The following is a 72,089-nucleotide window of genomic DNA, read 5'->3' as shown; positions in this document are numbered from 1 at the left end:
TACCATAAAAAAATTTAAGAGTCATGAATCTCTAACATTCTTGGAAATGAAGATTTTTATAGAATTCATGTATGGGTTGGTAGGAAAAGAATCATGCCTTTAAAAGAAAGAGGAATAGTCTTAACATACCTGGAAGATAATTTCTCGACTTCCAACTTACTTCCTGTCTTGCAATTCACTTAAGATCATTTGGAGCCTCGTAATCTACATATACAACCATTCATACTATTGTTAGGCTCGTCATCATATGCTCATCTTAAGCCCTTAATTTAAATTCATTTAGAATCTGCCGAAATTCGGGCAGCATCTCCCCTATTTATATGCCTAGCCCGAAATCACAATCCAATGACTAACAAAAACAACAACAATACCAACATTATCAACACCCATAGGCTCCATAAAACATCCCACACGATGTTTTCCAAGTTTGTCGACTATCCAACTTGTTATACGACTATTTAATAACTTTATCTCTGTAAATAAACTGGAATTAATATTAATAAGGAGAGATTCATACCTTATTCTTGCTAGAGCAGAAATATCTTCCATATCTACTTTGAATCCAAGAAAACTCTAACGCAAGACAAAACTATAATCGCTACTACACGTTACCTGGACCTCGATTAATATTCCGTCACTTGAAATTACTCAAAATCCTCACTTTTATGAGGTAAATATGCTCTCTTTTACTTGCTGATTTTTTCTGGAATATTTGGGAGATTATTATGACCAAAATGAGGGATTTTAACCCTTTTATAGGTGGGTAAAGTCGGTGGTACTGTAGCAGTACTGTAGTAGTTACTGTAGCGCACGTTTCTGCTCTGCCAGCCTAACCTGTAACATCCATAATTCTCTACTATTATGTCGTATCAATGACAAACGTATTGAGTTGGAAACTAGACTCGACGAACTTCATTTTAGGCTTTTGAAACACCTTAAAACTCCTAATATACTAGGAGATATACCCCTCCAAAGTTGACTAAAAACCTGCTCAAAATCCTGTTTTTTTTCAAATTTTTGTCAAACTTATTTTCTTCGATTTGCTTGATCCCGAAATCTTCCGAAACTCTCCATACATGATATTTATCAGTAATCATACTTGATAATGGTCATGTCCTTTGGTTCGAAGGCTGTCCTTCCCGGTTACGAGTTGCAAGATCATAATTCATCCTTTACTTAAACAATATACTTAATAATGCTTTGTTCCTCACACTCCAAAGTTGTTTTACCTAGCTATAGCTCGACATACTTACATTCAAATTTAACCAGTGCTCCTCCGAGGTATGGGGTGTAACACTGAAAGTGAGGGGTGTAACATTCGCCTCCCCTTCAAAAACATTCGTCCTCGAATGTTGAGAGGTCGATGTCAATGTTCTTACTTGTATTTGTCGGTATTTACTTTAATTACTTGCAGTCTTACTTGCTCATTTAAGACTGAACTTATCCGAATTACGCAGTTTATCCTTCTTCTTTTGTGGCCAAAATTTACGCCCGTACTCAAGCTCGTCTCTTTTCTTATTATCTGTCTGTCTACTAACTCTTTATGCTTTATCGTTCTCATTGTCTTTTCAACCTTCGTTGTTTACATTCTTGTATGCTCTTTTATCTAGTACTTACCACATACTTTTATCCAATTTTGATCTCATCTTCTTTTTATTCAAATATTCTTATTCTCTTTGATCTCCACGTATCTTTCTTACGTTTTACAGATGTCCCAGGCCTTTGTCTTCTTGGACTTTACTTATTCTTATTCTTCCTCCCTTAAATATAACCTCAATACTGGTCACATTTTAGCATCCTTTTATTTCTATAACAGTCGAATTAATCTTTGCGGTACTTTATCTTTCAACTAGTTTAACACCGAAACGTCTCGCTTAATTTCTCTTTGCTTCAATTAGACTTCTGGCACTTGGCTAACTAATGGTAATTATTGTCCTTATATCAAAAACATCTCAAATTCTCTTCTTTAACGATCCTTTCCTTTAATTTACTCTTAAAGTTTCTGATCCTTAGTTCGGCTAATATGTTAGGGGTGAGTTCAGAAGTTTGTCGAAGAACGACCAAGATTCCTTGTCATGCAGCGAATTCGAATCTTTTCATTTTTTCCTTTGTCTGTAACCTTCATTCATCCCTTTTTCAATAAGAGTCATCATGTTATTCGTTCCACGAGGTTTCATTGTCACCTGCTTGTTCCAATCAAACGTGATATCCTTGAATCATTTCCTTTGGGGTTCTCCTTCTACTTTTAACCTTTGCCCGATTCTCACTTAATAAGTCTTTCCCATAGTTTGAAACAATTGTCTGTCATTTTGGTTTATCAATCAAGCAGATCTCTTAATTCCTTAAATGTCCATCTTGTTATACCCTATTTTAACCGGGGTCAAAATAGTTTATAACATTCCGGTAATTCCGGGGTTATTTAAAGTTAAGAGTCGCCACCTAATTATTTATGGTGAATTAGGACACCTAAGATTTATTAAAGTAATTATCTAAAGTTGATTTTATTTTAAAGTCTACGAAACCAAATGATTCTAGGTACGGGTTCAACTAATCTAGAGGGAAGGTATTAGGCATCATCTAAATTCCATTAATAATGGTTGACCGACCGGACTTATGTTAATTAATTAAGGCTAAAATGTAGAATTTTATGAAAGAAAGTATGTTGAAGAGTGATTAAAAATATAAATGTCTACTGACTATATTCCGATGGCCTCCTTTTAAATGGGACGTTGAAAAACACTACGTAAACCTTGTAATGTTGCGTTTACTTCTGAAAATATTGCTAACTGACAAGGGATATAAATATAGAGGACCGTTTGCAATTAAAACAAAAAAAGGTTAAGTATTTTGAAAATCTTTGAGTGAAAAAGATATAAGACTAATCATATATGTAAATAATGTAGAACTTTGTTTAGGAAAAGAAATGGTACCGTATAAACAAATTTCCCAACATATGTAAAATTCTAAGTTTTAGAGTATAATAAAATGGGAGCCCTCAAAGAGTTTGGCAGAGCATGGATGAGTCATTCGACCCTTGTTTTCAAAAGTAAAGTAATGCAACATTGGGCACCAAACATTTTGATGATTTGAAGTCGAAGGTTTACTAAAAATAAAATCCATTCGTTTTACTAAAGTATCTGCTCAATTAACGATTGATATTACGACTAAGACATCCTGGCTATTATCTCCTAAAGTTAATCACTCGGGGCTAACTCTTACGGGGTCAAGCTTTCGGTAAAATACCCTCACCACAAGATCTAAAATTATAGTCAAACAATCATCCAAATAGACAAAGTACCACATAAACAGCGCATAAGAATAAGAGTATTGAAAACTATTAGCAGGACGTCTACTACTTTGCTGCGCCCCTCTCATTCATTCTCTGTCTGGATGTAGTTCGAGAGGGCGAGAAGAATAGGTGAGCGAAGTGAGGAGGAGATGCTATCCGATTTAGCGGCGGTATTGAGTCCTAATAGAGATGCTCCTTGCGGCTCCGTATACCATGTAAAAAAAAATAAAGCAGGGGAAAAAGAATTAGAGAGATGATTTAGTTATCAAACATGAGAAAAAGAAAATGTAAGCTAAGGCATGAGATCACAAATTAATTGCAAGTTGATCACGGAACTGAAGAAAAATCCACATGCAAACCAAGTATTTCATACAAACACCCATCTGTTTTATGAGAATTCCCTCACTAGACAAAAAAATCTTGGGGCTGGAATCAGAAGCAAAAAAACAAAACAAAAAAAAGAATATCATTTGATCGCAGGTAAACACATAAAGTTTCTTCCTTAATATTGTTATCTTCGCTTACACATTCTATTGTTTTTCAGGAAACTGGCAGATTGCAGGTACTTGTTGCATGCTTAAGAGGTTAAGATAGATAAACAAGCATGTCGATCTATTAACAAACTTAGTAATTTTTAGCTAAACAGGGGACTGCTTGCAATTAGTGTATTAACAGCCCCAAACAAACAGCAGAAAGGCTTCAACGAGTGCAGCAGTTTGGATTCATTTAAGATCTTAGAACAATGTCGGATAACGAACTTCATGCTTAAGACCAGACTGTACTAGACTTAACTTATAAAACGAAGAAGAATAATTGTCCTTTTCATCTGTTAAGAAGCAGATTTCTGTGGGAGGGAAAAACGAGAAGAAACCCAATGCGTATGATCAATCACAGGACACAATCCTTTCAACTGGTACCAACATGATTTCATCTACCAACTTCAAAACAAGTAGGGCATAATAGAAAAGGACAAACAAAAAAAGATATTGAATGGAACAGGGACTGAACTGACTTAATCAAACACATACTAAGTATATAAAAAAAAAACGAAAGGTTCAGAATAATGCAACACCTTTGCCGAATTTAAAACTCTCATGAGCTCATTAAGAGGGCAGACAGTTAGATACTTACAAATCATGACCAAATATGCTTCTAAAACATGCCAATGATGGGATTAGGCAAATAGGACTAAACATGGACAAACTGCGGAACAGAGTATTTTTTTTGTTCCTATATGCAACATGAATCATACTTCAAGACAAATGAATACATGAAAATAGGCCCGAATCAGACCCAATCATATGTATCGCTAAATAATATTAGACCAAGACTACGTCGTAAATAAACCCGTGAGCCCAATTAGTTTACCAACCATATAACTAAGTGGTAATGGAGTCACAACCAAACCATACTCATATTGGTGACTGAATAGATACCTAATTTATACATTAATCTGAAATAGCAACTATAATGACTGAGCTAAATTACAACAGTAAACTAAACATCCGAACCAAACATGGATCACAAACACAGCTAACACACTCAACCAACAAGAACTAAAGAACTGCTGAACGTAAATGTGAGAACAAACGTTTACATAAACAGTACAAAACACTTAAATGACTACTGAAACCACTTCGCAAAAAAGCTCATCACCACGCCGAATCAGAATCATACTAAATTAGGCGAATCTAACTACATCAGTTTACGTAGAACAGAACTTAAAGCAGAGTGAGAAGGAGGATTTCTGACCTGTTTTGTGTACAGTGAAATGGGGCGTCGGGTCTCGAATCTACTCTCGTATTGACGGATTCGAAACAATAATAGAGTAATACAGAGTAAAATGTTTTGTATTTTAAAATCGATGTTAAGAAATAAAGTGAGACTGTTTTTGTATTTTTTTTTTAGAAAATTCAAGCTGCTAAAAGAAAAACCCCCGAAACAGAATCGAATTAGAACAAAGCTAAATTTAAAGTAGTAATGGAAAGATAAAAAAATGTGTTTTTCTGATTTTAAAAAAAAGCTCAAGACCAGATTAAAAAGGAAACTCAAGGTTGTGACCGAAAATACTCCGTATCACCGATAATTTCCCCCCTTTGGCTACAGACTTAGCGATGTATTTATAGGAAACATTAGGGTTTTCGAAAGAGGGTCACAGACTGTGATTTAGGGCGGGGTTTTGAATGATTTTGAATCGAGTCAAATGGACCCGTTGTCTGCATGTGATTTGCTGCAGATTCGCCCCAAAACAGACCGATTTTTCTCTGGCCTTTGGAGATTTGTTGTGTTTGAAGCAAGAAAATGGAAGGTCCTTTCTATGTCAACGACAGAGCAAAGCAGATATAGGGACGTTGTTATGTGGAAATGGGGAGGCAAAGTCTGAATGGTAAAAAGGTGATTGGGGTTTAACTTGAAATGGAAAGGGAGAGGAGGAACAGAGAGAGGTGAAGAGAAAGGTGAAGGGTAGGGAGAGGTGCGGCTGGTTGAGGGATTAGGTTTTCTTTTCTTTTCATTGTAGAAGACGCATAGGGCCGGGTTGGGCAGTTTAGGTAATGGGCTAGTTGGGTAGTGGGCTGGATCGGGTCGGGTAGTTTTTAGTTGGGCTGGTCTGTTGGTCCGAAAATGTGGGCTGGTGGAGTTAATGAATTTAAAGTATGGGCTTCTGAATTAGATCAAATATATTATGTAGTAATAACAATAATAATAACAATAATAGTAAATTCCATAATTAACGTTAATATATAAAATATGAGCAGAGTAATAATAGAGTAAAAATATTACCTAAGTTATACATAATAAGTAAGTAGCGATGTACGACGTATTAATACTTAACAATATTAATACAGTAGTAGAAATTATAATAAAGTAAGGGTAAAAATAAGATATTGATTTATTAATTGGAATAAAGGAGGGGCAAAATTGGGTGTCAACAGATGGCCCTCTTCGACCGGAGACGATGTAAGAGTTTTCGGGCGAAGAAATTGACGTAGTAGCCAATTTTGTTCCGACCAACAAATACGAACTTGGAAGAACTTGAGAAAATAAGGGTTAGGAGAATTGGTGGAAAATATTATGGGACGGAAAGAATTATGACCGAACCCATTTCGAATTGCCTACATTTCTCGGGTTTCGTGAGAATCAAGCTGTACGAAGTTTGGGAGAAACGGACCGATACCTACACTATGCTTTTTGCCCCAGTGTTGAATTATGGTGAGACTGGGATATAAAAAAGGATACAAGATTGTGAAAAGAGTTGATTGAGTAGAATTTTAGCGGTGAATATGAAAGAAAAATTAACCTACGTATCACGTGTTTGTGGACGTAGGCGGAGTCCGGTTTGAGAGTAGATCCGTGACCTTTGCTTGTGAGTTTGATATTCCTCTTTAGCATGTTTGCCCCAGTTCACCGCGTAAGATAAAGTTCCACGTTGCGCTGTATCTCTGTAGATTGTACTTTCTGTCAAAACTGAAATTCATGTCAAAATCAGTAATAAAGTCTGGGATAAAGTTGAAAATGTAAAATTATAAAGAATGTAAAATGATAATAAATATGAGTGTGAGAGCGAGGATGAAGCCGTGTGGCTTATAATGAGGCCGTGTGTCCAAATGTTGTCTCTGGTTGTCTTCAGGGCCTTGAATGAATGTGTGATATGTATGCCGAGGACGTAATAATATCTCCAGTTGTATTTGGAGATTTTAATGATAGTGATAAGGCCTCCGGCTATCTTCCGGGACTTGATGATAAATGATGTCTGTAGAATTTAAAGTAAAGTCGTTAAAGTAGGTAAAGTGAATGATAAAGTAAAGTAATAAAATAGAGAGTAAAGTGCAGCTGTTTGGCTTATGAAAATGAGGTTGTATATCCATGTAATGTCTCCGGTTGTTTTCGGGGACTTGATGATATGCTGATGAGGCCGTAAAGCCAAATGATGTCTCCGGTTGTCTTCGGAGACTTAATGATAATTCCTGTAAAGTTCAAGGTAAAGTCGTTAGAGTTGGTAAAGTGAATGATAAAGTAGAGAGTAAAGTCATAGTGTAGCCGTCTGGCTTATGCGTATGAGGCCGTGTAGCCATGTGATGTCTCCGGTTGTCTTCGGGGACTTGATGTTATCTCTCCGGTTGTCTTCAGAGACTTGATGAAGATTCCCGTAAAGTCTGGATAAAGTCGTAAAGTGGATGATGTCTCTGGTTGTCTTCGGAGCCTTGATGATAATTCCTGTAAAGTTCAGGGTAAAGTCATTAGAGTTGGTAAAGTGAATGATAAAGTAGAGAGTAAAGTCATAGTGTAGTGTAGCTTTCTGGCTTATGCATATGAGGCTGTATAGCCGAATGATGCCCCCGGTTGTCTTCGGAGACTTAATGATAATCCCAAATGATGCCTCCGGTTGTCTTCGGAGACTTAACGTTGATTCCTGTAAAGTTCAGAGTAAAGTGATTAAAGTTGGTAAAATATATGATAAAGTATGGAGTAAAGTGATAGAATAGCCGTTTGGCTTATGATGTTGATGGTATCGTGACAGACCGAACTAATGACATGTGATCCTGATTTAATTCGCCTTCAATTTCGTCAATCCTACAAAAACAGGTATATAAAGTCATAAAGTTATTTTGAAAAAAAATGAAATTAAAGATAAAGTTGGAAATAAAGCCGTTTGGCTTTTAAGGCGAGGCCATAATGGCCAAGCGATGCTTTTAGCCGTGATCGATAGACTTGACTGTTGGTCTCGCGGCCTTTTGATTCCTGCACTCAAAGAAAAATTCTTAGTTTGGGAGGAGGAAGTTGATTCGTGTTGACTCGAAGCTTGACTTTGTTGGCGCTCCATTCATCCTGTTTGTTTGGATCTTGTGATTTCTGTTTAAGCCTCGGTAGATGAACAGTAGTGAAACATTGAAAGAAAGTGTTTCATTTTGAAAAATATATATGTAAGTGTATGTATATAAGGAAATATATATATGAAAATATATGTATGCATGTTGTAAAATATTTCTGCTAACTTCCGATTGTGACACGTCTGAAACAATTGAAAAGTCATTTGTCTATACTATTTCCTGTCTGGCAGCCTTAATATTGTCGATGTCCAACTTTCTCTTGTCTAATCTTTCAAAATATGCCCCAGTTTTGGGCTCAGAAGGGTATACTAGACTTATGTTGTGGTGTGACTGAACCTTGTATAGGTTGCCTACATATCCCACCAAGGAATCATGTCAGAACGTAGTTCGTAAGGTACATAAGAAATGGTTTGAAATTTTCTAATAAAGGGACCGAACCCGATGTGGATTGCCTACGTATCCCGCCGAGGGAATCAGGTCAGCGTAGTTCTGTTATGTAAATGACTAAAGGTTTGTTGGATTTCTACCTAAATATGATTGACCCGTATGTCGATAGCCTACATATCCCGCCGAGGGAATCAGGCCATGTGTAGTTCTCCTTGTATAAGGATTTTTGGATTTTTTGTTATAATGCAACCGAACCCTATGTGGGCTGCCTACGTATCCCACTACGGGAATCAGGTCAGCGTAGTTCGTACGTGCATTAAAGGAAAGGTTGCAAACTAGGTTGTCTAACCTAATGTCGTACTTTAATTTCTTCTTGAATTGATAGCTTTGAGGTTTATGTCATCACCTATCGGCTATTTCGTTTTCTTTCAAATGGAATCTTGTCTTATCGTCCAAATTCTTTGTTATTCTCTCAAGATGCATGTTATTCATTCGTTCATTTTATGTCACAATCATAGAGTTGGCAGTTTTGATAGATAACAATAATAGATGATTAAGGAAAATCAGAAATGCATTCATAGTTTTGCAATTTAAGCTTCCAAAATATGAGGCAAAGCAACAAAAGTTTTGGGGCACGATTTAAGCCTCAATTTTAAAATCGTGCTATCACAAAAAGTTCACTACATGTCAATCTACTAAGACTCCCGGCGAATTAGGGACGAAGTACAAGTCCAATTCTTCAGAGTTTCTCCTGGTTCGGCACCCTGGATGGTCCGTGTATCGGTGTTGTGAGTAGTTGTAGCAGCAATCTTCATTGGTACTTGTTTTTGGATTGTCCCCGCGGGAGCAACAAAAGTTAATGACATGCCCCTCTCTATCTTTCCAATTAGCGCAATGGCCTCTTTCAGATTCTTAGCTTCTTCGATAGTTATCATGTTCACGTTGGCGTTTTCGTGAGTAGGAAAAGGGATTGTTGTCCACATTGGGCCGAGCTCCAGTGAGCTGGATTGCTCCTTCCTTAATCAGGGCTTCGATTTTGTTTTTGAGGCCATAGCAATCCTCAGTGGCGTGCCCAGCAACTCCAGAATGATATGCACAACGCTTGGAGCCATCAAACCATTTTGGAATAGGATCGAGAATTTTACCTTCAATAGGTTGTACCACACCCGCGACTTTCAGTCTTTCGAACAATTGGGCCAAGGGTTCAGCGAACCGAGTGTAATTTCGGGTATTTTTGATGTTAGGGTTTGAACGGGCTTTATATGTGGTATGTGGTTGATTTTGGTAAGTGGGAGCTTGAACATATTGGTATGGACGTGGCTTTTGATAGTGAGGTGCTCGGGGTTGGTAGTAATTTGCTTGGGCGTTGTAGACAGGATAAGGAAATAGCGGAGTTTGGTAGGGTTCAGCGTAGTGGTAAGGGTAGAAAGGTTGTTGTTGATGGTTAAAGTATGTAATGTCTTGGTTTGGTGGGTTTAGAGGAGTAGTTGTAGGTGGTGGATTAGTGTTGGTGGGTAAAGGAATGTAAGGAGTATGACATAGTGATTGGCTTGGTGGGTTGATGGGTGGTGGATTTGCGAGGGTGATTGAAGGAAAGTTGTTGTTAGTAGGTGCATTATTTCGGGGAGGAAAATGTTCAGGAACTGGAGATTCAAGTGATGGAAAACGAGGCGGGTTTGGTGCGACGTTCCTAGATTCAGGAGGTGAACTTTGGAGTGTAACAGATAAGTTGGTCATGTTCCTAACCCGATTTAGTTCTCCACGTAGATCCTCGATCTCTTGAGTCAGGCGAGCGATATGTTCATCATGTTGAATAGTAGTGCTATGTTCGGAAGTCTCTGGGGGATCACTAGAGACCACGATGTTTTCCGAACCAGTTGAGATAGATGCGGCCGGATCAGACATAATAATTTCCATTCCTTGAACAATCCAACTACGTTGAGGTAACGAAGACGTCTTTGACCTTGTGAGGTAAGGATGGTCGGCCATCGAGTGTCAACACGAATCAACTCTTTGGGAATAAACATAAAGAGACATAAAGTGAAAATGATGTCAGTCTAGGTAAAATTATGATCATGTAGCAAATAATTCATCAAATAAAGTCAACAAATTGTCAAACAAATGTACATGGGTATATCAAACAATAACGCGTCCTAATGTGCATGTGACCTCTTTGTGCCAGAGGTAGGCCTATCATTTGTTTGAAAGGTAAAGTGTGCCATAATATGTCATCCCGTTGCTTTTGATTAATTAAACAAGTTCTAATTCCCGAACTAAAGTACAAAAGTAACGTAGTTTTATTACATATCAAATGAATACAACATAAAGTATTTCCTAATCTAAGTAAATACAATTTCCTATGTCTAAATGTACAACTCCATTTTGTGGTATCCTCGGTTCTCGTCAATTGTTGATCACGGACGTACTCCAATGTGAGGTCCATACCTGTCATAGAAACGTTAGTCATCCCTCCTTCCTAAAGTTTAATTGGTTAAAGCAAATAGTCCGTATTTAGGCACAATTATCCTTCAAACATGCACATAAAGTATGATTAGTGTCACTCGGGGTCGTGAACCCACTTAGACGTTTGGGTAAAGTCATCTAATGGGTTTAATACACCAAGGGTATTAAACGTCCTAGGTCATGAAATGTATTCTCCTAATAAAGGGTGTTGGTTTAGCTCTATCCTAGGTTGACTAAGAGTTGGTTTACTAGACGCAAGGTTCCCGAGCGGACTACTCGAGTGAGAAGACTATGCGGTCACCGGTATTCGGACACCCCGCGCATACGCCAACTCTCCTAAAATTTTGGTTTTTGAAAGAAATTTGCGGCTGCGCAAAACACACCTCGCGTGTACGTGTGATAGTGTGAATTTCCAAATGTGGAGAAAAGTGATACGGAATGACAGTTTATATCAAAACAGTAACATTTAAACAGTTTATAGCAAACAAACAATTAGTAGCATGTAAAACAGTTAACAACAAATAAAGTAATTAAATAAACACACAAAGCCTAATTAAAACTAAGTCTGTTATGGTTAGAACCTAAGTAGTTCCCAGCAGAGTCGCCAAGCTGTTATACCCTATTTTAACCGGGGTCAAAATAGTTTATAACATTCCGGTAATTCCGGGGTTATTTAAAGTTAAGAGTCGCCACCTAATTATTTATGGTGAATTAGGACACCTAAGATTTATTAAAGTAATTATCTAAAGTTGATTTTATTTTAAAGTCTACGAAACCAAATGATTCTAGGTACGGGTTCAACTAATCTAGAGGGAAGGTATTAGGCATCCTCTAAATTCCATTAATAATGGTTGACCGACCGGACTTATGTTAATTAATTAAGGCTAAATGTAGAATTTTATGAAAGAAAGTATGTTGAAGAGTGATTAAAAATATAAATGTCTACTGACTATATTCCGATGGCCTCCTTTTAAATGGGACGTTGAAAAACACTACGTAAAGCTTGTAATGTTGCGTTTACTTCTGAAAATATTGCTAACTGACAAGGGATATAAATATAGCGGACCGTTTGCAATTAAAACAAAAAAAAGGTTAAGTATTTTGAAAATCTTTGAGTGAAAAAGATATAAGACTAATCATGTATGTAAATAATGTAGAACTTTGTTTAGATAAAGAAATGGTACCGTATAAACAAAGTTCCCAACATATGTAAAATTCTAAGTTTTAGAGTATAATAAAATGGGAGCCCTCAAAGAGTTTGGCAGAGCATGGATGAGTTATTCGACCCTTGTTTTCAAAAGTAAAGTAATGCAACATTGGGCACCAAACATTTTGATGATTTGAAGTCGAAGGTTTACTAAAAATAAAAGCCATTCGTTTTACTAAAGTATCTGCTCAATTAACGATTGATATTACAACTAAGACATCCTGGCTATTATCTCCTAAAGTTAATCACTCGGGGCTAACTCTTACGGGGTCAAGATTTCGGTAAAATACCCTCACCACAAGATCTAAAATTATAGTCAAACAATCATCCAAATAGACAAAGTACCACATAAACAGTGCATAAGAATAAGAGTATTGAAAACTATTAGCAGGACGTCTACTACTTTGCTGCGCCCCTCTCATTCATTCTCTGTCTGGATGTAGTTCGAGAGGGCGAGAAGAATAGGTGAGCGAAGTGAGGAGGAGATGCTATCCGATTTAGCGGCGGTATCGAGTCCTACTAGAGATGCTTCTTGCGGCTCCGTATACCATGTAAAAAAAAATAAAGCAGGGGAAAAAGAATTAGAGAGATGATTTAGTTATCAAACATGAGAAAAAGAAAATGTAAGCTAAGGCATGGGATCACAAATTAATTGCAAGTTGATCACGGAACTGAAGAAAAATCCACATGCAAACCAAGTATTTCATACAAACACCCATCTGTTTTATGAGAATTCCCTCACTAGAGAAAACAATCTTGGGGATGGAATCAGAAGCAAAAAAAAAAAAAAAAAGAATATCATTTGATCGCAGGTAAACACATAAAGTATCTTCCTTAATATTGTTATCTTCGCTTACACATTCTATTGTTTTTCAGGAAACTGGCAGATTGCAGGTACTTGTTGCATGCTTAAGAGGTTAAGATAGATAAACAAGCATGTCGATCTATTAACAAACTTAGTAATTTTTAGCTAAACAGGGGACTGCTTGCAATTAGTGTATTAACAGCCCCAAACAAACAGCAGAAAGGCTTCAACGAGTGCAGCAGTTTGGATTCATTTAAGATCTTAGAACAATGTCGGATAACGAACTTCATGCTTAAGACCAGACTGTACTAGACTTAACTTATAAAACGAAGAAGAATAATTGTCCTTTTCATCTGTTAAGAAGCAGATTTCTGTGGGAGGGAAAAACGAGAAGAAACCCAATGCGTATGATCAATCACAGGACACAATCCTTTCAACTGGTACCAACATGATTTCATCTACCAACTTCAAAACAAGTAGGGCATAATAGAAAAGCACAAACAGAAAAAGATATTGAATGGAACAGGGACTGAACTGACTTAATCAAACACATACTAAGTATATAAAAAAAAACGATAGGTTCAGAATAATGCAACACCTTTGCTGAATTTAAAACTCTCATGAGCTTATTAAGAGGGCAGACAGTTAGATACTTAAAAATCATGACCAAATATGCTTCTAAAACATGCCAATGATGGGATTAGGCAAATAGGACTAAACATGGACAAACTGCGGAACAGAGTATTTTTGTTGTTCCTATATGCAACATGAATCATACTTCAAGACAAATGAATGCATGAAAACAGGCCCGAATCAGACCCAATCATATGTATCGCTAAATAATATTAGACCAAGACTACGTCGTATATAAACCCGTGAGCCCAATTATTTTACCAACCACATAACTAAGTGGTAATGGAGTCACAACCAAACCATACTCATATTGGTGGCTGAATAGATACCTAATTTAAACATTAATCTGAAATAGCAACTATAATGACTGAGCTAAATTACAACAGTAAACTAAACATCCGAACCAAACATGGATCACAAACACAGCTAACACACTCAACCAACAAGAACTAAAGAACTGCTGAACGTAAATGCGAGAACAAACGTTTACATAAACAGTACAAAACACTTAAATGACTACTGAAACCACTTCGCAAAAAAGCTCATCACCACGCCGAATCAGAATCATACTAAATTAGGCGAATCTAACTACATCAGTTTACGTAGAACAGAACTTAAAGCAGAGTGAGAAGGAGGATTTCTGACCTGTTTTGTGTACAGTGAAATGGGGCGTCGGGTCTCGAATCTACTCTCGTATTCACGGATTCGAAACAATAATAGAGAAATACAGAGTAAAATGTTTTGTATTTTAAAATAGATGTTAAGAAATAAAGTGAGACTGTTTTTGTATTTTGTTTTGAGAAAATTCAAGCTACTAAAAGAACAATCCCCGAAACAGATGCGAATTAGAACAAAGCTAAATTTAAAGTAGTAATGGAAAGATAAAAAAAATATGTGTTTTTCTGATTTAAAAAAAAAGCTCAAGACCAGATTAAAAAGGAAACTCAAGGTTGTGACCGAAAATACTCCGTATCACCGATAATTTCCCCCCTTTGGCTACAGACTTAGCGATGTATTATAGGAAACATTAGGGTTTTCGAAAGAGGGTCACAGACTGAGATTTAGGGCGGGGTTTTGAATGATTTTGAATCGAGTCAAATGGACCCGTTGTCTGCATGTGATTTGCTGCAGATTCGCCCCAAAACAGACTGATTTTTCTCTGGCCTTTGGAGATTTGTTTTGTTTGAAGCGAGAAAATGGAAGGTCCTTTCTATGTCAACGACAGAGCAAAGCAGATATAGGGACGTTGTTATGTGGAAATGGGGAGGCAAAGTCTGAATGGTAAAAAGGTGATTGGGGTTTAACTTGAAATGGAAAGAGAGAGGAGGAACAGAGAGAGGCGAAGAGAAAGGTGAAGGGTAGGGAGAGGTGCGGCTGGTTGAGGGATTAGGTTTTCTTTTCTTTTCATTGTAGAAGACGCATAGGGCCGGGTCGGGCAGTTTAGGTAATGGGCTAGTTGGGTAGTGGGCTGGATCGGGTCGGGTAGTTTTTAGTTGGGCTGGTCTGTTGGTTCGAAAATGTGGGTTGGTGGAGTTAATGAATTTAAAGTATGGGCTTCTGAATTAGATCAAATATATTATGTAGTAATAACAATAATGATAACGATAATAGTAAATTCCATAATTAACGTTAATATATAAAATATGAGCAGAGTAATAATAGAGTAAAAATATTACCTAAGTTATACATAATAAGTAAGTAGCGATGTACGACGTATTAATACTTAACAATATTAATACAGTAGTAGAAATTATAATAAAGTAAGGGTAAAAATAAGATATTGATTTATTAATTGGAATAAAGGAGGGGCAAAATTGGGTGTCAACACATCTCCTTTATTTATATCCTTGAATCCTTTTCCTGCGATCGTATCTTCATCTACTTCCATGACTTCACCTTCCGTTGACTTAGTCCCTCCTATTTTGCAGCCCTCTATTTCTTTACTAGTGGACAACTTTCTTATTTGGCTGTGGCCCTTTTCCTTGCTTGCTTCTCTAGTGCTACTTTAGATTATCCCTCTTAGTACTAATCGATTGTATATACATATCATTGCATCTCCTTTTTAATACTTTTGTCGAACTCCTTAATTCCTTACAATGTCATCATAGTTCCACCTATGGTAGCGCCCAGATGGCTTGCAATAGCATTTCCTTGGTAATGGCTTATTATTTTCATTAATTACTTTACTTTAGATTACTTATCCAATGCGTCAAAAATACTATAGCCAAGGGATTTTTATTCAAATGGGACTCAATTCGACCCATACAACAACCTCAGCATCATTCCTTATACACTTGTATGCAACATTTTCTTATCACCGTCGTTATCCGTCATCACAAGATTATACTTACAAGTTACAACATACTAATGCTCATATCCAAAGCTAATCTACTATTCAAAATATCTTCAAATCTATGTTTGAATCTTTCCTCCAATTTCCTGTCCTCTAATCTTAACATCATTACAAAATAACTCATAAGCAGGTGACTAAAATAAAATCTTACTTAATCACAACTTCCTTTAAATACGAGTGTGCTTCCCTCTTTAAGTCCTTGGCTCTCCTATACCAACGACTAATTGAGACTTAACTAGCTTCCATTCTTTTTCAAATATTTATTGTCATCCCCACACCATTTTCTAGCCATTTCATCAGGACGATTATTTATATGGTCCTATGACATATACTCTCACGATTTGATATAAACGGTGACTTATGATTTCATGACACAGGAGGTATTTCTAGTCTCAGGCAGCACTGCTGTCGTGCTATCCATAGGAATACTTTCTTTCTTTCTTTTGGCGATCATTGAAATTCCTAAAAATATTCCTTTTTTAAAACTCTCACCTCTTCCAGTGGTACGATTTCTCTTTACTAATCCTGACTGTCCCTGATACTTATCCTTGGTCACTTGTATGCCTTCTCACTTTTTCTGTTACCTTTTTGAGGTACGTTTGCTGCATATTTAATTGTAACCAAAAATTTCTCTGGTACGAGCGATTCGAATCATAGCCCGGAACACAACGTATTGCATTGACAAAACTTATTTCCTTGATTTGCTAAACCTTCATTATCTTGTCATGCCTCCTTTCCCATGTCTGTGTCATAATATACTTACATTTAGTCCATTTCCACTTTTCTTTAGCACATCCTATCTATATTATTTCATTTCGAATTTCGACTCCTTTAAGCCAGTACATTTCCTTCTTCTGTACTTGGGAATATTCTAATTCGTCTAAGAATGTTCTCATATACCAGTTACATTCGAGTATTGACCGTCTTTTAGTAGTCATTTGGCCGACTTTCAGAGCATGAGCATGACATGTACATCACCGTAGCAACGAAGTATCAGAGATGTACCATGATGTTTTGGAAGATACAGGCCATGGGAAGTATGTAACAACGAAATAAAAAGACGAATTACGATCTCGTAAGTCGTAATCGGGAAAGAGTGTTTTGAAACACGAGAACATGGCCATTATTAGTATAATAAGTGATAAATATCATGTATGGAGAGTTTCGGAATATTTCGAGATCGAGCGAATTGAAGAAAATAAGTCCGACGAAAATTTGAGAAATGCTGGAAGGATTTTTAGTCAACTTTGGAGGGGTATATCTCCATGTATAGTTGGAGTTTTAAGGTGTTTCAAAAGCCTAAAATGAATTTCATCGAGTCTAGTTTATAATGTAACAAACCGCTCGTTGATAGGACCTCGGAGTAGAGAATTATAGACGTTACAAACTGAACTGTCGCGCAGAAACAGGACTGCTACAGTACTGTAGCTACAGTACGTCGGCCCACCCACTATAAAAGGGATAAAACCCCCCATTTTCATCACAAAAAAAATGCTACAATGTTCCAGAAAATTCAGCCATTAAAAAGGCTCTTAATCTCACATAAAAGTGGAGATTTTGGGCGAAATTTCAAGCTACGAAGTACTAATCGAAGTCCGGGCAACGCATAGACGCGATTATGATTTCATTTTGGAGTTGGAGGAGCATGGGAACAAGTAAATGTTGAAGATTTTGCTACTTTCATAAAAATAAGGTATGAATCTTCAAATCTCTCTCTTTATCAAGTTTGATTAAGGAATAATTGCAAGAATAGAGTTGTAGGGTGGTGTTTTGATGTTGTTGAATTATGGATTGAGGTTTGAAGAAAATTTTGGATAAAATATGTATATAATCATCTTGTAGGATGTTGAGGATGTTGTTATTGATGTGTTAGTATTAATTTCAATTTCCTTACGAAAGTAAAGGTTATTAAATAATCGTATCACAAGTGGGTTGGTTGAGAAATTTGGAAAATAGCGTGTGGGTTGTTTTATGGCATATGTTGGTGTTGGAAATGATATTATGACTATTGGTATTGTTGTTGATGTTGTTGGTTATTGAATTGGAATTTCGGGCGAGGCATATAAACAGGGAAAATGCTGCCCGAATTTCGATAGAACCTTAAAAGGATTTTAATTAAAGTTTCGAGTCGAGCGTATGATGATGATTCTACTGATATTATGAATGGTTATATATGTAGATTACGAGGTTACGAATAATTCTTAAGAGAGGTGCAAGACGGGAAGTAAGTTAGAAGTCGAGAATTTTCTTCCAGGTATGTTAAGGCTCGCCCCTTCTTTCAAAGGCATGATCTTTAGGTTATGGTTTCATAAATGTTTTCGTATTTTCCTCTTCATCAAAAGTTAAATGTCCCAGATTCCAAAGCATAATTTCCTTCTTGATATTCCATAAATGTTTTCCAAAGTATTCCTACTTTCCAAAACCAAAGGTTGTGATTATGTGAGATCTTATGATAACGACAAAGGCTATGTTTTTCAATGACAACGATGATGTCAAAAGTGAGAATATAATTTTGATGACTATGATGAGAATGATCTTATGTTTAAAGGTTTCAAGTTTATGATTTCAATGACGATATGAGAATGTCGAGCTATTTATTGATTTCTCAATCTATTCATGAATGGTGACTTTATTTCTAAATCTTCCAAAGTATATGAATTGATGCCTTATGAGATTTACGATCCTATTCTATGTTTTCTCTTAATTCTATTCTTCATCGATAGTCTCACCTTAAAATAATTGTTCCTTCAATGTGAGACAAAGCGACGATGATTATTCCATAATACAATCGGAGGCTACCGACCTTACGTCACTCCGATATAGTTGTGGATTTTGATTGGGCTCTTATGCATGCTTTATATATATGTATGTATTTTCTCACACCGCGCCGCGCTATAGTCGGCCGGGCAGGCACGTAGATGTGCACACCACTGCAGTGGGCATGTTATGATCGATATTGCCCCGGACGCGGGAGGCCTGGACGCAGGCTAATGATGATAACACCGAGCCTTAATGGTCGGGCATGTTACTATTTATATATCACACCGCGCCTTAATGGCCAGGCATGTTACTATGTATATGTATAAAAATGTTTTTTTAAAGACTAAGCATGCATGACATCCGCCCTACGAGGCATCCAGATGTATAGGTTATCTCTCTTATTCCTTGTTATTTTTCATATCTATATTATGTTGTTACTCATGCCTTACATACTCAGTACATTATTCGTACTGACGCCCCTTCTTGTGGGCGCTGCGTTTCATGCCGCGCAGGTGCATACAGATGAGTAGAAGACATTGCTAGAAGATGTTCCAGCGGGATTGGCGAGCTCCATTTCTTTCCGGAGTGTTGCCGAGTCAGAGTATCCATGTCATGGTATAATGATATATGTTAGAGACTTTGCAGACAGAGTCACGTATTTAGCCTGCCAGTCTTGTATGTGGCTAAATAAGCCGATGTATTCATTATGCATCACTTTACAGATTTATATGATTACAAATTTTATTTGATTCGAGAAAGATAAAAAGAATGTTTTTGTTAAAAGCCTTCCCTATGAATTTCAGTTCATGACTTAAGGATTATGAGTACAATGAGATCCAGCGGGTTCGCTCGGCTCTAAGTAAGGGTCGGGTGCCCGTCACGCCCTATCGGGATTGGGGTGTGACAAGTTGGTATCAGAGCGGTTCGTCCTAGGGATTGTCTGCAAAGTCGTGTCCAGTAGAGTCTTGTTTATGGGTGTGAAGCGTGCCACACTTTTAAACGAGAGGCTGCAGGGCATTTAGGAACCATTGACCTTCTTTCTTATCTTAGATCGTGCCATAGAGCTAAATCATAGTAAAGACATCCCGGATTCTGACTGAATGCTTTGATCACGGATAAGCAGTTGATTATGTCACTACGAGAAAATTGCTTCGAATTGAAGTCATTCAATTGAAAGGTATGTCTCCTGTTTTATTAATATGGATAGATGTTGATGTAAGAAATTGAGCAAAATGTTATGAGTATTTGTGATTGCTCTGTGGGGTATCGAATGTGTTTTTCTGGGCTGTGTGCAGGAATGAGGTAGTAAGAATTATAGGGGAAACTCTGCCGAAATTTTTACAAGTTGAATTGTTTGCATCTCTATAAAGAAAGAGTAAAGAGAAAATACGACCATCAGCCATTTGGTAAGTTATGGTTGAAGGAACAATTATGGGACTTAGAATGGCTAGTGAGTGGTAACAAAGAGATATTGATACGGGAAGAAAGTTAACGAGTACGGGAAAGTTCCATTCAGCAGTATATATAAATATGTACGAGATTAAGATGGGTTTGTACTCCTTGTGGAATGATCTACAAAACTACTAAGTAGATATTATTAAGTGGCAAGCGGGAAAGGAGCCCCTTTAAGAGCAATGGAAATCTAGGAGGGCCTTCAAGATGAAAATACGAGAAATAAACGTACATACGAGCAAGCTATGCTATCGTAGGGGGGAATAAGAAATAAACGAAGAAAGAAAGAAAAGGACGTCTAAGAGTGCTTATAAGTTGATGAAAATGTGATGAAAGTATGATTAATGATATATATTCCTCAATACATAACAGCTTGGGTGAAGGGCAAACTTGATTGTAAGGTAGATCGGAGGTTCATTTTTCCCCTCCCCCTTCTTTGGCGTAAACCCGGCTAGAACATGAACATGAGCGTTCCATGACCAATCCAGTCCATTCCCATGCCTTATATTTCGAATCTATCAGTCCATTCCCATGCCTTATATTTCGAATCTTGATACCTTGTCATTTGATCGATTCTTGAAATATTACTTTGCTCACAATCGATTATTTCTTTGGACTCGATATGAATTCCATAAGCAATTCAGAGATTATGATCTTGTGTTACTCGAAAGGCCAAAGGATCAGATCCATAATTTCTCGTTCAAAATTAGCCTTAGAACATCGCTGCGGAAGAAAACAGAGTTCTGCGCAGAAAGCTTCAGGGAATTGCGCTTTCCATCCGCATCGCGGAAGGAAAGCGGAAGGCTTCAGAACTTTTCGCTTTTCGTCCGCATCGCGGAAGAAAAGCGGAACCCTGCACAGTTAATTTTTTTTTTGGACTAGACCAATAATGGTACACACGTATGAATAAATGTAATGCACCCTTTTAACGACTGAAGGAGCACGATATAGTCAGGCATTTTATAAGGAGCCTAACGAATTCTAATGTCATCATGGATTCATTAACCTAAGGGACTATTAGACGTGAAGGAAGGAAGTGATTTGAATTGTGTCCAAAATGTGTGGACATTCGACTTGATACAAGAATTGAATTAGCAAAAGAGAAATAAGTCAAACCATGCGATGAAAGTAGCTCATACATTATTTGGACTAGAGGAGTTGAAGGATCGCTAGGGTCGGCCAATTGACTACCAAGGACGGTCAATACTTGAATGTTACTGGTATATGAGGACCTTCTTAGACGAATTAGAATATTCCCAAGTACAAAAGAAGGAAATATACTGGCTTGAAGAAGTCGAAATTCGAGATGAAATAATACAACGAGGATGCGCTAAAGAAAAGTGGCAATGGACTAAATGCAAGTATATTGTGAGACATAAGGGGGAAAAGAGGCATGACAAGATAATGAAGGTTTAGCAAATCGAAAGAAATAAGTTTTTGTCGAAAATAATACGTTGTGTCCCGGGCTATGATTCAAATCACTCGTACCAGAGAAATATTTTGTTACAAGTAAATATGCAGTAAATGTACCCCAAAAAGGTAACGCAGGAAATGAGAATGCCTACAAGTGACCAAGGATAAGTATCAGGACAGACGGGAATTACTAAAGAAAAATCGCAACACTGGAAGAGGTGAGAGTTTTAAAAGAGGAATATTTATAGGAATCTCAATGATCGTCAAAAGAAAGAAAGGTAGTATGCTTATGGGTAGCATGACAGCAGTACTACCGGAGATTTGGAAATATATATCCTGCGTCAGGAAATTATAAGTCACCGTTTATATCCAAATCGTGAGAGTATATGTCATAGGACCATATAAATAATCGTCCTGATAAAATGGCTAGTAAACAGTACGGAGACGACAATAAATATTTGAAGAGTAATAGAAGCTAGTTAAGTTTAAAGTAACCGCTGGTGTAGGAGAGCCAAGGACTCAAAGAGGAAAGCACATTCGTATTGAAAGGAAGTTATGATTAAGCAAGATTTTATTTTAGTCTCCAGCTTATGAGTTATTTGGTAATGACGCTCAGATTAGGGGAGAAGAAATTGGAGAAAAGATTCAAACAAGGATTTGAAAAAAAAAAATTGAATAGTGGATTAGTATGTTGTAAGTATAATCTTGTTATGAGGGACAACAACGATGATAAGAAAATATTGTATGCAAGTGTATAAGCAATGGTGCTAAGGATTGTCGTATGTAGGTCGAATGGAGTTCCATTTGAATATAGATCTCTTGGCTATGTATTTTTGATGCATTGGATGAGTAATCCGAGGTACAGTAATTAATGAGAATAATAAGTCATTAGCAAGGAAATGCTATTGCAAGCCATCTGGGCGCTACCATAGGTGGAACTATGATGACAAGCAAGGAAGTAAGGAGTCCGACAATTAAAAAGAAAATGAGATGATTGATACGCTCAAATTACACCTATTAATGGTATAACGCGGACGTTGTCAAATATAGTAACCCAACAAGGTTGGGATCGAATCCCACAGAGAATATGGTGTGAAAAGGTTACCAAAGTCGTAGATGCTAAGTTCTAGGTCTAATGTCTTAATCCGATAATTTGTATAAAAGTTGGTTGTCTCTATGACTAATTGCTAAACTATTGCTTTGGTGGAAATTTATGGTAAAAGAAACTAAGGTTGTGTCCCCATTAGATAGAGTGTATGATCATGAGTATTGATCTTGATATACTTGTAATGGATCATTATATGAATGCACTTAATCTCTATGTGAATCTCTACTATTTCCCAATAAGTAAAGATTATATCTTTCTATGATTTTTCCAAATATAAGAAAGTGATTATGAAGAACGATTAATCATGCCAAGTAAATTCCTCTTATTCCTAAGTGAATTTATTAAACAAAGGTTAAAGCTTTGAGTTCTTGTTAATTATTCTTACCAACCCTAATTATTTTTCCAAATAAATTTAGGGTTTATGGCTTTAATTAATGTTTGCAACCATTAATTATGAATGAAGAATGAAGAATAACTAAACCCTAATAATCCATTATGTGTATATCATTCACAAGACCCAATTACAAAACACCTATCATTTGGGTTCACAACCCTAGTAAGGGAATTTAGCTACTCATAACAAAGAACAAGAAATAAGAAATTTGAGAATTCATAATTGCTTACTTTGAAATGGAAAAGAATTGACAATACTTGAATTGATGTTTGACTCTTCAAAAACTAGAGAGAAGTTTTTGTTCTAAGTTAAGAGACAAAAATATCATGAATGTCCTAATAGAAACCCTACAAAGACTATTTATAAGGTTTGGAAAATACACAAGTTACAGATTTTTCACTTCAGTCCCGTCATGATGAAATACGGTCCGTAAATCACTTTACGGACCGTAAAACGATTCACGCCCAAGTTAACTTTTCAGTTGTTGTCTGAAATACGGACCGTAAAGTGGTTTACGGTCCGTAAACAGCATGATCGTCTTTCACCTTCGCCAACTCAGCCTTTCTTCTGCCAGTGCTTGAATGGTTAAACACGTGCTGGAAGACGGGCCGTAAACTGAAACACGGTCCGTAAACACAGCTCGTGTTTTGCCATCTTCCTCAGCTTGACTTTCTGCTTCTGGAATCCTTTAATAATACGGACCGTAAACCAAGTTTACGCCCTGATTTTGCATCTTTAACTGCTGTCATGCCAAATCTGATCCTTTTCCTGAAAACACCAAAAAAACACATAAAATCACAACGACTTGCTTAACAACAAGTAAAACTGATAGATGAAAAGTATCGATTGTAGTGTGAAAATCACGCCACATCAATGATACGCATGTAACATCGATTAATACCAAGAGCTTAATCGGAAGTAGCACTAGAAAAACAAGCAAGGAAAAGTGCCGCAGCTAAATAAGGAAGTGGCCAATTAGTAGACAAGTAAAGGGCTGCGAAATAAAGAAACTAAGCCAACAGAAGGTGAAGTCGTGGAAGTAGGTGACGAAAAGATCACAGGAAAAGAGTCCGAGGATATGAATAAAGGAGATGGACATTTAAGGAATTATGAGATCCGTTTGATTGGTAAATCGAAATGACAGACAATTGCGTCAAACTAGGGGAAAGACTTATTAAGGGATAATACGACAAAGGTTAAAGGTAGAAAGAGAGACCCAAAGGTAATGACCAAAGGATATCGCGTTTGATTAGATCAATCGGGTAACAATGAAACCTCGTGGAGCAAGCAACATGATGGATCTTATTGGAAAAGGAACAAATGAAGGTTACAAACAGAAGAAAGAATGAAAGGATCTAAATACGCTGCATGATTAAGAATCTTGGTTATTCTTCGACGAATCTAGGAATTCACCCCTAATTTATTAGCTGAACTAAGGATCAGAAACTTTAAGAGTAAATTGAAGGAAAAGAACCTTAAAAGAAGAGATTTGCGATGTCTTTGATATAAGTACAAGAATTTCCATTAGTTAGCCAAGGCCCAGAAGTCCAATTGACGGAAAGAGAAATTAAGCGAGACATCTCGGTGTTAAACCAGTTGAATGATAAAGTACTGCAGATGAATTGGACTGCTATAGAAAGAAAAGGATGCTAAAATATGACCAGTCTCGAGGTTATTTTGTTTAAGGGAGGAAGAATAAGAATACTTAAAATCCAAGAAGACAAAGGCCTGGGATATCTGTAAAACGTAAGAAAGATGCGTGGAGATCGAAGAGAACAAGAATTCCTGAATAAAAAGAGGAGGAGATCAAAATTGAATAAATGTATGTATAAGTACGACATGAAAGGGCATACAAGAATGTAAAAAAACGAAAGCTGAAGAAACAATGAAAGCGATAAAGCATGGAGAGTTAGTGGACAGACAAGTAATAAGAAAAAGGGATGACCTTGGGTACAGGCGTAAATTTTGGCCTCAAGAGAAGAAGAATGGATAGCATAGTTTGGATGAGTTCAGTTTTAACGGGTAAGTAAGATTGCAAGTAAGTAAAGTAAATACTGACAAATACAAGTAAAAACATTGATATCTACCGCGGAGCAAACTCTGCCTCAACATTCGAGAACGAATGTTTTTAAAGGGGGGGAGGATGTTACACCCCGCACTTTCAGAGCATGAGCATGACATGTACATCACCGTAGCAACGAAGTATCAGAGATGTACCATGATGTTTTGGAAGATACAGGCCATGGGAAGTATGTAACAACGAAATAAAAAGACGAATTACGATCTCGTAAGTCATAATCGGGAAAGAGTGTTTTGAAACACGAGAACATGGCCATTATTAGTATAATAAGTGATAAATATCATGTATGGAGAGTTTCGGAATATTTCGAGATCGAGCGAATTGAAGAAAATAAGTCCGACGAAAATTTGAGAAATGCTGGAAGGATTTTTAGTCAACTTTGGAGGGGTATATCTCCATGTATAGTTGGAGTTTTAAGGTGTTTCAAAAGCCTAAAATGAATTTCATCGAGTCTAGTTTATAATGTAATAAACCGCTCGTTGATATGACCTCGGAGTAGAGAATTATAGACGTTACAAACTGAACTGTCGTCGGCCCACCCACTATAAAAGGGATAATACCCCCCATTTTCATCACAAAAAAAATGCTACAATGTTCCAGAAAATTCAGCCATTAAAAAGGCTCTTAATCTCACATAAAAGTGGAGATTTTGGGCGAAATTTCAAGCTACGAAGTACTAATCGAAGTCCGGGCAACGCATAGACGCGATTATGATTTCATTTTGGAGTTGGAGGAGCATGGGAACAAGTAAATGTTGAAGTATTATGTTCCGTGTTTTTGTATAATTGGAAATCGAGAAATAATTAAGATTTGTGTGTTATAAGGAAATATTTTGATTTTAGTGAATATGACTATGTTGATTATGGAATCATTAATGTTAAGACATCGGGGAAGGCCGAGGGTAAATTTGGAATTTCGGAAATTAGTTTCGGGAATTACAAAACGGGACTTTTTATGAATTGGGCCAAGAAAATATGACACAAAAATTGAAGCCCAATTCAAGGGGGTGGCCGGCCTTGGCCCAAGCCCCATATTAAGTGGTCATGTGAATTTCACATGACCCTTAATGAAGATATATATCCATACTCCTTTAGAATTTTCAACATAAATCACACAAAACAAAAAAAAAAAAAAAAAGAACAAGGGCAATCACCCTCTCGGCCGAACCCCATATTCCTCAACCAAAAAATTCCCAAGTCTTTGATTCTAATCCAAAAATCCTAGTTTCTACATAGTTGTGAAGTACTCAAGACCCTCTTCAATGGGGTATAATTAGTTTGGCACAAGAACTCCGTTTACGACAAGTCGGGTTTTCAAGAAAAGGTAAGAATTTTGCCCCTTTAATGTTATAGAATTGATATGAATATGTTAAGGATTGAGAATAGACGAGAATCCCGTAACTTTGATGTATATAAAAAGTCATGGGTGTGTGTGTGTTTGGTGTTGGAGCCGTGGCACTTATGTAGTGTAAAGTGATATGAATTGATCTTGTTTAGTTTGTATAATGTGTCGTTGTGGCCTTTATGTCGTAAATGATTGATTGATGAATTGGATTGGCGTTGGAAAATGATTTCGGAACGTTATCGGAAAGTGTATACCTTTGGTATAGTTGTGTATATGATTGTATGTCTAAGGTGCTAAAGACTTTAAATATGATTTATGGTTGATGTTAATGAATTCGGAATGAAACGACGCAAGTTAGAATGTTCGTCGTGACTTTTGGTGTTTTGAAAGAATTATGGAAAGTAATGGATTTTGGGCAATTTCGTGTATGGCTTGGAATGTATTTGGAATGTGATGGCATAATCTTGAATGAGTAAATGAATACAATAATATGGATATAGATTTGGAATTTTGAAGTTTGAATGAAAGATTTCCAACTTGCGTAGTAAGGTAGACTTTTGAAGTTTGAATATGGTTTATATTGTTTGATGATGTTTGGGTTGTTGTTGTTGATGTATTTTGAGCCGAGCTAAGTCTCGGGGGTGTTAGATTTATAGGGAAAATGCTGCCGAAATTTCGGTAGACAAAAATGAAGTTAATGGCATTTTTTATGCCTAAGAATCTCAATTGGTAACTTTGACCATTTGCAGATTTCAGACGAAACGGGACTTGACTTTTGGGAGAGCATACCACGTCTGTAAGGTATGTAAAGCTTCCCACTTCTTCATTTGGCATGTCTTAGTGTGATAGGCGAATATTGGAACTTCCGGAGCATTTCTGCTCCTCGAAACCCGATCCACAGAAAAGTTACTATTCATTCAATTCAATTGAAGCCTAAGGGCTCTATTTTGGCTAGGATGCCACCAATCGTCCGAAACCTATCGAAATGTGGTCGGGTAACTTAGAAATGATTATGTATGACCTTTTGGCCCCTAAATGTTCGTAAATTATGTTCGCCACCTCAATTTGACTCGAGGTGGGCCCGCTAACCCCGAGACGCCCTATTTGTCTTATTGGGCTATCTTTGTGAATAAAGTTTGATATGCTACTTTCGATTTTGGAACTCCCTCCTATGAGATATATTTGGAATATTATGATATGCTAAGTTACGTTTTGAGCCATACGTACCATTTTGGTAACTTTTGTGAAACAGATCTTTGTATCGACTAAGTATTCGCTTATTTTGTGCTATGGAACGATTTGTAAAACTATTATGTTTTGAAAGACTATTTTGAAGTATGATTTGCATTTGTTTGCTCACGACTCCGCTCGTGCCTTATTATGACTTCATTCACCGGTTCCCGGGCCGGTTATGATTCGTGCGCCTTACGATAATTCGGCCGTATGCTGTGTTACGGTTCCCGAGGCTTCGCCATAGGGCCGGGTTCCGTTTGGAGTTATGCTGTGATATGGCTCGTGATGCGATACGCTCACCTATGTTTGTGTTTGTGTTCGGAGATACGGAGATTTGAAATCTTCTGGTGTTATGCTGTGTGTGGCGCCAGCGTCGGAGTGGCGACCACGTTCCTAAGCGTTTGCATGATTTCGTTTGCATTATGTATACGTATATGATTTTGATACGGATTTTGACATCCCGATTTGTACTCCACTTTGTTATCTGATTTGCTTTCAGTTTTGATCCATATTTCTGTACTCCGTGCTTTACATACTCAGTACATATTTCGTACTGACCCCTTTTCTTCGGGGGCTGCATTTCATGCCCGCAGGTGCAGATATTGGTGATCCTCCACAGTAGGCTTCCCTCTTTGCTATTCCGGAGTACTCCTCTTTGATCCGGAGTCCACTTTTGGTACAGACTCCTTCTGCTTTGTATATGTTCGGTATATTTGACTATTTGGGTACGGCGGGGCCCTGTCTCGCCATATGTCTTTGTTTTGAATTCGTAGAGGCCTGTAGTCATATATGTGGGGTGAGGGTCCTGTATATGTTGGTTTGATTTCGTTTTCTGGTCTTAAAGCGGTCTGCTTGTTATGATGGCCCCAAATGGCCCTTATGCTTATGTTTGCACTTTTGACCGGCGATGTCTATTCCGCCGCTTAGTTTGTATTTGATTTGTGCGACCGCTTAAGACATATTTCGATAAGTTATGTTTGATATGACTTTTATGAAACTCTGAAATAAGTTTGGATTTGATAATAAACATGTGATTTGGTCTGGGTACCCAGATAGGGTGCCAGTCGCGGCCCACGGGGCTGGGTCGTGACAAAAGTGGTATCAGAACAGTTTGTCCTCGGAATGTCTACAGGCCGTGTCTCGTACAGTCTTGTTTATCGATGTGTTGTGCACCACATCTATAAACAGGAAGCTACAGGGCATTTAGGATGTTACTTTCTTTGGAATTTTAGATCGTGCGATAGAGCTGTGCTGTTAGGGTGATTTTGATCTGACTCGTTATTGTGTTTGCAGTGATGCCTCCGAAGAAGGCAACGGCGGCCCAGAAGGGCAAAGCGAGGATGGGAGAGACTAGTCAGGCACAACGATCTACCCGAGCTCGTGCCTATGATTTGCCTGAGGTTGTGCTTCATTCTGAGGGGTCCGCTACACCGCCACTAGTATAGCCTGGAGCAGGACCTTCAGCAGCTCCAGAGGCCCGAGTACCCGCTCCTGAGACTCCAGCTCCTCAGCCAGGGGCGGAGGACAGGACCTTGAGAGAGGCGGTACAGTTGCTGACTACACTAGTAGCAGGACCGGCTCGCAGACGCGGGCGGAGGGACGATGATGATGATGACAGGCGGGACAGCCTGAGAGTTCGGGAGTTCTTATTATGTGGCCCTCCAGAGTTTTTCCAGAGGGCCCCCACGACTTTATTCGGGGGATGCGGCGCTCACTGGACTTGGTCAGGGCTTTAGAGACCGAGTCGATCGAGCTGGCTTCGCACAGGCTTCGAGATGTTGCCGCTCACTGGTATGAGACTTGGGAGTTATCCAAGGGTGAGGGTGCTCCCCCAGCTACGTGGGACCAGTTTGGGACTGCTTTCACCCGCCACTTTCTACCCCCAGAGTTGCGGCGGGCACGGGCTGACCGATTCTTACATTTGCAGCAGAGGGGTCGGAGTGTGCGCGAGTATAATCTTGAGTTTGATTCTCTGGCCCGATATGCACCGGCTGTGGTAGCAGACATGTCCGATCGGATGCACAGATATGTCATGGGATTGGATCGGTATTTGATCGACGGCTGCATGGCAGTGTCATTGCAGACAGATATGGACATTGCCCGACTTCAGGCCTATGCGATGGGTATGGAGGATCGTCATAGGTCTGATCATTCTGGTAGAGATCGGGACAGGAGGCCGCCCAAGAGGGCTAGGTCCGCAGGTTATTCCGGGGATTCTCGAGGCGGACAGCCTCAGCAGCAGCAGTCAGGCAGACAGCTACCTCCGTCCGGCCGGAGTACTCAGTCAGGCAGCCGGAGATTTGATAGTGCGGGACCGTCTGGGGCCGGTCAGAGCTCCAGAGCGGCAGGTTCACAGGTATCCAGAGGCCCCAGCCAGGCCAGACCACCCAGGCCCCGTTGTGCTCATTGCGGGAAGTCTCATCCTGGGGAGTGTTATCGAGCTACTGGAGCTTGTTTTTCGTGCGGTGGTCAGGGTCATTTTATGAGAGATTGTCCGTTGGCCAGCGGTTCTGGTAGTGTGGCTCAGCCGACAGGGTCAGCCGCCGGTTCTTCTTCTGCTCCATCTGTTGCACGCCCTGGAGGGCGAGGTATGCCAGCACCGGCAGGACGTGGTCGAGGCCGCGGTGGCGCTGCAGGTTCTAGCGGTCCCTCGAACCGCATATATGCTTTGGCCAGCCGCCAGGATCAGGAGGCTTCGCCAAACATTGTCACAGGTACATTATTGGTTTTCTCCAGATCTGTATATGCATTGATTGACCCTGGCTCTACTTTATCATATATCTCCCCGCTTGTTGCTAGTAAAATTGGGATAGTGTCTGAGCCTATAGAGCCATTTGAGGTAGCTACGCTAGTTGGGGATTTTGTTATAGCGAGACAGATCTATAGAGATTGTTCTGTGACCATTTATGATCGTAGCACTAAGGCTGATTTGATAGAGTTAGACATGCTTGAGTTTGACGTTATTATGGGTATGGACTGGTTGTCTTCCTGTTATGCTAATGTCGACTGCCAGCAAAAGGTAGTCCGTTTTCAGTTTCCAGGGAAACCAGTTATAGAGTGGTTTGGATCTACTGCATCGCCGAGGGGTAAGTTTATTTCATACCTCAAGGCTAAGAAGATGATCCAGAAGGGTTATATCTATCATTTGGTTCGTGTGCACGATACTGCAGCGGAGATACCTACCCTTCAGTCTGTTCCGGTCGTCAGTGAGTCTCCAGATGTATTTCCTGACGAGCTTCCTGGCCTTCCGCCTAAGCGGGAGATTGATTTTACTATCGAGTTGATGCCGGATACGCAGCCTATATCTATTCCTCCGTACAGGATGGCACCAGCTGAGTTGAAGGAGTTGAAGGAGCAGCTGAAAGATTTGCTGGATAAGGGTTTTATCAGACCCAGCACATCACACTGGGGAGCGCTGGTATTGTTTGTCAGAAAGAAAGACGGGTCACTGCGGATGTGTATCGACTACCGACAGCTGAATAAGGTGACTATTAAGAATAAATATCCCCTCCCCCGGATTGATGACTTGTTTGATCAGCTGCAGGGTGCTAAATATTTTTCGAAGATAGATCTGCGCTCAGGTTATCACCAGGTGCGAGTTCGGGAGTCAGATATCCCGAAGACTGCTTTCAGGACCCGATACGGGCATTATGAGTTCAGAGTTATGTCTTTCGGGCTGACTAATGCTCCAGCGGTATTTATGGATCTGATGAACCGGGTATTTCGGCCTTTTCTGGATATGTTTGTTATTGTGTTTATTGATGATATCTTGATTTACTCGCGATCAGCCGAGGAGCATTCAGATCATTTGAGGACGTTACTTGGCGTTCTCCTTCAGCAGAAGTTATATGCTAAATTCTCTAAATGTGAATTCTGGTTAACTTCTGTGGCATTCTTGGGCCATATTGTCGGCGCAGACGGTATTCGGGTCGATACGCAGAAGATTGAGGCTGTGCAGAATTGGCCCAGGCCTACTACTCCGACAGAGGTGCGCAGTTTTCTGGGATTGGCTGGGTATTATCGCAGGTTCGTGGAGGATTTTTCTTCTATTGCAGCACCACTGACGAGGCTTACTCAGAAAGCAGCAAAATTCCAGTGGACAGACGCCTGCGAGCGCAGCTTTCAGATGCTGAAAGAGAAATTGATTACAGCACCAGTTTTGGCTCTTCCAGAGGGATCTGACGGGTATGTTGTTTATTGTGACGCCTCTGGTATTGGGATAGGATGTGTATTAATGCAGCACGGTCGAGTCATAGCCTATGCTTCCCGGCAGCTCAGACCGCACGAGAAGAACTATCCCACTCATGATCTTGAGTTGGCCGCGGTGATTCATGCTTTGAAGATTTCGCGGCATTATTTATATGGGGTCCATGTTGATATCTATACGGACCATAAGAGTCTCCAGTATATTTTTAGGCAGAAGGAACTAAATCTGCGGCAGCGGAGATGGCTTGAGCTACTAAAGGATTACGACGTTGATATTCTGTACCATCCGGGGAAAGCCAATGTGGTAGCTGATGCGCTTAGCCGCAAGTCCGTGGGCAGTCTGGCTGATGTTCCCTTTGATAAGAGAGATTTGGTTCGTGATATTTATCAGCTGGCTAGCCTCGGAGTTCGTTTGATAGATTCTGGAGATTCTGGGATTTCTGTTCGTTCAGTTGCTGAGTCATCTATTATTCAGGAGGTAAAGCAGCGCCAGTTTGAGGATCCTCTTTTGATTCAGTACAGAGATGTGGCCCTTAATAAAGCAAAGACTCAGTTTGAGATCTCGCCTGAAGGAGTATTATTATATGACGGCAGATTCTGTGTACCGGACGTTGCGGGCTTACGGCGGCAGATTATGGGCGAGGCCCATAATGCACGATATTCTGTTCATCCTGGTTCCACTAAAATGTATCGGGATCTCAGGTGTTTGTATTGGTGGGACAGCATGAAGAAAGATATTGCTGAGTTTGTTAGTCAGTGCCCGAACTGCCAGCAAGTTAAGATCGAGCATCAGAAGCCCGGTGGATTATTACAGGAGATGGAAATTCCAGCCTGGAAATGGGAGATGATTAATATGGATTTCGTTGTTGGGTTACCGCGCACTCCACGCAGGTACGACTCTATCTGGGTTATCGTTGACAGGCTGACGAAATCAGCCCATTTCCTTCCGGTTCGGACTACTTATTCGGCTGAGGACTATGCCAGATTGTATATCAGAGAGATAGTCAGACTTCACGGAGTCCCTATATCTATTATTACTGACGGAGGTGCCCAGTTTACAGCTAATTTCTGGAGGTCATTTCAAGAGGGATTAGGGACTCAGGTGAGCCTTAGTACAGCTTTTCACCCTCAGTCCGACGGGCAGGCCGAGCGCACTATTCAGACGCTCGAAGATATGTTGCGGGCCTGCGTTATTGATTTCAGGGGCAGCTGGGATGATCATTTGCCGCTTATTGAGTTTGCCTATAATAATAGTTATCACTCCAGCATTCAGATGGCACCGTATGAAGCCCTGTATGGCAGGAAATGCAGATCTCCTATTGGTTGGTTTGACGTGGGCGAGACTAAGCTGATTGGGCCAGATGTGATCCAGGAAGCTGTAGATAAGGTAAAGCTTATTCGAGAACGATTATTGGCTGCTCAGAGTCGACAAAAAGCTTATGCAGATAGACGACGTCAACCGTTAGAGTTCCAGATTGGCGACTGGGTATTCTTGAAGGTGTCGCCCATGAAGGGTGTCATGAGATTCGGTAGAAAGGGTAAGTTGAGCCCCCGGTACATTGGGCCGTATCAGATCGTTCGAAAGATAGGCGAGGTCGCCTATGAGCTAGACTTACCATCCGACTTGGAGGCCGTACACCCGGTGTTTCATGTGTCTATGTTGCGGAAATGTATTGGTGATCCTTCCAGGATATTCCCAGTTGATGACATTCAGGTGACGCAGCAGTTATCTTATGACGAGCAGCCTGTATCTATTCTGGATCGACAGGTGCGGAGACTACGCACTAAAGAAGTGCCCTCCGTCAAAGTCCTGTGGCGCAACAATAATCGGGAGGAGATGACTTGGGAGGCGGAGGACGAGATGAAAAGGAAATACCCTCACCTGTTCCCGACGTCCACAGGTAATCTAAAATTTTTAGTTTGTTGTGTTGATTGATAAAATGAATTATGTATGTCATTATTAAAAAGGGACACTCCTGCCTTGATCATAAGACCTTATAAGAGTAATTTAACATTCGGGGACGAATGTTTTTAAGGGGGGGAGAATGTTATGTTCCGTGTTTTTGTATAATTGGAAATCGAGAAATAATTAAGATTTGTGTGTTATAAGGAAATATTTTGATTTTAGAGAATATGACTATGTTGATTATGGAATCATTAATGTTAAGACATCGGGGAAGGCCGAGAGTAAATTTGGAATTTCGGAAATTAGTTTCGGGAATTACAAAACGGGACTTTTTATGAATTGGGCCAAGAAAATATGACACAAAAATTGAAGCCCAATTCAAGGGGGTGGCCGGCCTTGGCCCAAGCCCCATATTAAGTGGTCATATGAATTTCACATGACCCTTAATGAAGATATATATCCATACTCCTTTAGAATTTTCAAGATAAATCACACAAAACAAAAAAAAAAAAACAAGGGCAATCACCCTCTCGGCCGAACCCCATATTCCTCAACCAAAAAATTCCCAAGTCTTTGATTCTAATCCAAAAATCCTAGTTTCTACATAGTTGTGAAGTACTCAAGACCCTCTTCAATGGGGTATAATTAGTTTGGCACAAGAACTCCGTTTACGGCAAGTCGGGTTTTCAAGAAAAGGTAAGAATTTTGCCCCTTTAATGTTATAGAATTGATATGAATATGTTAAGGATTGAGAATAGACGAGAATCCCGTAACTTTGATGTATATAAAAAGCCGTGGGTGTGTGTGTGTTTGGTGTTGGAGCCGTGGCACTTATGTAGTGTAAAGTGATATGAATTGATCTTGTTTAGTTTGTATAATGTGTCGTTGTGGCCTTTATGTCGTAAATGATTGATTGATGAATTGGATTGGCGTTGGAAAATGATTTCGGAACGTTATCGGAAAGTGTATACCTTTGGTATAGTTGTGTATATCATTGTATGTCTAAGGTGCTAAAGACTTTAAATATGATTTATGGTTGATGTTAATGAATTCGGAATGAAACGACGCAAGTTAGAATGTTCGTCGTGACTTTTGGTGTTTTGAAAGAATTATGGAAAGTAATGGATTTTGGGCAATTTCGTGTATGGCTTGGAATGTATTTGGAATGTGATGGCATAATCTTGAATGAGTAAATGAATACAATAATATGGATATAGATTTGGAATTTTGAAGTTTGAATGAAAGATTTCCAACTTGCGTAGTAAGGTAGACTTTTGAAGTTTGAATATGGTTTATATTGTTTGATGATGTTTGGGTTGTTGTTGTTGATGTATTTTGAGCCGAGCTAAGTCTCGGGGGTGTTAGATTTATAGGGGAAATGCTGCCGAAATTTCGGTAGACAAAAATGAAGTTAATGGCATTTTTTAAGCCTAAGAATCTCAATTGGTAACTTTGACCATTTGCAGATTTCAGACGAAACGGGACTTGACTTTTGGGAGAGCATACGACGTCTGTAAGGTATGTAAAGCTTCCCACTTCTTCATTTGGCATGTCTTAGTGTGATAGGCGAATATTGGAACTTCCGGAGCATTTCTGCTCCTCGAAACCCGATCCACAGAAAAGTTACTATTCATTCAATTCAATTGAAGCCTAAGGGCTCTATTTTGGCTAGGATGCCACCAATCGTCCGAAACCTATCGAAATGTGGTCGGGTAACTTAGAAATGATTATGTATGACCTTTTGGCCCCTAAATGTTCGTAAATTATGTTCGCCACCTCAATTTGACTCGAGGTGGGCCCGCTAACCCCGAGACGCCCTATTTGTCTTATTGGGCTATCTTTGTGAATAAAGTTTGATATGCTACTTTCGATTTTGGAACTCCCTCCTATGAGATATATTTGGAATATTATGATATGCTAAGTTACGTTTTGAGCCATACGTACCATTTTGGAAACTTTTGTGAAACAGATCTTTGTATCGACTAAGTATTCGCTTATTTTGTGCTATGGAACGATTTGTAAAACTATTATGTTTTGAAAGACTATTTTGAAGTATGATTTGCATTTGTTTGCTCACGACTCCGCTCGTGCCTTATTATGACTTCGTTCACCGGTTCCCGGGCCGGTTATGATTCGTGCGCCTTACGATAATTCGGCCGTATGCTGTGTTACGGTTCCCGAGGCTTCGCCATAGGGCCGGGTTCCGTTTGGAGTTATGCTGTGATATGGCTCGTGATGCGATACGCTCACCTATGTTTGTGTTTGTGTTCGGAGATACGGAGATTTGAAATCTTCTGGTGTTATGCTGTGTGTGGCGCCAGCGTCGGAGTGGCGACCACGTTCCTAAGCGTTTGCATGATTTCGTTTGCATTATGTATACGTATATGATTTTGATACGGATTTTGACATCCCGATTTGTACTCCACTTTGTTATCTGATTTGCTTTCAGTTTTGATCCATATTTCTGTACTCCGTGCTTTACATACTCAGTACATATTTCGTACTGACCCCCTTTCTTCGGGGGCTGCATTTCATGCCCGCAGGTGCAGATATTGGTGATCCTCCACAGTAGGCTTCCCTCTTTGCTATTCCGGAGTACTCCTCTTTGATCCGGAGTCCACTTTTGGTACAGACTCCTTCTGCTTTGTATATGTTCGGTATATTTGACTATTTGGGTACGGCGGGGCCCTGTCTCGCCATGTCTTTGTTTTGAATTCGTAGAGGCCTGTAGTCATATATGTGGGGTGAGGGTCCTGTATATGTTGGTTTGATTTTGTTTTCTGGTCTTAAAGCGGTCTGCTTGTTATGATGGCCCCAAATGGCCCTTATGCTTATGTTTGCACTTTTGACCGGCGATGTCTATTCCGCCGCTCAGTTTGTATTTGATTTGTGCGACCGCTTAAGACATATTTCGATAAGTTATGTTTGATATGACTTTTATGAAACTCTGAAATAAGTTTGGATTTGATAATAAACATGTGATTTGGTCTGGGTACCCAGATAGGGTGCCAGTCGCGGCCCACGGGGCTGGGTCGTGACAAAAGTGGTATCAGAACAGTTTGTCCTCGGAATGTCTACAGGCCGTGTCTCGTACAGTCTTGTTTATCGATGTGTTGTGCACCACATCTATAAACAGGAAGCTACAGGGCATTTAGGATGTTACTTTCTTTGGAATTTTAGATCGTGCGATAGAGCTGTGCTGTTAGGGTGATTTTGATCTGACTCGTTATTGTGTTTGCAGTGATGCCTCCGAAGAAGGCAACGGCGGCCCAGAAGGGCAAAGCGAGGATGGGAGAGACTAGTCAGGCACAACGATCTACCTGAGCTCGTGTCTATGATTTGCCTGAGGTTGTGCCTCGTTCTGAGGGGTCCGCTACACCCCCACTAGTACAGCCTGGAGCAGGACCTTCAGCAGCTCCAGAGGCCCAAGTACCCGCTCCTGAGACTCCAGCTCCTCAGCCAGGGGCGGAGGACAGGACCTTGAGAGAGGCGGTACAGTTGCTGACTACACTAGTAGCAGGACAGGCTCGCAGACGCGGGCGGAGGGACGATGATGATGATGACAGGCGGGACAGCCTGAGAGTTCGGGAGTTCTTATTATGTGGCCCTCCAGAGTTTTTCGGGTCTAAGCCCGACGAGGACCCCCACGACTTTATTCGGGGGATGCGGCGCTCACTGGACTTGGTCAGGGCTTTAGAGACCGAGTCGATCGAGCTGGCTTCGCACAGGCTTCGAGATGTTGCCGCTCACTGGTATGAGACTTGGGAGTTATCCAGGGGTGAGGGTGCTCCCCCAGCTACGTGGGACCAGTTTGTGACTGCTTTCACCCGCCACTTTCTACCCCCAGAGTTGCGGCGGGCACGGGCCGACCGATTCTTACATTTGCAGCAGAGGGGTCGGAGTGTGCGCGAGTATAATCTTGAGTTTGATTCTCTGGCCCGATATGCACCGGCTGTGGTAGCAGACATGTCCGATCGGATGCACAGATATGTCATGGGATTGGATCGGTATTTGATCGACGACTGCATGGCAGTGTCATTGTAGACAGATATGGACATTGCCCGACTTCAGGCCTATGCGATGGGTATGGAGGATCGTCATAGGTCTGATCATTCTGGTAGAGATCGGGACAGGAGGCCGCCCAAGAGGGCTAGGTCCGCAGGTTATTCCGGGGATTCTCGAGGCGGACAGCCTCAGCAGCAGCAGTCAGGCAGACAGCTACCTCCGTCCGGCCGGAGTACTCAGTCAGGCAGCCGGAGATTTGATAGTGCGGGACCGTCTGGGGCCGGTCAGAGCTCCAGAGCGGCAGGTTCACAGGTATCCAGAGGCCCCAGCCAGGCCAGACCACCCAGGCCCCGTTGTGCTCATTGCGGGAAGTCTCATCCTGGGGAGTGTTATCGAGCTACTGGAGCTTGTTTTTCGTGCGGTGGTCAGGGTCATTTTATGAGAGATTGTCCGTTGGCCAGCGGTTCTGGTAGTGTGGCTCAGCCGACAGGGTCAGCCGTCGGTTCTTCTTCTGCTCCATCTGTTGCACGCCCTGGAGGGCGAGGTATGCCAGCACCGGCAGGACGCGGTCGAGGCCGCGGTGGCGCTGCAGGTTCTAGCGGTCCCTCGAACCGCATATATGCTTTGGCCAGCCGCCAGGATCAGGAGGCTTCGCCAAACATCGTCACAGGTACATTACTGGTTTTCTCCAGATCTGTATATGCATTGATTGACCCTGGCTCTACTTTATCATATATCTTCCCGCTTGTTGCTAGTAAAATTGGGATAGTGTCTGAGCCTATAGAGCCATTTGAGGTAGCTACGCCAGTTGGGGATTTTGTTATAGCGAGACAGATCTATAGAGATTGTTCTGTGACCATTTATGATCGTAGCACTAAGGCTGATTTGATAGAGTTAGACATGCTTGAGTTTGACGTTATTATGGGTATGGACTGGTTGTCTTCCTGTTATGCTAATGTCGACTGCCAGCAAAAGGTAGTCCGTTTTCAGTTTCCAGGGAAACCAGTTATAGAGTGGTTTGGATCTACTGCATCGCCGAGGGGTAAGTTTATTTCATACCTCAAGGCTAAGAAGATGATCCAGAAGGGTTATATCTATCATTTGGTTCGTGTGCACGATACTGCAGCGGAGATACCTACCCTTCAGTCTGTTCCGGTCGTCAGTGAGTCTCCAGATGTATTTCCTGACGAGCTTCCTGGCCTTCCGCCTGAGCGGGAGATTGATTTTACTATCGAGTTGATGCCGGATACGCAGCCTATATCTATTCCTCCGTACAGGATGGCACCAGCTGAGTTGAAGGAGTTGAAGGAGCAGCTGAAAGATTTGCTGGATAAGGGTTTTATCAGACCCAGCACATCACCCTGGGGAGCGCTGGTATTGTTTGTCAGAAAGAAAGACGGGTCACTGCGGATGTGTATCGACTACCGACAGCTGAATAAGGTGACTATTTAGAATAAATATCCCCTCCCCCGGATTGATGACTTGTTTGATCAGCTGCAGGGTGCTAAATATTTTTCGAAGATAGATCTGCGCTCAGGTTATCACCAGGTGCGAGTTCGGGAGTCAGATATCCCGAAGACTGCTTTCAGGACCCGATACGGGCATTATGAGTTCAGAGTTATGTCTTTCAGGCTGACTAATGCTCCAGCGGTATTTATGGATCTGATGAACCGGGTATTTCGGCCTTTTCTGGATATGTTTGTTATTGTGTTTATTGATGATATCTTGATTTACTCGCGATCAGCCGAGGAGCATTCAGATCATTTGAGGACGTTACTTGGCGTTCTCCGTCAGCAGAAGTTATATGCTAAATTCTCTAAATGTGAATTCTGGTTAACTTCTGTGGCATTCTTGGGCCATATTGTCGGTGCAGACGGTATTCGGGTCGATACGCAGAAGATTGAGGCTGTGCAGAATTGGCCCAGGCCTACTACTCCGACAGAGGTGCGCAGTTTTCTGGGATTGGCTGGGTATTATCGCAGGTTCGTGGAGGATTTTTCTTCTATTGCAGCACCACTGACGAGGCTTACTCAGAAAGCAGCAAAATTCCAGTGGACAGACGCCTGCGAGCGCAGCTTTCAGATGCTGAAAGAGAAATTGATTACAGCACCAGTTTTGGCTCTTCCAGAGGGATCTGACGGGTATGTTGTTTATTGTGACGCCTCTGGTATTGGGATAGGATGTGTATTAATGCAGCACGGTCGAGTCATAGCCTATGCTTCCCGGCAGCTCAGACCGCACGAGAAGAACTATCCCACTCATGATCTTGAGTTGGCCGCGGTGATTCATGCTTTGAAGATTTCGCGGCATTATTTATATGGGGTCCATGTTGATATCTATACGGACCATAAGAGTCTCCAGTATACTTTTAGGCAGAAGGAACTAAATCTGCGGCATCGGAGATGGCTTGAGCTACTAAAGGATTACGACGTTGATATTCTGTACCATCCGGGGAAAGCCAATGTGGTAGCTGATGCGCTTAGCCGCAAGTCCGTGGGCAGTCTGGCTGATGTTCCCTTTGATAAGAGAGATTTGGTTCGTGATATTCATCAGCTGGCTAGCCTCGGAGTTCGTTTGATAGATTCTGGAGATTCTGGGATTTCTGTTCGTTCAGTTGCTGAGTCATCTATTATTCAGGAGGTAAAGCAGCGCCAGTTTGAGGATCCTCTTTTGATTCAGTACAGAGATGTGGCCCTTAATAAAGCAAAGACTCAGTTTGAGATCTCGCCTGAAGGAGTATTATTATATGACGGCAGATTCTGTGTACCGGACGTTGCGGGCTTACGGCGGCAGATTATGGGCGAGGCCCATAATGCACGATATTCTGTTCATCCTGGTTCCACTAAAATGTATCGGGATCTCAGGTGTTTGTATTGGTGGGACGGCATGAAGAAAGATATTGCTGAGTTTGTTAGTCAGTACCCGAACTGCCAGCAAGTTAATATCGAGCATCAGAAGCCCGGTGGATTATTACAGGAGATGGAAATTCCAGCCTGGAAATGGGAGATGATTAATATGGATTTCGTTGTTGGGTTACCGCGCACTCCACGCAGGTACGACTCTATCTGGGTTATCGTTGACAGGCTGACGAAATCAGCCCATTTCCTTCCGGTTCGGACTACTTATTCGGCTGAGGACTATGCCAGATTGTATATCAGAGAGATAGTCAGACTTCACGGAGTCCCTATATCTATTATTACTGACGGAGGTGCCCAGTTTACAGCTAATTTCTGGAGGTCATTTCAAGAGGGATTAGGGACTCAGGTGAGCCTTAGTACAACTTTTCACCCTCAGTCCGACGGGCAGGCCGAGCGCACTATTCAGACGCTCGAAGATATGTTGCGGGCCTGCGTTATTGATTTCAGGGGCAGCTGGGATGATCATTTGCCGCTTATTGAGTTTGCCTATAATAATAGTTATCACTCCAGCATTCAGATGGCACCGTATGAAGCCCTGTATGGCAGGAAATGCAGATCTCCTATTGGTTGGTTTGACGTGGGCGAGACTAAGCTGATTGGGCCAGATGTGATCCAGGAAGCTGTAGATAAGGTAAAGCTTATTCGAGAACGATTATTGGCTGCTCAGAGTCGACAGAAAGCTTATGCAGATAGACGACGTCGACCGTTAGAGTTCCAGATTGGCGACTGGGTATTCTTGAAGGTGTCGCCCATGAAGGGTGTCATGAGATTCGGTAGAAAGGGTAAGTTGAGCCCCCGGTACATTGGGCCGTATCAGATCGTTCGAAAGATAGGCGAGGTCGCCTATGAGCTAGACTTACCATCCGACTTGGAGGCCGTACACCCGGTGTTTCATGTGTCTATGTTGCGGAAATGTATTGGTGATCCTTCGAGGATATTCCCAGTTGATGACATTCAGGTGACAGAGCAGTTATCTTATGACGAGCAGCCTGTATCTATTCTGGATCGACAGGTGCGGAGACTACGCACTAAAGAAGTGCCCTCCGTCAAAGTCATGTGGCGCAACAATAATCGGGAGGAGATGACTTGGGAGGCGGAGGACGAGATGAAAAGGAAATACCCTCACCTGTTCCCGACGTCCACAGGTAATCTAAAATTTTCAGTTTGTTGTGTTGATTGATAAAATGAATTATGTATGTCATTATTAAAAAGGGACACACCTGCCTTGATCATAAGACCTTATAAGAGTAATTTAACATTCGGGGACGAATGTTTTTAAGGGGGGGAGAATGTTATGTTCCGTGTTTTTTTATAATTGGAAATCGAGAAATAATTAAGATTTGTGTGTTATAAGGAAATATTTTGATTTTAGTGAATATGACTATGTTGATTATGGAATCATTAATGTTAAGACATCGGGGAAGGCCGAGGGTAAATTTGGGATTTCGGAAATTAGTTTCGGGAATTACAAAACGGGACTTTTTATGAATTGGGCCAAGAAAATATGACACAAAAATTGAAGCCCAATTCAAGGGGGTGGCCGGCCTTGGCCCAAGCCCCATATTAAGTGGTCATATGAATTTCACATGACCCTTAATGAAGATATATATCCATACTCCTTTAGAATTTTCAAGATAAATCACACAAAACAAAAAAAAAAAAACAAGGGCAATCACCCTCTCGGCCGAACCCCATATTCCTCAACCAAAAAATTCCCAAGTCTTTGATTCTAATCCAAAAATCCTAGTTTCTACATAGTTGTGAAGTACTCAAGACCCTCTTCAATGGGGTATAATTAGTTTGGCACAAGAACTCCGTTTACGACAAGTCGGGTTTTCAAGAAAAGGTAAGAATTTTGCCCCTTTAATGTTATAGAATTGATATGAATATGTTAAGGATTGAGAATAGACGAGAATCCCGTAACTTTGATGTATATAAAAAGCCGTGGGTGTGTGTGTGTTTGGTGTTGGAGCCGTGGCACTTATGTAGTGTAAAGTGATATGAATTGATCTTGTTTAGTTTGTATAATGTGTCGTTGTGGCCTTTATGTCGTAAATGATTGATTGATGAATTGGATTGGCGTTGGAAAATGATTTCGGAACGTTATCGGAAAGTGTATACCTTTGGTATAGTTGTGTATATCATTGTATGTCTAAGGTGCTAAAGACTTTAAATATGATTTATGGTTGATGTTAATGAATTCGGAATGAAACGACGCAAGTTAGAATGTTCGTCGTGACTTTTGGTGTTTTGAAAGAATTATGGAAAGTAATGGATTTTGGGCAATTTCGTGTATGGCTTGGAATGTATTTGGAATGTGATGGCATAATCTTGAATGAGTAAATGAATACAATAATATGGATATAGATTTGGAATTTTGAAGTTTGAATGAAAGATTTCCAACTTGCGTAGTAAGGTAGACTTTTGAAGTTTGAATATGGTTTATATTGTTTGATGATGTTTGGGTTGTTGTTGTTGATGTATTTTGAGCCGAGCTAAGTCTCGGGGGTGTTAGATTTATAGGGGAAATGCTGCCGAAATTTCGGTAGACAAAAATGAAGTTAATGGCATTTTTTAAGCCTAAGAATCTCAATTGGTAACTTTGACCATTTGCAGATTTCAGACGAAACGGGACTTGACTTTTGGGAGAGCATACGACGTCTGTAAGGTATGTAAAGCTTCCCACTTCTTCATTTGGCATGTCTTAGTGTGATAGGCGAATATTGGAACTTCCGGAGCATTTCTGCTCCTCGAAACCCGATCCACAGAAAAGTTACTATTCATTCAATTCAATTGAAGCCTAAGGGCTCTATTTTGGCTAGGATGCCACCAATCGTCCGAAACCTATCGAAATGTGGTCGGGTAACTTAGAAATGATTATGTATGACCTTTTGGCCCCTAAATGTTCGTAAATTATGTTCGCCACCTCAATTTGACTCGAGGTGGGCCCGCTAACCCCGAGACGCCCTATTTGTCTTATTGGGCTATCTTTGTGAATAAAGTTTGATATGCTACTTTCGATTTTGGAACTCCCTCCTATGAGATATATTTGGAATATTATGATATGCTAAGTTACGTTTTGAGCCATACGTACCATTTTGGAAACTTTTGTGAAACAGATCTTTGTATCGACTAAGTATTCGCTTATTTTGTGCTATGGAACGATTTGTAAAACTATTATGTTTTGAAAGACTATTTTGAAGTATGATTTGCATTTGTTTGCTCACGACTCCGCTCGTGCCTTATTATGACTTCGTTCACCGGTTCCCGGGCCGGTTATGATTCGTGCGCCTTACGATAATTCGGCCGTATGCTGTGTTACGGTTCCCGAGGCTTCGCCATAGGGCCGGGTTCCGTTTGGAGTTATGCTGTGATATGGCTCGTGATGCGATACGCTCACCTATGTTTGTGTTTGTGTTCGGAGATACGGAGATTTGAAATCTTCTGGTGTTATGCTGTGTGTGGCGCCAGCGTCGGAGTGGCGACCACGTTCCTAAGCGTTTGCATGATTTCGTTTGCATTATGTATACGTATATGATTTTGATACGGATTTTGACATCCCGATTTGTACTCCACTTTGTTATCTGATTTGCTTTCAGTTTTGATCCATATTTCTGTACTCCGTGCTTTACATACTCAGTACATATTTCGTACTGACCCCCTTTCTTCGGGGGCTGCATTTCATGCCCGCAGGTGCAGATATTGGTGATCCTCCACAGTAGGCTTCCCTCTTTGCTATTCCGGAGTACTCCTCTTTGATCCGGAGTCCACTTTTGGTACAGACTCCTTCTGCTTTGTATATGTTCGGTATATTTGACTATTTGGGTACGGCGGGGCCCTGTCTCGCCATATGTCTTTGTTTTGAATTCGTAGAGGCCTGTAGTCATATATGTGGGGTGAGGGTCCTGTATATGTTGGTTTGATTTCGTTTTCTGGTCTTAAAGTGGTCTGCTTGTTATGATGGCCCCAAATGGCCCTTATGCTTATGTTTGCACTTTTGACCGGCGATGTCTATTCCGCCGCTCAGTTTGTATTTGATTTGTGCGACCGCTTAAGACATATTTCGATAAGTTATGTTTGATATGACTTTTATGAAACTCTGAAATAAGTTTGGATTTGATAATAAACATGTGATTTGGTCTGGGTACCCAGATAGGGTGCCAGTCGCGGCCCACGGGGCTGGGTCGTGACATGAAGATTTTGCTACTTTCATAAAAATAAGGTATGAATCTTCAAATCTCTCTCTTTATCAAGTTTGATTAAGGAATAATTGCAAGAATAGAGTTGTAGGGTGGTGTTTTGATGTTGTTGAATTATGGATTGAGGTTTGAAGAAAAGTTTGGATAAAATATGTATATAATCATCTTGTAGGATGTTGAGGATGTTGTTATTGATGTGTTAGTATTAATTTCAATTTCCTTACGAAAGTAAAGGTTATTAAATAATCGTATCACAAGTGGGTTGGTTGAGAAATTTGGAAAATAGCGTGTGGGTTGTTTTATCGCATATGTTGGTGTTGGAAATGATATTACGACTATTGGTATTGTTGTTGATGTTGTTGGTTATTGAATTGGAATTTCGGGCGAGGCATATAAACAGGGAAAATGCTGCCCGAATTTCGACAGAACCTTAAAAGGATTTTAATTAAAGTTTCGAGTCGAGCGTATGATGATGATTCTAATGATATTATGAATGGTTATATATGTAGATTACGAGGTTACGAATAATTCTTAAGAGAGGTGCAAGACGGGAAGTAAGTTAGAAGTCGAGAATTTTCTTCCAGGTATGTTAAGGCTCGCCCCTTCTTTCAAAGGTATGATCTTTAGGTTATGGTTTCATAAATGTTTCCGTATTTTCCTCTTCATCAAAAGTTAAATGTCCCAGATTCCAAAGCATGATTTCCTTCTTGATATTCCATAAATGTTTTCCAAAGTATTCCTACTTTCCAAAACCAAAGGTTGTGATTATGTGAGATCTTATGATAACGACAAAGGCTATGTTTTTCAATGACAACGATGATGTCAAAAGTGAGAATATCATTTTGATGACTATGATGAGAATGATCTTATGTTTAAAGGTTTCAAGTTTATGATTTCAATGACGATATGAGAATGTCGAGCTATTTATTGATTTCTCAATCTATTCATGAATGGTGACTTTATTTCTAAATCTTCCAAAGTATATGAATTGATGCCTTATGAGATTTACGATCCTATTCTATGTTTTCTCTCAATTCTATTCTTCATCGATAGTCTCACCTTAAAATAATTGTTCCTTCAATGTGAGACAAAGCGACGATGATTATTCCATAATACAATCGGAGGCTACCGACCTTACGTCACTCCGATATAGTTGTGGATTTTGATTGGGCTCTTATGCATGCTTTATATATATGTATGTATTTTCTCACACCGCGCCGCGCTATAGTCGGCCGGGCAGGCACGTAGATGTGCACACCACTGCAGTGGGCATGTTATGATCGATATTGCCCCGGACGTGGGAGGCCTGGACGCAGGCTAATGATGATAACACCGAGCCTTAATGGCCGGGCATGTTACTATTTATATATCACACCGCGCCTTAATGGCCAGGCATGTTACTATGTATATGTATAAAAATGTTTTTTTAAAGACTAAGCATGCATGAGATCCGCCCTACGAGGCATCCAGATGTATAGGTTATCTCTCTTATTCCTTGTTATTTTTCATATCTATATTTTGTTGTTACTCATGCCTTACATACTCAGTACATTATTCGTACTGACGCCCCTTCTTGTGGGCGCTGCGTTTCATGCCGCGCAGGTGCATACAGATGAGTAGAAGACATTGCTAGAAGATGTTCCAGCGGGATTGGCGAGCTCCATTTCTTTCCGGAGTGTTGCCGAGTCAGAGTATCCATGTCATGGTATAATGATATATGTTAGAGACTTTGCAGACAGAGTCACCTATTTAGCCTGCCAGTCTTGTATGTGGCTAAATAAGCCGATGTATTCATTATGCATCACTTTACAGATTTATATGATTACAAATTTTATTTGATTCGAGAAAGATAAAAAGAATGTTTTTGTTAAAAGCCTTCCCTATGAATTTCAGTTCATGACTTAAGGATTATGAGTACAATGAGATCCAGCGGGTTCGCTCGGCTCTAAGTAAGGGTCGGGTGCCCGTCACGCCCTATCGGGATTGGGGTGTGACACATTCATTCTCACGATTCGTCCTTTCCTTAATTTAGCTCATAGTGTCCCATAGTTTTTCTTAACTAATTGTTTGTATCATAATCATGCATCATAATCCTTCTAATGTCCCGCCGATTCTTGTTCTAATCATGAAATTTTAATAAAATACACCTTTTTCTTTCTTCATTCATTTCTTATTTCCCTTTATGATACCATAGCTTGCTCGTATGTATGTCTATTCCTCGTATATTCGTCCTGTTTCCTTTGTAATCGTATCTCTATTCCAAGTCCACTGTCTTATGCCATCACTGTCTACCTTTGGTCAACCTTACTAATTTATTAAGCTTCCTCTTACTGTCACCGATCACATAACTTCCTTTAATTAATTTATAACCGCATTTTCTCGTGCTTCTGTCCTCAAGGTCCTCCTTGATTTCCTTTGCTCTTAAAGTGCTCTTTCCCGTTTTCCACTTCATAATATCTACCTAGAAGTTTGCAGAACATTCCACTATGAGTACAAACCAATCTTGATCTCGTATATATATATACACTTCTAGGGTGGAACTTTCCTGTACTCGGTAACTTCCTTTCCCATATCAATATCTCTTTGTTATCAATCTAATCTATAAACCGTAATACTGTATTTGAGTTCCTAATGTCAACTTTCTTTATGTTTCCAATAGGTCTTAATCCTCCGAAATCTCGGAAGCAACTCATCCCAGTTTCTTAACTACTAATCATTTTCCCCTCCAGGGTTCCTCTTTTATATTAAATTAAAATCACTCTAAAACTTCTTTTTGAAAGCATCGCATAGTTGTTCCTTCAATCATGACTTACCAAATGGCTGATGGTCACATTTTCCCTTTACTCTTTCTCTATAGACATGCAAACAATTCAATTTGTAAAACTTTTGGCAGAATTTCCTCTATAATTCTTACTACTTCATTCCTGCACACAGCTCAGAAAACACATCCAATGCCCCACAGAGCAATCACAAATACCCATAACATCTTGCTCTAGTTCTTATATCAACATCTATCCATATTAATAAAACAGGGAACATACCTTTCGAATGAACAACTTCAATTCTCAGCAATTTCCTCATAGCGGCATAATTAACTTCTTATCCATGATCAAAACATTTGGGGTTAGAATTGGGGGCATCATATCCTATGATTTAGATCTATGGCATGATCTGCGATAAGAAAGAAAGTTCAATGGTTCCTAAATGCCCTGTAGCCTCTTGTTGATAAGTGTGGCGCGTTTCACACCTATAAACATGACTCTATTGGACACAACTCGTAGACATTCCCTAGGACGAACTGCTCTAATACCACTTTGTCACACCCCTACCAGGAGTATGACGGGCTCCGACCTGTAGGCCGAGAACCACCTGACTTATCCGTTACTTTGAACATTATAAACAATAACTCAAAGAACACCTGCACGCAGAAAAGGCCTAATATAGGAATATCCGATCATTCAGCACATATGTTCATATGCAGACCGACAGGGTCGCCACATCATAATATATATCATAAAGCTGGCAAGGCTAACATTAAAGTATCAAGAGCTCAAAATAAGGCCGACAAGGCCACCAATATTATTATACCATAATATGACCCGATGGAACTATAAAACATCCAACTGTACACACACGTCTATGAGCCATCTACAAGGAATTCAAAATATCATAAGAACAATACCAAATAGACTGCAGCTCTGAAGTAAGTGGAGTGCTCCTGAGAATCCACTGATAGAACACCTACAGGTCTGATCCATATCCCTGCCTACCTGCGGGCATGAGCACAGCATCCACAAGAAGGGACGTTAATGTGCCGTGAATTTTGGCACATTTTATGCCTTTGTCACTAGAAGTGTTGCTTGGTTTTTAAGTGTTTTTACATTGTTTCATATGTTATTTTGGTGTTTTGAAGGGTTGGTTGACTAAGGAACAGAAATGATAAGAAATGCTGAAAAACGGATAACTTGGAGCAAAAGGACCGTCCGTAACTCGAGTTACGGACCGTAACGTGATCCGTACCAGAGAGGAAGATGCAGATACGTGCCGCTATAAAGGACGGTATGTAACACATGTTACGGGTCATAACGTGTACCGTAAGCTGAAGGAAATTTCCAGTAAGAAGCCTAAGTAGTGTCACACGTTATGCCCAGACGGACGGTCCGTAACTCAGGTTACGGGGCGTAACGCCATGGCGTAATGCATTGGCCACTAAACACTGAGGCCATGATCCGCTGGGAGATATGGACCGTAACCTGTGTTACGGTCCGTCGCAAGAAGCCGTAACGGTTGACCTATATCAAGCTGACAAAGAACGAAACCGAAGGACGGACCGTAACCTGTGTTACGGTCCGTAACGATGCCGCGAAAGGGTGTTTTTGTCCAGATATTTGGCGCGATTTTTGGCCCTATAAATACTTAAAGTTAGGGTTTTAATTCATATTCTGATTTTGAAGGAGCATTAACTTTAAGTCTTGAATATTTGTGAAGTGGTTAGAGCATTTAAAGCACTAACTTCACTTTCATTCCATATTGTATTAGCATTGTAAGTATATTATGTTAACTTTTAAGCTTTCTTTGTTAACCAAAATGATGAGTAGCTAATTTTAATTCTAAGGTTGTGGATCCCATGATGGGTATTATGTGAATGAGTTTCTACTATTGATATATGCATAATGGTTGTTGGTATTTATTCTATCTTTATGCGTTAGAGTTGGGTAATGATTGCAAGCATTAGCCTAAGCCATTATACTAACTTTTCTTGAAAAAGAGATTCAGTATTGGTAAGATTGAATAACAATGACTCGGGGCGTGAACCCTCGTTTAATAGACTAACTTAGGGTTAAGAACAAGTCTAATTGGCATTATTGGTCGCTCTTCGATTTCAACTCTTTTACATTTGGAAAAATCATAAAGAGAAAATACGGCCTAACTGTTGGGAAACATTAGGAAGTCCTTAAGAGATCAAGTGTATACTCTTAGAACAACCATTAGAAGTATATCACATTGAAACCTGAAGCATAATATCTAATCAAAATGGGGAACACAACCTTAGTCTCTCTCTCACATTAAGTACAATTCAAGTCAAAGTATTCAATTACATTACTCAACAAATATTTCAAACTATTTGGAATAGGATTAAAGCCTTTAAAGACTAGCATCGCATACAATTAGTACCCTTTTCTCTCCATATTCCCTGTGGGATTCGACTCCAACCTTGTTTGGGTTACTATATTTGACAACGTCCACTTTACGCCATTAATAGGTGTAATTTGAGAGTATCAAATTTTTGCGCTGTTGCCGGGGAATACGGTTTTGAAATTACTGATTGTTGCGTACTCTTCTTTAAAAAATTTTCTATTCCATCACACCTTGTTTGCTATTGTGGTGAACCAGGTGAAAATGGCAGGAAGACATAATCGAAATCAAGGAAACCAAGGTGGACTCTAAGTGAACCCACCTGCACCAGAAGAGGACGAAGATGAGAATATATTTGCGGAATTCATCAATGAAGCTGATTATGCTTCTGCTGTGGTCCCTCCTAGGACTGGAAATGCTACTTTCAAAATTGATAGTTCTATCTATCAGTTGTTGAAACTTGAAGGTTATTTCCGAAATTCTTTGGAGGATTGTCCACTCCGACATTTGAAGAACTTCCTGCACGTGTGTGCTCAACAATCCCAAGGTGTTGTTTCTACTGATGCACTTCGGTTACGGGTCTTCAAATATTCCTTGGCTGGCCAAGAAAGGGAATGGTATGAAAAGCTTTCCAGCAATTCTATTAATACCTGGAGCGAGCTAGCCAATACATTTCTGAAGAAGTGGTTCCCACTAAGGAAAAAGGCTGAACTTCGAGATAAGATCTTTGAGTTCAAACAACTTCCAGGGGAACAATTATATTCGGCATGGGAGCGGTTCAAGTACTATCTAGCTCAATCTCCAACTCACGGGTTTCCGGATGCTATTCTCACTGAGAATTCTACAAGGGCTTAGGTACAATGAATCAGATTGCTATCAATACTGCTACGGGAGGATGCTTCATGGACAAGTTATTTATCAGCATCACCCGTTTGCTTGATAAACTCACCACCCACAATCAAGCTTGGCATTCAACTGATAGTGAGAGTCTCTCTTATGGTAGTCCATCAATAGCTGTTGTTGCAAAAGAAAACCATGAGAGAGATCATGCCTTTGCTCAATTGCAAACGACGGTGGATCTATTATCAAAGAAGTTGGCAGAAAAGGATGCACAAGGGGTAAATGTTGTTGAGGAGTTACCACGTCATCTACAGGGGATGTATCAAGTCCCTGAGGGGATGTACCAAGATGGGCAGGAACATTATGAAGATGCTAATTATGTCAACAACTCTCAATGGGGTTATCAAAGGCAAAATTATCAAGGTCCGGGCCATCACCCATGGCAAAAGCCTCAACACCAATTTCAAGGGAACAATTATAGCAGAAATGATCAGGGAAATCCAAATCAAGGGAATTACAATAACAACAATTATGGAAATAAGAGCTCGAGCCCCTACATTCCACCAAGGGGGCAAGCATCAAGTTCCCAACAGTGGAGAGATAATTCAGCTAGCAACTCTGCTAGCAATGTTGCTAATGATTCCGCGGAGCTGAAAAGTATGATGTAGAAAATGCTAATGAATCAGGATAGAACTGAGAGCACAATAAAGGGAATGTCTCAGGTTCAACTATCTCATTCAGCTTCCATTCAGAAGCTTGAATCGCAATTCAGAGACCTTTCCAGAGAAGTGCATACTCCTCAACGTGGACAACTACCAAGTGATACAGTTCCAAATCCGAAAGGTAGTGGGGTAAACTCTGTGGAGCATGTAGCTGCTATTAACACCCGAAGTGGAAAAATACTTCAAGGTGCTGATAAAAAGGTGATTGATCTCGAGCTAATTATTGAAGAAGAGGCACAACCTGATGTATCTGATGTTATTATGGAGGAAGAAATAGAGGAGGAAGTCCCTATTATAGCTGAAGGGCAGCAAAATCTTGATAATCTCAAGGCACAAAGAGAAAAACATGAAAAGGGGAAGGCAAAACTTTCTGGCACTCTACGCCCTTTGACTCAATTGTTCAAATATTCACCGCCTTTTTCTCAAAGGCTAGTGAGGAAAACAGAAGATGACAAGTGTTTGCAATTTTATGATCAACTCAAGCAATTGACGATGAACATTCCTTTCATGGACGCTGTCCAAGAAATGCCTGGGTTTGCTAAGTATTTTAAGGATCTCTTAACAAAGAAGAAGAAGCCATTGAAACATGACACTGTGGGTATCACTCATCGCGTCAGTGCTATTATTTCCAAGACCACAGTTCAAAAAAGGGAAGATCCTGGAGCATTCACCATTCCATGCACTATAGGGCAGCAGGATTTTGCCAATGCGTTGTGTGATAACGGAGCTAGCATAAATATGATACCCCTTGAGATTTTCAAAAGATCAGGATTAGGGATACCAAGGCCAACTACCATGAGGTTGCAGATGGCTGACAGGTCGATAAAAAGGCCAGTTGGGGTAGTTGATGATGTGCTTGTTCAAATTGGGGAATTCCTACTGCCGGCAGATTTCGTGATTCTTGACTGTGCTATTGATCAAGAAATTCCTATTATTCTGGGGAGACCTTTCCTTGCTACAGGGAGGGCTCTTATGGATTCAGAGAAGAATGAAATCAAGTTTCGGGTGAACGATGAGGAGGTGACTTTTCACGCCAGCAAGGGTATGAAATTTCCTAGTCTTTATCAAAGTATTTCAGTCATTAATTCTTTTGATGTGGTGGATGAAACGGTAGAATTCAAGATGGACGAAGAATGCTTGGGTGAAGCATTATCGACCATTTTGGTAAAATTTGATGTAGAAAAAATGGAGGGATATATTGAGACGGTGAATTCACTCGCCGGTCTGGGGTCGTACTCTTATGAGCCTAAGAAATTGTCTCTTGATTTAGAGAAGCGAACAACTCCTCCAGCAAAACCGTCAATTATTGAGCCACCGAAGTTGGAGCTCAAACAACTTCCATCCCATCTTAGATATGAGTTTCTTGGAGCAAAGGCCACCCTCCCAGTTATTGTGTCCTCATTTCTGAATGAGGGCCAAACTCATAGACTCATCACAGTTTTGAGGAAACATTTGAGAGCTTTGGGTTGGACTATTGCAGACATCCGGGGGATTCCCTCCGGAATTTGTGAGCACCGAATTCAGTTGGAAGAGGAAATTTCACCAAGTTTTGAGCATCAAAGAATATTGAATCCACCGATGCAAGAGGTGGTAAAGAAAGAGATTATTAAGTGGCTAGATACTGGGGTGGTTTACCCGATTGCCAACAGTCCATGGGTAAGTCCATTCCAGTGTGTGCCAAAGAAAGGGGGCATCACTAGAAGTGTTGCTTATTTTTAAGTGTTTTTACATCGTTTCTTATGTTAGTTTGGTGTTTTATAGGGTTGGTTGACTAAGGAACAGAAATGATAAGAAATGCTGAAAAACGGACAACTTGGAGCAAAAGGACGGTCCGTAACTCGAGTTACGGACCATAATGTGATCCATACCAGAGAGGAAGATCCAGATACGTGCCGCTATAAAGGACGGTCCGTAACACATGTTACGGGCCGTAACGTGTACCGTAAGCTGAAGGAAATTTCCAGTAAGAAGCCTAAGTAGCGTCACACGTTACGCCTAGACGGACGGTCCGTAACTCAGGTTACAGGGCGTAACGCATTGGCCACTGAACACTGAGGCCATGATCCGCTGGGATATACGGACCGTAACGGTTGACCTATATCAAGCTGACAAAGGACGAAATTGAAGGACGGACCATAACCTGTGTTACTGTCCGTAACGATGCCGCGAAAGGGTGTTTTTGTCTAGATATTTAGCGCGATATTTAGCCCTATAAATACTTAAAGTTAGGGTTTTACTTCATATTCTGATTTTTAAAGAGCATTAACTTTAAGTCTTGAATATTTGTGAAGTGGTTGGAGCATTTAAAGCACTAACTTCACCTTCATTCCATATTGTATTAGCATTGTAAGTATATTATGTTAACTTTTAAGCTTTCTTTGTTAACCAAAATGATGAGTAGCTAATTTTAATTCTAAGGTTGTGGATCCCATGATGGGTATTATGTGAATGGGTTTCTACTATTGATATATGCATAATAGTTGTTGGTATTTATTCTATCTTTGTGCGTTAGCGTTGGGTAATAATTGCAAGCATTAACCTAAGCCATTATACTAACTTTTCTTGGAAAAGAGAGTCAGTATTGGTAAGATTGAATAACAATGACTCGGGGCATTAGCCCTCGTTTAATAGACTTACTTAGGGATAAGAACAAGTCTAATTGACATTATTGGTCACTCTTCGATTTTAACTCTTTTACATTTGAAAAAATCATAAAGAGGAAATACGGCCTAAATGTTGGGAAACATTAGGAAGTCCTTAAGAGATCAAGTGCATACTCTTAGAACAACCATTAGAAGTATATCACATTGAAACCTGAAGCATAATATCTAATCAAAATGGGGAACACAACCTTAGTCTCTCTCTCGCATTAAATACAATTCAAGTCAAAGTATTCAATTACATTACTCAACAAATATTTCAAACTATTCGGAATTGGATTAAAGCCTTTAAAGACTAGTATCGCATACAATTAGTACCCTTTTCTCTCCATATTCCATGTGGGATTCGACCCCAACCATGTTTGGGTTACTATATTTGACAACGTCCGCTTTACGCCATTAATAGGTGTAATTTGAGCGTATCAGACGTCAGTACGAATAATGTACTGAGTATGTAAGGCATGAATAACAACATAATATAGATATGAAAGGTAACATGAAATAAGAGAGATAACCTATACATCTGGATGCCTCATAAGGCGGTGTCATGCATTCTTAGCCTTTTAAAAAAAACATTTTTATACTTATATATAGTACCATGCCCGGCCATTAAGGCTCAGTGTCATATATATAGTATCATGCCCAGCCATTAAGTCTCGGTGTTAGCATCATTAGCCCGTGTCCGGAGCAATATCATAACATGCCCACTGCAGAGCGCGGCGCGGTGTGAGAAAATACATAAACACACACACACACGTATATATATATATATATATATATATATATATATATATATATATATAAGCCCAATCAAAAGCCACAACTATATCGGAGTGACGTAAGGTCGATAGCCTCCGATTATATTATGGATCAATCATCATCATTTATCTCACCTTGAAGGAACAAGGGTCCTAAGGTGAGATTAACAATGAAGGAAATTAGGAAATTGCAAAGTAAGCTCAATCACCTCATAATAATATAAAGCTCATGTACTTCGAAATCTCTATGAATAAAATCATCTCATAATATCATGAAATCTGTGTGCCTTGGAGCTTTGATAAATAAATCTCTCATAATCATCGTCATGGTTATCATAAAAAAAATTACTCATCTTTAGCACCATAAAAAACTTTAAGAGTTATGAATCTCTAACATTCTTGGAAATGAGGATTTTTATAGAATTCATGTATGGGTTGGTAGGAAAAGAATCATGCCTTTAAAAGAAAGAGGAATAGCCTTAACATACTTGAAAAATAATTTCTCGACTTCCAACTTACTTCCTGTCTTGCAATTCACTTAAAATCATTCGTAGCCTCGTAATCTACATATACAATCATTCATACTATTGTTAGGCTCATCGTCTTACATTTAAATTCATTTAGAATCTACCGAAATTCGGGCAGCATCTCCCCTGTTTATATGTCTAGCCCGAAATCACAATCTAATGACCAACAACAACAAAAACAATACCAACATCACAACAACATTATCAACACCCATAGGCTCCATAAAACATCCCACACGATGTTTTCCAAGTTTCTCAACTATCCAACTTGTTATACGACTATTTAATAACTTTATCTCCGTAAATAAACTAAAATTAATATTAATAAGAAGAGATTCATACCATATTCTTGCTAGAGCAGAATTATCTTCCATATCTACTTTGAATCCATGATAATTCCAACGCAAGACAAAACTATACTCGCGACTACACGTTACCTGGACCTCAATTAATATTCCGTCACTTGAAATTACTCAAAATCCTCACTTTTATGAGGTAAATATGCTCTCTTTTGCTTGTTGATTTTTTCTGGAATATTTGGGAGATTATTATGACCAAAAAGAGGGATTTTAACCCTTTTATAGGTGGGTAAAGTCGGTGGCACTGTAGCAGTTACTGTAGCGCGCGTTTCTGCTCTGCCTTCCTAACTTGTAACGCCCATAATTCTCTACTCTGATGTTGTATCGACGAGAGATTTATTTCGTTGGAAACTAGACTCGACGAACTTCATTTTAGGCTTTTGAAACACCTTAAAACTCCTAATATACTAGGAGATATACCCCTCCAAAGTTGACTAAAAATCTGCCCAAAATCTTGCCAACTTTTTCCAAATTTTGTCAAACTTATTTTCTTCGATTTGCTTGATCCCGAAATCTTACGAAACTCTCCATACATGATATTTATCACTAATAATACTTGATAAGGGTCATGTCCTTTGGTTCCAAGGTTGTCCTTCCCGGTTACGACTTACAAGATCATAATTCATCCTTTACTTAAACAATATACTTAATAATGCTTTGTTCCTCACACTCCAAAGTTGTTTTACCTAGCCATAGCTTGACATACTTACATTCAAATTTAACCAGTGCTTCTCCGAGGTACGAGGTGTAAAACTGAAAGTGCGGGGTGTAACAATGCCACAGAGGTCAATCGTCCTCTGGACCAACACATAGATACACCAGGCCACACGCCACGGAGTTCAATCGTCCTCTGGACTGACGCAACAATGCTCAAAAGCGATACGTTAGATCCATAACTGTTAATCGTCCTATGGACTAGCACAATTTACCCATACAGCCCCAAACACAAGAAAATACATGTCATGATATATTAACTGAATTATAAATCATGGCTTATAGCGGAATTCACTTCTCAAGCCGTCTTTTCACAATAGAGGTGTTTCAAGTCATAACATATTAGAAACTTTATTCAAATTACTTATTAAATCACAAGCTCAAGAAAACCCTTCAACGACAAAACATGTTTAAAGCTTCAATTCTTAGAAAATAAGTTCAATCATCCCATAATGGGGCAAAGCACATTTAACACAATAGTATAATTCGTATAAGGTTCGATGGGGGCTTGACCCTACACACCCATGACCTTGTTCAAATATCATCTTTAATTCAAAAATAAGTTCAACATATATCAACCACCAAACTACGGTTTCAACATGTTCAAACAATCAAAAGAGGATTCTCAAACCAATCATGCTTTCAAAAACATTCTTAAAAGTAGATATGTTTCAAATGATTTTTTCAAAGAACGCACACGCGCGCGCGTGCACACACACAAACATATATATATATATATATATATATATATATATATATACATTACAATTATATATAAGCGGGAACCGAGATGTTTTGTCGTCCGCACAGATTGTTCAGCCCTATGAGACTGCTACACGTTTCTGTGCTTTTTTTTTCCTACGTATTGCCTTGTGTCATTTTCTGATGGCCATTCTCATTTGGGCCTTTCTAATTGGGACTAAATTGATATCTCAGTCTTAATTTATGTGACATCTTTTGAATTTCGAGATTCAAATAAATCTTTCTTTGATCGTAACTTTTTTTATATCTTTTAAATATTTTGGATTATCAATTCTTGAGACTTATAATACATTTTACATAGTTTCCAAATATTTAAATTTTATTTTAAAAGACTTGAAGACACTATGACTGAATTCACGGTCAAGTGTGCCACATAAATTGGGACAGAGGGAGTAGTAATATTTTGTGGATCTTTTTGTCACTATTAGATTACTCTTTCCCTTCTTTTATCTTGTTCCTTATACTAAATATAAATATTTCCTTTTACTTGTCTATTTTAGCAAATCAAGAAAGATATATTAATTTCTTCGTATAATATCCTTTATCATCAAGTAATTACATAGAGTATTAGTAGTCAAACTTAAACTTTCAAAGCATAATTAGTAAGGGTTAATTTAGAATGTTTTACTCCTAATAAATACTCCCCCCGATCAAAAAGAGTGTCTACTTAGCCATTTATACACCCTTAAGAAAATACTAACTGCGAGAAAAAATAGGTAATTTGACTAAACTGCCCCTAATTAAGATATTGAGATTTGATCACATAGCACTTAATAGGGGCAAATCTGAAAAAATCAGGTTAATTTTTTTTGATTTGATAAGTGGACACTCTTCTTTATCTGGAGGAAGTAATTTCTTAACGGGAGTGTCAAGTCAACAAGAGACAACTAAAAAGGAACCAAGGGAGTACCTTTTACATTCTGTCATTATACAGTTTGGTATGCAACTTTGAAGTCACAGTTTCATTTCCAATAAGAGCATTTATTAGGTCTTAGTAATTAGTACTCCCATATACTTCTCTTTGGTTGTGTTCGGAATGAAAAAAAATATTATTTTAAAAATATTTTTCAAGAAAATAAGTGTATTTCTCACTTATTTTTTTTTGTGTTCAGTATGTAAGCAAACAATATTATCCATCATTTGTATATAATCTAGACAAGTACTCTATGATGTGGAGGTGGAGGTGGGGGTGGGGGTGGGACTGTGGCTGGTAGATAGTGGGGATCGGGCCTCCTGGAATTGGAGTGAAGATAAGTTGTATTGGACGGCGGGGAGGAAATAATGTATGTGGAATGTCAGGCCATTTGTGGAAATTTCTTTTTCTACTTCCATTAGGGAAGTCATTTTCCCCATTTTTAAAAAATTATTTTTCCAGAGAAAAATATTTTTTAAAAATTTTGATCAACTAAACATATGAAACTTGAAAACTCTGTACGGGCACACCCTTCATTTGTTTTAAACCTCCAAAGTTTTTCTACTTTAGTGAATGTCGAATCTGTGTCTTTTGTATTTGCTAATCCTCCTTCCAAACTTCCTTTCTCATAAATAATTTGTTCTTTAAAAATTATTTAGTTATGTGAGTAAGAAATTTTAATGATAATGAAAATTTACCAATGAGGCATGATTAACGTGTCACTAGATTAAATTTATTATGGCAATAAAAAAATGTGATATAAGTTGTTCTTTAAATTAAATTTACCACAATAAGTTATTGTTTTATTTAAATTTACCACTTTTGTATGGGCAATTCGCAGGAATGCCCTTATTTTGGGGTGGTCTTTAATTTTTGCCCATTAAATTGGTGGTCTTTAATTCTTTTTTCCCTTCTCTAGAACTCCTTGGTTTCAGGTTTGAACTCCCGCTCAGTCAAAAATTAAAAAAAAAAATTGCAAGGTAGAGTTTAGATTCACAAGGCAGAGATTTGTTGCTGCCTTCAGGCAGAGATTTGCCCGCATCTTGCTACCTTCAGGCAGAGTTTGAAACTCTCCCTTAAGGTAGAGTTTGCCTCAAAACTCTACTTGATCAGGCAGAGTTTGAGTCAAACTTTACCTGATCAGGTAGAGTTTTGCCTTATACCTGAAGGCAAAACTCTGCCTTAAGGCCTAACTTTGGCCTGAACAAGACTAACTTTGCTACATAACTCTGTCTTACGAAATTTTGCACAAAAAAATGAATTTGGGCCCGGGCTTAGCACGGGCCTCATGTAACTAGTATATACATATACATATACATATACATATACATATACATACATATACATATACATATATATATATATAGAGAGAGAGAGAGAGGATTTTATGGAATCTGGACATATCTTAATTCCCACTAAAAGCTGGCAAACTTATTCCTCAAAGTTCAAGAATTGTTCTACAATGGTTATTAACGATAAAGCTTAGAACTTTAACCAATTTTAAGAGTTCTCACCTTTAATTGAAAAACTAGAGCTTTTTCATGTCCAAGAACATGTTCATGGATTCTAATTCCATAGGGGACTCTACATTAGCCTAGACCCCTTCAATAAAATAGGAATAATCAAAGGTCATACCTTTTTTATGCAATCCCAAACGCCCCTTCTTCTTCTCTTTCTTGAGTTTCAAGAATCTAGGATTTTGGAAGATGAACTAGTGTTGAACCAGGTTGGATTTGATGTAATTGTTACATCCCGCATTTCCATGCGTTGGAAAGCGTACGAGTTAAATGACACCGGTAATGGAAACGAGGTTATCCCCCCAAGCTTATAGGTGGTTGGAGACATGGTACAGACGTGTTATAAATATTAGAAGCTAAACAAATCGAAGAAAAAAAGTTTCGTCGCAGTTATATATGTAAGACCCATAAGTTTGACGAGTTTCGCAACTATTATATATAGTCTTGATATGGTACTTTCTTTTAAGTGAAACCTTTTAGTAAAAAAAAAAAATATTGAAAATTGAAAAGTATGATTTCGAGTACTTACTATTATTGCTACTACCTTTTGAATATGCTCTAAATTATATACATGATATGAGGAAGTTCATAAATGGAATTTTTCTTATTGTGACGATAAAAATTATTTTCTCATAAGAAAAGAAGATTATCTCTCTACCGTTTTGAGAATTAAGGATACAAAAATTGATACTCTTTATATAGACTGGGAAAATTAGAAGTTGATAAAAGGTATCTATTTTTACATGGATGTTTTAATGAAATATTAGTGTACGTATTAATTTTATATGGTACCATGATTCATTAATATTTTAATAGTAGTACCTGAGACAAGGCTTATATTCTTTAATTGTTTCATGGTGTATTCACGTGTCATGTCTACATAATTGACATAAATGTAGTATATTAAAGGATTAATGGATAAGTACCAACATATTCTTCCACAGCATATTTTATTTTTCATTAGTACTAATAGCAAGTACCTTTGTTTTCTTCTTTCAAGTTCGTTGATAGCAGCAGCAAATATCTTTTGCTTAAATTAATCAATAGTACCAGCAAGTATTTGATTCCTTCCTTCAAATTTTCACAGTAGCAGCAATCGATTTTCCTCCTCTTCAAATTAATGAAGTGCTACAGAAACTTGTTCCTTCTTTAAATTTCAACGTAGTGCGGTAGTAACCTATTAAAGGTTCCTTTTATGAAATTTCCTCAAGTTCTCTCAAATCCATCCAAGATCAAGTATAGCTTTATTCCTTCGTCGATTTCATGATTATAATTTCGATCCCCTCCGAATCTTAGCAATTTCGGGATTACTTTGTGTTGAAGTTGAAGCTTTCTTCTAGGTGAAGTATCCTAAGATTAAGGATTTTCTTGTGTGATTGAGGTAAGATTACATCTTTTCTATATGTTTTTGAGTTAGTTTGGTCATTAGTCAACTTGTTAGACAAAGAAATTGTGGGAGACAAGTTAGGATATATGCTAGAGCTCTTGTTAGTTTTGTGGGCTGATTTAAAATATGATCTTGAGTCATTAAGGCCGGATTTTCTAAAATAGCTAGGGGTTGATGTTATAATTGGGGGCTGTTTTGATATGGTATTGTTCTTGTTGAAATAAAAGAATTGAAGATATGGTTGTGTCCATATGTTAATTGTGTTGTTGTAGCCTTGTGGTGTCAATGGAAGAATGCTAGTCCATATTAGCATGAAAGATTGGTTGTTAAGTTGTTATGGGAAGTTTTGTGATTTTATGGTAGATTTATGTAATTATGAAAATGAAGTTGTTAAGGTGTAAATTATGATGATTGTTGATGAACTTGGAAGATGGAAACATGTTATGAAAATGTTTGTTAAAGATTAGAAGTTTTGGAGGAATTATGACTTTGGTGGAAAGTTTGTATATTTGGTATATCTTGTGAATATTTTGTAGAAATGATATGAAATGCTTCCGAATTTTATTGTAATGATCTTGATTAGTAATGAATACGAGAATGTTGATATTGATTTGAGAATATGAAGTGGGAATGAAGTTTATGACATTATGTCGGAAAGAAGGCTAGTTGTGCATTTTGTAGTTGTTGTTGTTGTTAGTGTTGTTGTTGGGTTGTTGATGATTATTTTGGTCGAGTTGAATTCTCGGGGATGCTATATGTATAGGGGAAATGCTGCCCAAATTTCCGTAGAAAAGTGTTGATTTGAGATTTAAGCCTAAAGCCTTATGGTTAACATTTGGTAAATGTGACCATTTGCAGATTTTGGACGAAACGGGAAGTGAACTTGGAAAGGCGTAAAGAGCGTAAAAGGTATGTAAAGCTATCCCGATTCTTCCTTTGGCATGTCCTAGATGTACTAAGATCGGATTCACGCCTCGGAAAATATTCTGTCCATCGGAATCCGCATTTGAAATTGTCATATTTTCGTTCAATAGAATTGAACCCTTTAGGTATGTTTTGTTGAAAAATTATGCAAACTTCTCCAAACTGCTTATAAAGTTATGGAATGTCCCTAGGACCTCTGTAGGTGACCCCATAAGCTTAATATACGTAGTTGGAGCCCGCCGCTTTGTTTGTCCCGAGATGGGCCCACTATTTCCGATTTTACCCTTATGGTCAATTGTAACTTGATTACAAGCAATTTTTAAGGAAACGTCTTAACTACTTTTCCAACTACTAATGATACTTATTCTGAATACTATATTGAGTCTCTGTAAAGGTACGATATTTTGTAATACATTTAGTCCCCACTATTTTCGCTTTGCTCCCTTATTGTACTATTGCCGTATTTTCGAACAATATAAAAATGAAACGTTTAACTATCCTTTTAACTACTGAAGGAAAATTGTTTTAATGATTCCCTCGAGTATGGTAAACCATTTTGGAATATGAAAACGATCCCAGAAGGATTATTTTTCCGTAACTCATTGTGACATCCGACATACGCTTACTATGATTCTGTCCGATATCCTTATTACGATTTGTCATTTGATATGCGTCATTGAGTCTCTGGAAATACATGAAATTTTTATTGCATTTAGTTTCTCACTACTCTGTTCGTGGATGCCTCAATGTTTCCCACACTGAGCCCGGGCCAGGATATGTTGTCAAGCGTATTTTACTGCATTGTTCGCCGTGCCTCGATGTGAGGGGGCAGGTATAAATGTACATGGGTTTTTGAGTATGCTGTGCCATGTACACACATTCTGATATGATATGATCTGATATGGCCATCTGATATGATATGCTATGTTACGGGGTTATCCCCTACTCTGTTCCTTATGTATGGTGGCACCAGCGTCGGGAGGTGGCCACGTTCTGTTTGTCGAGTCCCTTGGCAGGGGCCGGGTATGATATGATATATGTTTCTGTACACACTCCTCATGTTTTGAAAATATGCATTTGACACTTCGGATGTCACACTCACTTCTCTGTAAGTTCTGTTTCGGTTATGATCTTGTTCCGTAATGGGACCAGGTACGACATATGTTTTCAACAAATACTATTTATGCTTTATGATCAACATTTTGCTAATCTGGATATTCTGTCCATTTTCTGTACCTTCTGCTTTGATTATGACTTTGTTTACTACGTTCCGTGCTTTACATACTCAGTACATATTTCGTACTGACCCCCTTTCTTCGGGGGCTGCGTTTTCATGCCGCGCAGGTACTGACGACAGGTTTTGGTGACCCACCCGCCTAGGACATATATTCTGCTATTTGGAGCGCTCTTTGTCCAGAGCCTATATTTTGGTACAGTTTGCTACTATTACATATATGTACATTATTCAGGGGTACGACGGGGCCCTGTCCCGTCCTATGATTCTGTTATGATCTGTAGAGGTCTGTAGAGATACTTGTGTGGGTTCTGTATATGTTTTGATATGATATGATCTGTGACAGCCTCATCGGCTTCCATGTACTATGCCGGTGCATCTATGATAATTATTAATGTCAAATGACTCTCATACTTAAATATATTCTGTTAAAATGCTAGTTTGGGCTATTGGGTGCGTTTGGGTGTCCAGCTCGGACACTAGTCGCGGCCTACGGAGTTGGGTCGTGACAAAAGTGGTATCAGAGCGGTTCGTCCTCGGAGTGTCTACAGACCGTGTCTAGTAGAGTCTTGTTTATCGGTGTGTTGTGCACCACATCTATAAACAGGAGGCTATAGGGCATTTAGGGTGTTACCTTTCTTTGAATCTCAGATCGTGCGATAGAGCCAGCTGTAGGAAATGAATTTCTTTTTTTTTCTAACCCTTGATTTCAGCTGGAGAACGGTATCGACGTAAGACATCGACTGATGATATTGGAAGCTGCACAGGACACAGGTAAGTAATGGTATGAAAGATGTATGCTGGGTAAGGTGTTTGAAATACGATTGAAACATAAAGTTGAAGATTGAAAAGAAAAATAAACAGGAAAGTGTAGCAGGTGCAGTTTGAGTTGGGCATGTGAGGTAAGTTTCGACATTTGTATACTTCTATCTGTAATTGTTAGCCCCGTGTGGCTGTGATGCGATATGATATGATACGTATATACGTATATGTGTTGGCCCTGTGAGGCATGGTTGGTATTTCCTGTGTACAGGTTTTGGGATAGTAAGAAATACAGAGGAACCTCTGCCCAAATTTTTCTAGAAATACGAAAAGGAAAATGAGATATAAATATGGAGGTAATTATGTGAATCAAGTACTAAAAGATTCTGCGCAGTTCGTCGGACTTTAGTTTTCTTTTGCTGGTGGTCGGAAGATGCCTTACAGTAATATTTTATCAGTTTTCATCGACTGATTGGAGATGGAATGTGTGGATTAAAAAAAAAAAAAACTTAAACTCGTGGGCTGTCTAGAAATATATATATACATGAAGGTAAATATTGAGGGTTTACAGGGGGCGACACGGTAGCTATACAGTCAGAAAAGTAAAAGAATTCTCGCTAGATCGAGGCGGGACCCACTACGACAATGTTTTGAAAGTTGGTAAGACCCCGATTTGTCTTAAATTACGTGACAAAGGCCGTGCGGGGCAATTGGTGTAATTATATCGGCCTTAACGTGTCTAAATTGATTAAAGTTGTAAGGTTAAGCGTGCCAAGGCCAGAGCAATTCTGGGATGGGTGACCCCCCCCCCCCCCCCCCCCCCCCGAGAAATGTACAAAAATTCTCGCAACCATAGATATGAGAGACGAATAGGAAATTCGGGATAACCTAAAGGGAATTAGAATATGTGGAATGGTTAGAAACTTTATAGGGGTCACGTGAGCTGAGACGGATTAGATTGGTAAAAAGAAAGAAAAAGCAGCGCAGCTCTGAAATTAGAGTAAATTTGAACAAGTGATTGAAGATGTATTGTAAAAGAAATGGCAATGATATATATACGTATGTGTATGCCCCCCCCCCCCCCCCCCCCCCATTTATGACTATGTTGATCTATTGGTGAACCCTAATAGCCAGCGTTGTAATATATGAAAAACATTAACTGGACAGAATTTACGAGGAAAAAGGGGGAGGTATGGTACCGATGTTACGAAATAAACTGATATTCATTTTGCTACCGGTTGAGATTGGGAGATTCTAATACAACGATGTTTGGAAAGAAAAGAGAATAATTGGGTGGAAGATAAGGAGATCGAAATGTCAAAAAAAAAAAAACCGTAAGAGACGTAATTAAGCAGAGCCTCTAAAAGAGTGCCTTGGGAAATTTATTGTGGGACATGATTAACATGGGATTTAAAATCCCTTGAGGTCATCATGTATTTTAACCTTTGACCAGATATAAGTGAAACAAGAAGAGACACCCGAAGAGGATTCTAAAGATAAGAAGAAGGTTCCTGATTATTACGTAATCGAGAAAGGTTAAAAGATGACATGGTATCAGTATGTAACAAATGATTTATATGGTTGATTTAATAATGTGGGTATGGAGGTAATGATTGTACGATGAACGAAAGGGTTCTAGACTAGTTGAGGCAAAAAGAAAAGGGTATCGACGAGTTTAAGTATCAAGGAAAATTATATCAGGAAAGTGACTCACTTATATCTCTTGAAAGGATGTTCCAGAGGTGTCAAGGGAATATTGCAACCGGGATTCATTACTAAGAAGAAAACTCATTTTTCGACTATTTACATGGAATGCTATAGATAGTGCGTGTCAGAGGATTAAAATGATGACTCCAAGACAGATGTATGCTACAGACTATGCAACCTAAATGGAGAGTGGAGGTAGATCTATAAGAATTAGAAGAGGGAACCAGAGAAACCGATATGTATTGGTAAAACTACTAGGGAAAGATGACTCCACAAAAAAAAAAAAAAACTTAACTTAAACTTCAAACGTAGATGGATATAGTAAGTTGCAGCCAGTTATGGAAATATCTAAATCATGACCACCTTCTTTGGAAATTCAATATTAATCGGTGTCAAGTGGAGAATGGAATTAATTTAAGCAAGGAGAGACGCGACATGAGAGAGAAGTAATTAATTCATCATAAGATCACCATAATCAGTATACTTATACAGGACTAGTCTAACATTCGAGGACGAATGTTTTAAAGGGGGGAAGGATGTTACATCCCGCATTTCCATGCGTTGGAAAGCGTACGAGTTAAATGACACCGGTAATGGAAACGAGGTTATCCCCCCAAGCTTATAGGTGGTTGGAGACATGGTACAGACGTGTTATAAATATTAGAAGCTAAACAAATCGAAGAAAAAAAGTTTCGTCGCAGTTATATATGTAAGACCCATAAGTTTGACGAGTTTCGAAATTATTATATATAGTCTTGATATGGTACTTTCTTTTAAGTGAAACCTTTTAGTAAAAAAAAAAAAATATTGAAAATTGAAAAGTATGATTTCGAGTACTTACTATTATTGCTACTACCTTTTGAATATGCTCTAAATTATATACATGATATGAGGAAGTTCATAAATGGAATTTTTTTTATTGTGACGATAAAAATTATTTTCTCATAAGAAAAGAAGATTATCTCTCTACCGTTTTGAGAATTAAGGATACAAAAATTGATACTCTTTATATAGACTGGGAAAATTAGAAGTTGATAAAAAGTATCTATTTTTACATGGATGTTTTAATGAAATATTAGTGTACGTATTAATTTTATATGGTACCATGATTCATTAATATTTTAATAGTAGTACCTGAGACAAGGCTTATATTCTTTAATTGTTTCATGGTGTATTCACGTGTCATGTCTACATAATTGACATAAATGTAGTATATTAAAGGATTAATGGATAAGTACCAACATATTCTTCCACAGCATATTTTATTTTTCATTAGTACTAATAGCAAGTACCTTTGTTTTCTTCTTTCAAGTTCGTTGATAGCAGCAGCAAATATCTTTTGCTTAAATTAATCAATAGTACCAGCAAGTATTTGATTCCTTCCTTCAAATTTTCACAGTAGCAGCAATCGATTTTCCTCCTCTTCAAATTAATGAAGTGCTACAGAAACTTGTTCCTTCTTTAAATTTCAACGTAGTGCGGTAGTAACCTATTAAAGGTTCCTTTTATGAAATTTCCTCAAGTTCTCTCAAATCCATCCAAGATCAAGTATAGCTTTATTCCTTCGTCGATTTCATGATTATAATTTCGATCCCCTCCTAATCAAACAAATCGAAGAAAAAAAGTTTCGTCGCAGTTATATATGTAAGACCCATAAGTTTGACGAGTTTCGAAACTATTATATATAGTCTTGATATGGTACTTTCTTTTAAGTGAAACCTTTTAGTAAAAAAAAAAAATATTGAAAATTGAAAAGTATGATTTCGAGTACTTACTATTATTGCTACTACCTTTTGAATATGCTCTAAATTATATACATGATATGAGGAAGTTCATAAATGGAATTTTTCTTATTGTGACGATAAAAATTATTTTCTCATAAGAAAAGAAGATTATCTCTCTACCGTTTTGAGAATTAAGGATACAAAAATTGATACTCTTTATATAGACTGGGAAAATTAGAAGTTGATAAAAAGTATCTATTTTTACATGGATGTTTTAATGAAATATTAGTGTACGTATTAATTTTATATGGTACCATGATTCATTAATATTTTAATAGTAGTACCTGAGACAAGGCTTATATTCTTTAATTGTTTCATGGTGTATTCACGTGTCATTTCTACATAATTGACATAAATGTAGTATATTAAAGGATTAATGGATAAGTACCAACATATTCTTCCACAGCATATTTTATTTTTCTTTAGTACTAATAGCAAGTACCTTTGTTTTCTTCTTTCAAGTTCGTTGATAGCAGCAGCAAATATCTTTTGCTTAAATTAATCAATAGTACCAGCAAGTATTTGATTCCTTCCTTCAAATTTTCACAGTAGCAGCAATCGATTTTCCTCCTCTTCAAATTAATGAAGTGCTACAGAAACTTGTTCCTTCTTTAAATTTCAACGTAGTGCGGTAGTAACCTATTAAAGGTTCCTTTTATGAAATTTCCTCAAGTTCTCTCAAATCCATCCAAGATCAAGTATAGCTTTATTCCTTCGTCGATTTCATGATTATAATTTCGATCCCCTCCGAATCTTAGCAATTTCGGGATTACTTTGTGTTGAAGTTGAAGCTTTCTTCTAGGTGAAGTATCCTAAGATTAAGGATTTTCTTGTGTGATTGAGGTAAGATTACATCTTTTCTATATGTTTTTGAGTTAGTTTGGTCATTAGTCAACTTGTTAGACAAAGAAATTGTGGGAGACAAGTTAGGATATATGCTAGAGCTCTTGTTAGTTTTGTGGGCTGATTTAAAATATGATCTTGAGTCATTAAGGCCGGATTTTCTAAAATAGCTAGGGGTTGATGTTATAATTGGGGGCTGTTTTGATATGGTATTGTTCTTGTTGAAATAAAAGAATTGAAGATATGGTTGTGTCCATATGTTAATTGTGTTGTTGTAGCCTTGTGGTGTCAATGGAAGAATGCTAGTCCATATTAGCATGAAAGATTGGTTGTTAAGTTGTTATGGGAAGTTTTGTGATTTTATGGTAGATTTATGTAATTATGAAAATGAAGTTGTTAAGGTGTAAATTATGATGATTGTTGATGAACTTGGAAGATGGAAACATGTTATGAAAATGTTTGTTAAAGATTAGAAGTTTTGGAGGAATTATGACTTTGGTGGAAAGTTTGTATATTTGGTATATCTTGTGAATATTTTGTAGAAATGATATGAAATGCTTCCGAATTTTATTGTAATGATCTTGATTAGTAATGAATACGAGAATGTTGATATTGATTTGAGAATATGAAGTGGGAATGAAGTTTATGACATTATGTCGGAAAGAAGGCTAGTTGTGCATTTTGTAGTTGTTGTTGTTGTTAGTGTTGTTGTTGGGTTGTTGATGATTATTTTGGTCGAGTTGAATTCTCGGGGATGCTATATGTATAGGGGAAATGCTGCCCAAATTTCCGTAGAAAAGTGTTGATTTGAGATTTAAGCCTAAAGCCTTATGGTTAACATTTGGTAAATGTGACCATTTGCAGATTTTGGACGAAACGGGAAGTGAACTTGGAAAGGCGTAAAGAGCGTAAAAGGTATGTAAAGCTATCCCGATTCTTCCTTTGGCATGTCCTAGATGTACTAAGATCGGATTCACGCCTCGGAAAATATTCTGTCCATCGGAATCCGCATTTGAAATTGTCATATTTTCGTTCAATAGAATTGAACCCTTTAGGTATGTTTTGTTGAAAAATTATGCAAACTTCTCCAAACTGCTTATAAAGTTATGGAATGTCCCTAGGACCTCTGTAGGTGACCCCATAAGCTTAATATACGTAGTTGGAGCCCGCCGCTTTGTTTGTCCCGAGATGGGCCCACTATTTCCGATTTTACCCTTATGGTCAATTGTAACTTGATTACAAGCAATTTTTAAGGAAACGTCTTAACTACTTTTCCAACTACTAATGATACTTATTCTGAATACTATATTGAGTCTCTGTAAAGGTACGATATTTTGTAATACATTTAGTCCCCACTATTTTCGCTTTGCTCCCTTATTGTACTATTGCCGTATTTTCGAACAATATAAAAATGAAACGTTTAACTATCCTTTTAACTACTGAAGGAAAATTGTTTTAATGATTCCCTCGAGTATGGTAAACCATTTTGGAATATGAAAACGATCCCAGAAGGATTATTTTTCCGTAACTCATTGTGACATCCGACATACGCTTACTATGATTCTGTCCGATATCCTTATTACGATTTGTCATTTGATATGCGTCATTGAGTCTCTGGAAATACATGAAATTTTTATTGCATTTAGTTTCTCACTACTCTGTTCGTGGATGCCTCAATGTTTCCCACACTGAGCCCGGGCCAGGATATGTTGTCAAGCGTATTTTACTGCATTGTTCGCCGTGCCTCGATGTGAGGGGGCAGGTATAAATGTACATGGGTTTTTGAGTATGCTGTGCCATGTACACACATTCTGATATGATATGATCTGATATGGCCATCTGATATGATATGCTATGTTACGGGGTTATCCCCTACTCTGTTCCTTATGTATGGTGGCACCAGCGTCGGGAGGTGGCCACGTTCTGTTTGTCGAGTCCCTTGGCAGGGGCCGGGTATGATATGATATATGTTTCTGTACACACTCCTCATGTTTTGAAAATATGCATTTGACACTTCGGATGTCACACTCACTTCTCTGTAAGTTCTGTTTCGGTTATGATCTTGTTCCGTAATGGGACCAGGTACGACATATGTTTTCAACAAATACTATTTATGCTTTATGATCAACATTTTGCTAATCTGGATATTCTGTCCATTTTCTGTACCTTCTGCTTTGATTATGACTTTGTTTACTACGTTCCGTGCTTTACATACTCAGTACATATTTCGTACTGACCCCCTTTCTTCGGGGGCTGCGTTTTCATGCCGCGCAGGTACTGACGACAGGTTTTGGTGACCCACCCGCCTAGGACATATATTTTGCTATTTGGAGCGCTCTTTGTCCAGAGCCTATATTTTGGTACAGTTTGCTACTATTACATATATGTACATTATTCAGGGGTACGACGGGGCCCTGTCCCGTCCTATGATTCTGTTATGATCTGTAGAGGTCTGTAGAGATACTTGTGTGGGTTCTGTATATGTTTTGATATGATATGATCTGTGACAGCCTCATCGGCTTCCATGTACTATGCCGGTGCATCTATGATAATTATTAATGTCAAATGACTCTCATACTTAAATATATTCTGTTAAAATGCTAGTTTGGGCTATTGGGTGCGTTTGGGTGTCCAGCTCGGACACTAGTCGCGGCCTACGGAGTTGGGTCGTGACAGTAATAATCGTAGAGATTGAGCAAGAAATTACCTTAGAGTTTGAGAGAGGTCCTTAGTGTTGTTTCCTTCTAAACAATCGGCCAAAATGAAGTGGGGAAAAGTTATAACGAAGTTAGACTTTTATATAATTCTAGAAAATCGCACCAGGCATAAAATGGCCAAGCACGGTGCAGCTCGAGATGTGGCCCACATGGCGCACTATATAATTTTTAATGGTGTCAAAATTTCCTTTTTCCTGGAAATTTGGCATGGCGCGTCGTGGCCCGAGACGTGCACGCCTAAAATTTCACTGAACCGTTAGCGTTGAGTAAAATAGGCATAACACCTAGCACAGAGCACCGATTAAGCCGGTCCATATATGATTGCAAAGGTATTTCAAATGGCTACAAATTTTAAGTTTTAAGTTTTCTCAATATCCCAACGGTTTTTCATGTATACTGGCTAGAAGTCAGGTCTGTCGTAAACTTAATCGATTCTATCGAATTTTATGCACCTTGCTATTCGTCTTAATCTTAAAACAACTATTTCCACCCAAGCTCATCCTGATAGGGCTTCATATGGCTAAAATTCCACATGAATACTCATTTAGCACATTCATACCTAACCCGCATTTACGGAGTGTTACACCCTGACCTAATAGCTGGAGTCTTTGTCAAGTACTTTCAGAGATGCTTGGTAAGAAAGGGGGGCCTAGAAGTAAAGCACACACAAAGATCTTTGCCTAGGGGCCAAAGCTCACAGTGGACCAGCAATGCGACTTACTCAAAACATTTACTAAGAAAGAGATTAAGCTGGCATTATTTAACATTAATGAGAACAAAAGTGTTGGGCCTGATGGTATGGTAGTAGGTTCTTAAAGGCTACATAAAATATAGTAAGC

At 39.1% G+C, this 72,089-nt stretch overlaps 2 long non-coding RNA genes and 1 other non-coding gene across 3 annotated transcripts; 2 read left to right on the top strand and 1 right to left on the bottom strand.

Annotated features, from left to right (window-relative positions):
* Window positions 1-50,829: 50,829 nt before the first annotated feature.
* LOC132643054 (small nucleolar RNA R71) lies at window positions 50,830-50,935 on the bottom strand. Its single transcript, XR_009583508.1, has one exon. It is a non-coding gene; the product is annotated as a small nucleolar RNA R71 (small nucleolar RNA).
* Window positions 50,936-60,783: 9,848 nt separating this feature from the next.
* Window positions 60,784-63,839, top strand: LOC132642606 (uncharacterized). Its single transcript, XR_009583271.1, has 3 exons — window positions 60,784-61,273; window positions 62,138-62,188; window positions 63,548-63,839. It is a non-coding gene; the product is annotated as an uncharacterized LOC132642606 (long non-coding RNA).
* Window positions 63,840-67,857: 4,018 nt separating this feature from the next.
* On the top strand, window positions 67,858-71,099 carry LOC132642605 (uncharacterized). Its single transcript, XR_009583270.1, has 3 exons — window positions 67,858-68,533; window positions 69,398-69,448; window positions 70,808-71,099. It is a non-coding gene; the product is annotated as an uncharacterized LOC132642605 (long non-coding RNA).
* Window positions 71,100-72,089: the final 990 nt, after the last annotated feature.

This window comes from Lycium barbarum, chromosome 5, assembly GCF_019175385.1.
Source record: "Lycium barbarum isolate Lr01 chromosome 5, ASM1917538v2, whole genome shotgun sequence".
Classification (NCBI taxonomy): Eukaryota; Viridiplantae; Streptophyta; class Magnoliopsida; order Solanales; family Solanaceae; genus Lycium; species Lycium barbarum.
The sequence above is the reverse complement of the archived record's forward strand: the minus strand, read 5'-3'. Positions and strand labels throughout refer to the sequence as shown.